The following is a 72,089-nucleotide window of genomic DNA, read 5'->3' on the forward strand; positions in this document are numbered from 1 at the left end:
GAAGCAACTCTCCCTAACTTCTTACTTTATTCTCCCTCTCAACTTCATTTGGTTGTTAATCTCACCCTACTCCTGGTTTTTAATCTTGTTCTAGCATGGGGGTGGAAAAAGTAATCTTTGTTAGTAGAAAGTCCCCAAATCCCACAATAACGGAAGTTCTGTGGACAATGTGAGGAACTGGAGATTCTTGGAAACATGGGGGAAAAAAGTAGGACGTTTTTAGGATGAATAAGATGCAACCATTTACATGGTTTCAAGTTAGTGGGTGAAAAGACAAAAATTTTTCTAAGCTAGAAAAGTAGATTAGTTAAAAATGGATGTAAAAAGAAACAATGAACAGAACAATCATGAGAAAAAAAGAGGAGAAATATCACAGGAGGATGATTAAATCTAAAAACTATGGAAAAATGAGAAAAGAGGATAAAAGTACAACACAAAAGATTCACAAGAGGATTTCACAAAAAGATTTTCCATCATAGTCATCGAATGTTTCAAAGTTGATTTCTGTGTGTGCAGGAGAGCTAGATGACTGAGGACTGTACGGTATGTAAGACACCCTCTGTTAGAAAGATTCTCATCCTATTTAGTTGGCCACAGAAACAGAATTAATGGGCTTGCTGCACCTCTGAGACACATTTTGTCTCATGCATATTTGTGCAAAAGCTAGAAAAAATATGTTGGCAAGGACTTCTTAGAGCTTCATGCTTACTGTGGGTTTGTGCAGGTTAAGAAGACTGTCTCTGGGGTCTCACACAGAAACCTGGGTGAAAGCAGCTACTGGGAATTTGGCCAAGAGAAAGGTTTATAAGGTTGCAGTGTAGGACACGGGATCTATGCTATTCTACGTGATTAGTGCAATCAAGGAGGTTACCAAAAAAGTTTGCATTTATAAATCTCTATTGGTGTCATTTGACACTATTTTATTGGAGTTCTTATTTGAGTGTTTTTATTTGTGATGAGTTACAAAGTATATATTTCATATTTGAATTTACATCTAGGTAAGTTCATCCTTATATAAGCAAAACCAGCTAACCCAGAACATTTTTCTTGTCCTTGGCTAGTTTATTACACTATTTGTGTTAGTTATCTCATTCTAACTATAGACTGGGTGGGTTAAACAATAGAAATGAATTTCCTCACAATTCTGGTGGCTGGAAGTCTGAGATCCGGGTGCCAGCATGGTCAAGGGCTGGTGAGGACTCTCTTCTTGGCTTATGGATGACTGCCATCTCTCTCTGGTGTCTATTCTTTTAAAAGTATTAATTCCATCGTGAGGCCCCCCTTATGACCACATCTAAACCTCATTACCTCCCAAAGGCTCCATCTCCAAAAGCCATCATACTGGCGGTTAAGGCTTCACCATATGAATTTGGAGGAACACAATTTCCGTCCATAGCTCTACTCTTAGGAGTGTCATCTCCCTCCCTGCCCTATCATGTCCATAAAACTTACTGAATTAAGGTGCAGTAGTTATTCAGCATTATATTATTTGGAATAGTAGGACTACAGACAGACTCCAGGATAATGTTTTCTTTAAACCAAGAAATATTTATAGAGTCAAAAAGTGCAAACTATGTCCTTGAAGAGTGAGTTCTGCCATGTCAGCAAGAGTCCAAGCAGTATTTACCTTCCAATTTATCTCAAAACATTTCTTTTCTTTTTACTCTGTGCTAGCAACAATGGTTTACACAGAGCTTTGTATTTTGTCTCATTTTATTCGGAGCTTTACAGTGCAGCATCACTGATAAATCTCTGAGAATAGTTGACCTTTGAGGTCATTGATGGGAATATTCTATGAGTCAATAAATTAACAGAATACCAAGCCGGGCACAGTGGCTCACGCCTGTAATCCCAGCACTTTGGGAGGCTGAGGTGGGAGGATCACAAGGTCAGGAGATCGAGACCATCCTGGCCAACATGGTGAAACCCCGTCTCCACTAAAAATACGAAAAAATTAGCTGGGCACAGTGGCGCACGCCTGTAGTCCCAGCTACTCAGGAGGCTGAGGCAGGAGACTCGCTTGAACCCGGGAGACAGAGGTTGCAGTGAGCCGAGATCACACCACTGCACTTCAGCCTGGCGACAGAGCAAGACTCCATCTCAAAAGCAAAACAAAACAAAATTAATAAAATACTTGTTATAATGAGCTTGGTATCATGAAGTATGTTCTCCTCAATGCTATTACTGGCCTTACTCAATAGTTCTAACTTTGCCATTGTACACTAGAGCAGTCTTATTCCCTAAACTGCTTTTTGAAACTTTTTACCATATTATAGGCATGGATGGCAAACACAACACTTATGTGTTATAACTAACCATTCTATAGTTTAAAGAATAATGCCACATATCTTATAGGTAGTTGAGACCTACAAATTAAATTCAGTATTTGCTCATTATTCACTTGGCTTTACTTTTCAGAATCCTGGCTGAATATCTGTTAATATTTTTCTCTATATTTATATATTGAAAATGATACATATATACTTACATGCAGATACATAATACATACATGCATATATATGAACATATGTGTGCATGTGTAATCATATATATACAAAACACCCACATATATGTATCTACATATATGCACATATGTGTAAATGCATGTGTGTATATACAAGTAGATATATACATACATGAATAAATACAAACATACCCATACCTATTGTATTAGTCCATTTTCACACTGCTATATAGAACTACCTGAGACTAAGTAGTCAATGAAGAAAAGAGGTTTAATTGACTCACAGTTACGCAGGCTTAACAGAAAGTATGGCTGGGAGGCCTCAAGAAACTTTCAGTCATGGTGGCAGGTGAAGGGGAAGCAAAGACCTTCTTCACAGGTTGGCAGGATAGAGAAGGTGAGGGCAGAAGTGCCACACATTTTTAAACCATCAGATCTCATGAGAATTCATTCACTATCACGATAACAGCATAGGGGAAATCTGCCCCCATGATCCAGTCACCTCCCACCATGCCCCTTCTCCAATTCCACATGAGATTTGGGCAAGAACACAAATCCAAACTATTATCACCTATCTCTATTGTTTTTAAAAACTAAAAATAACATTGTTTATTGCATATTTCACGGCACTACTACAGCTAGGATGGAAAAGTTAAATATGAATGCTTATCTTTTCTCTGTCATTCTTCCACTGGTACAATATTAATATTGTGAACTTAGTTTGTCCAACATCTAACACATTTCCTGAGAGTAATTAAAGAGCCACAAGGGAGTAAAGAGCCACAGGGGATACAGTGTACTTAGAGAAATGGGGTTGGGCAGAAACTGAAGGATAAGCGTTGCATGTACTGTTCACTCTTCCTGGAATACTTTGGTCTATCTGGAATATTCCATATCTTCTCCCTTTTCAGTCAAAATTAATTGCTATCTTTTCTGTTCTTTGGGACCTTATAAATTGTAAATTGCTGAATTTATTTTATTTTTTAAAATATGAATTCTTTGTTTTTAGTATGTAAATTTCTTTATTACCTATTAAATAAGAATTGTTAATTGTGTCATTTAAAGCCTCTACATTTTTATTTTTTGTATACTGTTGATTTATTATGGGCATATTATTTTCAAATTATAATATTATATTTATTTTTTCATATATTTCTATGAGTTTGTCAACATATAGCTATGCTGTCATAGGCATAAAAGTGAATTTGTTTGTCTGCTATATACTATCCCATTGTAAATATCATGTAGCTTATTTCCAAAACCAGATCAGCTGTGTATTTTAATGTATCACTTTAACACTTTAACTTGCTTTTTTGGTGATTAAATATCACCTTCATCGTCTTCCTATGCTAAAATCATCTGAATTTTTATTCCAGAATTTGATTCCTAATTAATTTCTTTACGCTACAGTTCAACAAGTATTTAAACTGGCTTTCTTGGTTTCTTGGCTCACCACTTTTTCTGCTAGCCTGCTTCTTCCTACTGCTTGGGCTTTTTTTCTCCTATGTTTTACATGAGTAATTTTCTTAGAGAACTATGGTTAGGAAACTTTCTGACTCATTACACATTTCTAAATGTTACTATTTTGAATTTCAATTTAGTTAAGTATTTTAGGTTCAAAACCTTTTTTTTTTTTTTAATGATAACATTAAAGATACAGCACCATTATCTTCTACCTCTCAGTATTGTAAAGAAGATAATTTCTTGTTAATCTGATTTGTGGGTTGTTTATTGTAGTTAACTAATTCTTTTCCCTCCTAAATCTTGTAGGATTTTCTTTTCATCTTTGAATTTCTAACACTTCAGTATGGTGGCCTAGGTGTTTATTTTTATTCATCTTTCTTGGCACTCTAAGACCTTTCAGCTGTGCAATTAGATCCAAAATTTTCTTGTATGGTTTTCATGATTTCTTTGTCATTTCTCCCATTCCGTTCTCTTTGCTCTTTTAGAACTCCTACTAAACTGATGTTGGAATTTCTTTTCCTCATCTATTGACCTTTCTCTTATTCTCTCCATTTCTTTGCTCTTTAGTGTTATGTTTTGGGAGATATCCGTGGTTCCATTCTCCAGCTCACAGAGTTAACATCTGGCTGCACCTATTCTCTATTCAATCCATTTATAGAGGGTTTTATTTTTGTTTTTCCATTTCAACTATCTTAGTTTGTATTTCCACAATCTTTATTTGATATCTTATTGATACAGAATTCTATTCTAAAAGTTTATTTTCTTTACTGTATCTCTTTTTCGTTATTGTTTTCTTTTTTTGTTATTTGTGTGAAGTCCCTTTGTTTTGGTTTTTCTCAAATTATTAGTAATTCTGTTATTTATTAATTTTTTTGAGTACTCTGCCCACCTTAGTATGTGTTCTAGTTGTGTTTAATCATAAACTGCTTTTGTAATTCGGGGTGAAAGATAAAAATATTTCAGATTTTGTAGACAGCTTTCAGGCCTCTTTCCTGTTTTTCATGAGCTACTACAGATTAATTATTTTAAATATACATATTCTTTTTTATTTCGTGGCATTTTAGACAGAAGTGCAGTTGGACATACATGTTCCTTCTTCCATATTGCTCCAATCCTCTTTTCATACTTGGAAATTGCTACAATAAAGTTTATTTTATTCCTTCTCTTTCTGTATTCATAGATAGATATCAATATAGAAATGTTAGAGAGACAGATACCCTTTTTCTTTGATTTCATGGTATTTTAGGCTTAAGAAGAGGTGGAGATGGACGTTTCTTTCTGCCATATCGATCCAATCTTCTCTTATATTTTTAAATGGTTAAAATAATGATTATCATGTTCCTTCTTGTGCGGATTGCAAGCTCCTAAAAGTGTAGATTACGTCTTATTCTTCTTTGTGTTTTGCACATGTCTTGCCCGTGATGTCTGTTTGGTAAGCTTTTGCTGAATTGATTTGAGATAAAGATAAAAGTTTCCTAAGCACCAGAAACTTTGTTTATTAACTCTAGGCTAAGCATGAATCGCCAAAGGGTCAGAAAGAAGAATTATGAAGTGTTAACATTTCATAAATAGTATAATTGTGAAATCAATCAAATATTCACTTGAATCAATTAATCATTTTCTGTGATTTTAAAAATGTGTAAATAGGCAACTTGATCACCTGAAGTAATTACATATTTTAATTCAAGGGTAGAATTTTTCATACTTGAATCAGATTGTCTTAATATCTTTAATTTTCCTCACTAAATTTCCTGGGTTTCATGAGCTATTCCAGATTCATTATTTTAAATACAATTTTTTTTTTTTTAATTTCATGGCATTTTAGACAGAAGTGCAGTAGGACATACATGTTCCTTCTTCCATATTGCTCCAATCCTCTTTTCATACTTGGAAATTGCTACAATAAAGTTTATTTTATTCCTTCTCTTACTGTATTCATGGGTATCCTCAGGTCCTTCTCACTAAAAGAAAATGTAAGTCACTAAAATTATGTCTCAGTTTATAATCATTTGAACTCTTTCCACTAGATCCAGTCATGAATAATTTCTTTCATGGGTGAAAGAAGAAAAAAATCAAGACAAAATCTCTGTTCTCTTCTCTTTAAATCTTCTAGTTTGATTTATTGCTATACCAATCTGAATGAATTTTAGATAATTACAAGAACAATGGGAGTCACTCAACATTTACATGGAAAATTTATTCTGAAATATAACAGTAAATAAAAGAAAGTCTCCTTTTAATTAATGCCTTCTCTGGTATATCCCTACTATATAGTAAAGTTATTTAAACTCAGAAAAGTTTACCTAATAAACATGAGGATGACTAGCATCAAAATAAACAGAAGAAAATACTAAGTGTTTGCAAAGAATTGAAGTAGTTGGAACCTTTGTGTGTTGCTGGTGGGGATGTAGAATGGTGCAGCCACTGTAGAAAACAGTACGGCGATTCCTCAGAAACTAAAAATAAAGTTACTAACACAATCCAACAATTCCACTTCTGTGTAAATACTCCAAATAATAAAAAACAGGGACTCAAACTGATATTTATACACCCGTGTTCATCACAGCACTATTTACAATAGCCAATAAGTGTTCATAGATAAACAAAATGTGGTATACACATAGAATGGAATATTACTCAGCTTTAAAAAGTAAGGATATTCTGACACATGCTACAAGATGCATGAACATTGAGAATATTTGGCTAAGTGAAACAATAAGCCAGTCACAAAAAGACAAATACCATGTGATTCCACTTATGTGAGGATTGCTTGAGCCCAGGAGTTCAAGGCCAGCCAGGGAGACATGGTGAAAAGCCTGTCTCTACAAAAAACAAAATAAATAAATTAGCCAGGTGTGGTGAAGCCCACCTGTGGTCTCAGCTACTAAGGAGACTGAAGGAAGAGAATTGCTTGGGCCTAGGAGGTCATGGCTGCAGTAAGTAGCCAAATTCATAGACAAAAAGTAGAAGTGTAGTTGATAGAAGCTGAGGTGAGGGAATGGGAAGTTGCTGTTAGAGTTTCAGTTGGAGAAGATGAAAAAGATCCGGATATTGATAGTGGTGACGGTTGTAGGACAAGTTATGTATTGAATGCCACAGATCTGTATGCTTAAAAAATGTTGATATGGTAAATTCTATGTAATGCATATTTTGCCACAAAGGTTTAGGACATGACTTTAATCTGTGATGGTTACAGAACAAGGTATGTATTGAGTGCCACAGATCTATACACTTAAAAATTGTTAACATGGTAAATTCTGTGTAATGTATATTTTGCCACAATCAAAAAACAAGACCTGGAGGGTTAATTAGTGTTCTTAAGTTCTTCCATTGATAAATAGGAAAGTGAGAATTTCAACCTAGGTACATGTTCATTCATTCAATCAGCAAATTTTATTAAGTTCCTACTATATGCCAGGTACCATGCTAGTGCTGGAGTATATCGGAGAACCAAAGAAAGATCCCTGGCCATGTGTAGCTTGAATTCAAGTTGAAGGAGAGAGACAATAAACTAAAATAATGAAAATGTAAATTATGTGGTCTGTGAGAGGCTGGTAAGCTACTCATAAAAGGAAAATTGAAACAAGTTAAAAGAAATTAGAATTGCCAGTATAATTGACTTCTAAACCCAGGCTTCATCCAGAAACCTGTGCTATCAGGATATAATATTTCAGAAAAAAAATGAAATAATGTTATTTACCAGTTTTCTTTACTTTGGATGTGTTTTTGTTTTGGCTGTTTTCTCTTTTCCTGCAAGTACTTTATTAAGAAGGTAAAAACTGGCATGTTTTACTTCTCTATAAAAAACAGAACAGGGCTCTTTAGAACAAGCCTGAAATAATATTTCTACTCTAAGAATACCTCAGCATGTAGATTATTGTCCCTCTTACAAACCTGGGAAATAAAAGACACATGGGAGCTTGGGAAAGACTCATGCACCTTAATTGGGTAGAACGATCTTGGGCAATACAAGAATTCTCAGATTTTAAAATATAGATATCAATGTGTCTTTATTTAAATTCCTGGATCAGGATTTTACCAGTGGTGTGGCCTTGAGAAAGACAGACTTTCTTATAAGCAAAATGAATACTAAAAATCAGCTCCACGGCCAGATGCAGTAGCTTACACCTGTAATCACAGCAGTGTGGGAGGCCAAGGCAGCAGGATCAGTTTATCCCAGGAGTTCAAGACCAGCCCCAGTAACATAGTAAAGACCATGTCTCTACAAAAAAATAAAATAAATAAATTAACCAGGCAGGTTGAAGCATGACTGTGGTCCCAGCTACTCAGGAAGCTGAGGTGGGAGGATCGCTTGAGCCTAGGAGATTGAGGCTGCAGTGAGCTATGCTCATACCACTGTAACCCAGCCTGGGTGACAGAGTGAGACTGTCTCAACAACAACAACAACAACAACAACAACAACAACGAAATCAGTTCTACTCACTTTATAGGGCTGTTGAACGTGATAGTAGAGAAGCAGTTTGTTATTTCTCAAGCACTACATAAAGATGAATTAGTCTGCAGTAATAATATTATAATGATATAAGCTTATTTTCATTGAATATAATCAACTGATTGTGGAAGACCCATAGTTGACCTAAATGCATACTGAGACCTTAAACATTCTCCTGTCACAAGGGAGGAAAGAACAAACTTTTTCCTGCCCAAGTGCCAACGGAGAGACAGTAGCTCTCTCATGTAACCTCTGGTGTAGAGTGAAGAATTGTCAGTGGGAACGTCAGAATCACAAAGGTCTTATAAGCAGCCATTTTATGCAGATGTCCTGAAATAGTATTGATTGCAGCATTTTTTTCTCTTCTAGAAAAGTAAATCATTTTTTTCTTCCATCTTTATGATTGTGTAAGTTCACTAAGAAGAGGAAATTGATGCATTATTTACAGCCAGCTAATGAACTCACTGCCAGTGTAACAGAGCTCTAATTTACTCACCAAGTGAAAATGTTCAAGCTAAATTTGAATTATGTCACCCAGTGATGTGTAAATGTGTACAAAACTATGCATTAATGCACTGCCTTGTCCCGCATGGAAACCAAGTGTGGCTACCCTAGGAGGAAGTGACTGCTGGTCTGCAAGAGTGAGAACTCAATTCATGATGCAGCTTTTTAGAAAAATTAATGCAGTATGTTTATATTTTGTATTAATTACACTATGTTACAATTATATGTGTAACTGTCTAACCTCCTCCTTTTATACTGTGAGAGTCTGAAAGTCTTACGATGTGTCCCTATTGTTAGGGGAATACTTGGCACATTGGTGGCGGGGTATTGCAGCTGGAATCACTTCCTGATTCAATGTTGAAAGCCTGAGTGGTCCATGATTTGTAGTGCAACCCAGGCAGCTCTCGATGAGGAAGGAGACTTGCTTGGGACACAATCTGAGAAAGGCTTGGTACTCAGCAAAGGCCTGACTCCAGGCATGAAGACAAAGGTTCAGGACATGACTAATCTCTGCACATGGGTGGAGCACTACCTCATATCAATATTGGTTTCTCATCTAGAAAATTCTTGGTTACACGGACCACAAATCAGAAACCAATGTCAGTGAAAGGAAATTTTAGACTTAAAGGCCTCATACTACGATGCCACTAATAAGACAGGGAAAGAAATCAAAGCATGAAATTCAATGGAATGAAGCAGGAAAAAAGTGAGGGTAAAAGAATTAGACAACATGTTAAGGAAGAAACTGATTCAGATAAAACAGTGCAAGCAAACACAGGAGGAGGATAAATGTCAATATGGAATTAGAGCATTTCAGCACTGAAAGTACAGGAATATTCTAGAAAGTTGTCTCATAAAATAAAGGACATCATATGATTTCCCAAATGTTTACATTGAAACACAGCAGAGAGATGTGACAGCAGTCTGGGCTTAAGAGATCAATTTAGGAGCGACCAGCCTCCAGGTTCTCCCCTCTGGCATCCTTCTTATATACTTTCAGTAATCTTTCCAAAACATGGATATAATCATGTCATTGCCTGTATACAAAAGTCTTCAATGAATCCCCAGGATATGAAAAATAAAGTTTAAATACTTCAACATAAGCATTCAAATACCAAAGTTTGACCCTTTCTAAACTTTTCCATCCAATTTCCCCGCCCCTGACTTTCCACAGAGCTGTGGCATCAGCCCATGTACTCATTTGACTGCAAGCATGTTTGGCAAAATCCTTTGGATTTTTGCTCAGACCATTTTATCAGTCTAGATTGCATTTCCCCATAACTAACCAACTGCTGAAATCCAATTTATTTATCAAGGCCCTTTAAAAATCTTGGTTACTCCAAAAAAGATTTTCTACATTTTCCCAGGTGAATTTCTCCCTCAGTACAGCTTTTGTATTCTACTGGTGTAACATTGGCAAGTGTTATTTAGGCTCACGTCCATCTCTGCACCCAGACTATGGACCTTCAGAGGGCAGAAGCCCCATAGTCCCTATACTCTTAAATTTAGCAAATAGTCCTTACTCAAAAAAAAAAAATGTTTCTGGCAATAATCTCAAACATAAATTAAACATTTTTAAATCCCTCCTTTGTATGAGTATTTTTATTACTATTAAAATCAATTATTACTATGATGTTTAAATTAACTTAAAAAAACTTCGTTTCCAACCGCAAAAAAAGCCTAAGAAGTTTTCCTCTATACTGTCTTTAATAATTGATTGTTTACCATGCAGTTATTTGCACAGTAAAAAAATATTTATTTATCAACTTATTTATAAGCATTTTTACTCAATTTCTGAAGAATCAGAAAAGCATATTGAAGATATATTCTGCACTGTTTGGTGGCTTTCAAATATTCAGAAGGAAGAGTCTAGCTTCTCTGAAAATTCTTTTATGACAGTAAGGTAATTGATCACCGTGAGGAAGAGATTCTGAATAACAGCATGGGGGAGAATATGGTTCCAAGTTCTGTTGTGAATCTGCCTACCAGAATCAGGCTGAAAGAAAGTAAAACCATTTAATGATCATAAAATGATAAGGGATAATAACATAGATACTTACCTAATCAATTTAACAAATGACTCTGGAAACTTGAGCTGTTCTTATATAGGAGGGGAGATGGGGACATGGGGGTGACAACCTCATAACTTTTCTCTTCCTTGTAAAAAAAAAAATGAAAGTACTTTTGTAAAAAACAAACCCCAAACCTAGCATTTTCAGTAGGGTGGAATTGTGAGAGAGCTTGTAGATTTGGAGAAGAACCAGTATTTCCCTATAGCTGCAGTGTCACGAATACAGGAAGAAGAGTTAGGCAGAGATTAAAGCTTAAATGAATTTGTAGATCATATTAAAACCTTTGAATAATTTTGATTGCAGAATTCTGCCTAATGTATCATTAATTTAATTAAGTTGACCTTAATTAAAATTAAAATTTAATTAAAATTCTTAAAATTAAAACTTAATCAAAATTCTTCATAAATATTGTTTGAATGACTATTTCTATCCAATTCATATGTTATTATATTGTTTGTTTAAGGATAACTTGGATGTTGGGTATTTTGGTATTTTTAAAATTTTTTTTCACTATTATAAACATCACAATGGTAAACATCTTTGTAAACCTTTGTTTCTTCTTGTCCATCTCTGAATTTTTTCTAGAAGAGGCATTCTTAAGGTAAAACTAGAAACATATTAGAATCAAAGAAGTCAGACATAATCATGGCCCTATTCCAGGTTCTCATTTTTCTTTAGTTAGAAAAATGTGGGATTGCTACAACAGCCTATTAATTAATCTCCCAGCATCCAGTCTCGCACCCCTCCAATCCACTCCCTGTATTAAGCCAAAATAAACTTTCTAAACTATAAATCTGATCACGTCCTCCCTACTAACCTCAAACAATAGCTCCTCAATGTGTCATGTGTGAACTAGTGAACTATCCAAATTCAAGAACATGTTAAGACTTCTAATATATATTCCTGAATTGCTTGCAGGAAAGTAGCAGCAATTCATACTCCAACAAGCCGTGTACAAGATATGGATCTTACGCCATTACCAACATACAGTATTCTCATATGTCACACATATCATAGTGATTTGTTGTTATCTGTCTCTCTCATTAATTTATAAACTACTTACAATCAGGAATGCTGCCCTATTCATCATTGAATGCTAACACCAGAGTTGAGATAGTGAGCATTGAAAGAATTAATACTACCTAGCACAAGTACTTCATCTGTATGTAGGATTTAAAATTCCTTTACCCTTTGCCCTGCTGTGATTTAAGGACAGGCAAGGTCAAGGCCAGGAGTTGAAAGGTCAAACAGAGGTTGCAGTATCTGATATGAAACCAAAGGTCAAGGTAAGTAATGCAAAGGCCATAGTTCAGAGTATCTGACAAAAGTTGAGCTTTTATAGATTATTTTATTATTGTTTTTAAGTTCCCTGCATCCTATATACTAAGTAACATATAGTTATTTGACTGAAAAAGCCCAGGTAGGGAAATCAGGTGATATAGCCCCATCTTACTCAGTTATGCTCCTTTGAAGAATGCCTTTCTATTGGAACTAACTGAACAGTTTCATATGCAAGGCAAGCCATTGCAGGGACGGTTCGTCTACTCTTCATAGAAGCCTCATGAGTGTGCATCCTCCCTCTAGCAGAGTGCCTTTCAAACTTGAAGATGCATGCAAATCACTGGAGAATCTTGTTATTCTGATACAGAAACCCTTGCTTGGGTATTCTGCATTTCTAACAAGTTCTCAGGTAATGCTGCTGATACACGGACCACACTTTGAGTAGGCATATTCGAGCATATTTTCTGCTTAATCTCAAAGTACTGTTATGAAACTTAAGTACCAAGAATCTACGCAATGGACCCTGGTTATTATTTAAGTACTTCATGGATGCTCGTTGTGGAAGCATCTTTTCATCCCTTCCAGCAGGTCTCAAACTTGGCTACATGTTGCAAGCACCTGGGAAACCGTTAAAACATACTCATGGATGCCAGGGTTCCATTCAGATGAATCACATAAAAATATCTTGGGAAGGAGACCAGGGGTGGGTATTTTTTAAAGCTTCTCAGGTGACTTTTTTCTCATATAAGGGGAATTGCATGGTGCTGAATTGCAAGTGCACCTGAATTCTGAGTTTGAGGCTCTAGGTCCTCCTTTTGGATGACACACCAGAGGGGCATTAGGTATTTAGGAGAAGTGCAGGCAGCACCTTGTGGAAATCCATTCTACTCTTTGGCATATGTAGTGGTTGCCAACCCATCAAAGCTTCAGAAATCAGACTTGCCTCTGGAATTTTGTACACCTACAGATTTGCAGGTACCACCAGTGGGTAGGCAAGGCTCTGAAATCTGGATGTTGTTGTTTTAATGCTTTTAAATGTTTCTCAGTGATTCTGATGCCCCACCAAGTTTGAAACCACAGCATGCATACCAGCTAGAGAAAAGGGAAATTCATCAAATACGTACTATGATAGTAACTCTGCTAACAAACAAAGGTCTAGTTATATCTTTAATGCCTCAAATAATAGCCAATTTACCGAAATACATAAGTTCTTTGATGTCAAATCTTCACAAAATAATCATAATTAATAGATTCATCACTTTTTACCTGGTTTGGAGGGTTCTGCCAGTAGTACTTTGACCATTGTTCAGCTTCTCTAAGAAACACTTAAGCCTTCCTTGATTGTGACTTTGGCTTCGCTATGCCTCGAGTTTCCCAAGCTGTGTATGTATTGATGGAACTCACAGGAAAAGACTCAATAAGAGTTCTGTTGTGCTTTAACTACAAAGCACCCTTTAAATAACTTTCTCTTCTATGGGAAAATTCAACTGAAGTGTCTTGGGATGGCCAAACACAATTATCTACAGAGGAGTATATTGCTTCAGAAAGGATAAACCACCAAAAGCAGGGTCCTTGACCTAAGAGGCTTAAGCTTGAAGATGGGGTAAACAAATGTAAGATAACTTTAAAACAGAGTCAATCTCAAGGCTGGAGAGCCAGCAGCCCTAGAGGCTGTGCAGAAGCAGAGTGGAATTCACTTCTAGCACCTCACAAAATAAACCGACTTCTAGAAAACCCTGGTTACTTTCAGATCCAAGAATAGTTTAGAACTTGAGGTTTTTAGTTTTAGGCTTTTATAGGGAAAGTTGGAAATAAGATATTCAATTCAAAATGTGGTTGTTTTAGCTTCAGTTAACATTATATAGATGAGATTTATCACTATCTAGGCCAGGTTTGCTACCAATTTCGTTTTAATTATTTTCCTGAGTAGATTGTTATATGATGCCAAGATGTTTCCATTGGTCTATTTAATAGTTTTATTTCTATTTTTATTTATTTTTTTGGTTAGGCTAAGATATCTATTGAATTAATTTATTTATTTTTATTAACATAACTCAGTATTAATACACAAAATAAATTTGACAGGAGCTGAGCAAATGCTTGGCAGTCTCAATTTCATTTGCAATTAGTCTTTCAGAGTATTCTGCCTTTGGCTCCATAATGTTAGTATAGGAAAGAAAATATAGTCAAATCCCTAAGTGATATTTGGTCATTAATAGTTTAATGTGTGTTTATTTTTTTCTTCCAGGTTTTTATTTCAGAAAATAAATCCTGGATTATGTTCTCAAAGGAATTAGAATTATTTTGTGTATCTTTTTGTTAAAACCCTGTAGGCATTTTTTTCCCCTAGTGGGTTTTATAAAGGTTTAACAACTGGCAGCCCTGGAATCTGATGACCTCTTTCTTTCCTTTGACTAGATAAGGTAGTACAGCTGCTTGGTAACTTTTCCCATAGAGGCTGCCAATGGTGCTGGGGGCCGGGATGTCCCTCTGTAATTCGATCTCAACATAGGATCAGACCTGGTCCTTGTCAGGGCTGAAATTGTGTGCTATATTAAGTTACATTTAGTGGTTTCTGTCCTACTCCTTAAACTACTGTTTGCAGAGACCATCCAACCTACAGAACTTCCTTGAGTCTGTTGGGGAACCAAGTTACAGCAGTCCACATGGTCATTCAGTCGACAGGCTGTCTGGAGCCAGCTTCTTTAGAATCCACTGGTGATGTTTCTGGCAAAACGATTCACATTTCTAGTAAAATCTCATCACATAAGGAAAGTTAATAATCTTTGGTGAGAAATGACTTGGGCTATGAACCTGCAGAGCAGGAAATTGAGAAGTGGTCAGGCAAAGTTTAGAGATGAGCATTTTGGTTTTGGTGCATTGCTTTTACTTAGCCTGCCCTAACCTTACACCTTCTTTTGTGTCTGCATTTGTAACTTCTTGTGCCCCCACTGTTATCCTCTAGTTCACTGATGTTCAGACCCAGGTGTGCATGAGACTCATTCCTAGGCCTTATCCACAGAGAGCCTGATGCAGAAGTTTGGTGCAAGGTCTTAGAGGCTACATTTTTAACAAACACCCGAGGTGCTCCTCATTCAGGTGGTCTAAGAACTATGCTGTGAGAAAAGCATCATTAACAAAATGTGCTATCACTCAGCCGACATTTGTCAAAAGGAAAGTACACCTCATAGATTATTCATATTTTGTTGTGTCAACCTACCCTCAAAAAGTAAAATTATATTGGGAGATATACATACACAGAAAAATCTATTCCAAGATACCTATGCGAAACAGTAGTATAGGTATAGACTGAAATATAGGTATAGTAGTATAGACTGAAAATGCTTGATGAGTTAAGAAAAGGGGTAGTTACTATTAGCAGCTGTGGTCATGGAAATCTGCCCAATGCTTTAATTTCTTCACTTTCAGAAAAGCTGTTTTTGAAACAGCAAATTTTAAGTAGGAGGGAAACAGGGATTTGCCTACAATCCCAGCTGATGGTAGAAATACATTTTTTAGAGACTTCATTTATGAAATCAGCATGCATTAAGCATATGCTATGTGAAAGGTATGTTTTGTTTGTTCATTTTTAAGGCCACCTCATATCTACTCTGATCAGAATTTAAGTCCTTGGCATTCTTCAACTCTTCTAAAGCAATAGAACGTCTTTAGTAGGTTTGAAAAGGAAAAAGGCATTCCTTACAATTTGACCCCAAAAAACACCAGAGCTCTTCAAAAAGTCAATTCACTCTTACAAAATCTAATGAGGGATTTAAACCATTTTAATATGGCTCAATTTATTACAGCCACTACTTGTGCTGCTGCTGTGGCTGCGGCTGCTGGTCACATGGGGTGAGGGGTGTATTTTTGCTACTGAAATGTAGAAATGTGCACTGGCACATGGTACATTTTTTCTTACGTCAAAATAGAATAGTAGAAAGATTCAAAGACTGTGTGAATCAGGTGATGATAGCTTCTAATACCAAGGCTGGCATTCACTTTGACGTTAAGTAAATAAATTAATCTTTCTGTTTCCTAGTCTTTTGTAAAATGGAGGTATTAATAATTCTATCTTGAGGATTTACTGGGAAGGTAAATAAAAGTAATAGTAGAAGTCCTAGTAAATTAAGGAAGATGTTTGTATATAAAGCATTATTTAAAAAATATGTACACACACATACACACATTTTTTTTTTTTTTTTGCCTCCCTGCAAGTCTGCAAGGCAACGTATGTAATGAAATTAAGCCTCTTGCAATGGGGCTTTGTATTCTCTGACTTTCATTGATGCACTTCTCTCCTGCCTCTGTTATCACTCTTGGCAATGCAAGAATGAGGTTCAAAATCCTAAGCCAAATTAATACTTAATTGGACTTACATAAGTACTATATTAAAGTTGAAATATATAATTATAGCAATGATGGACTAATACGTGATAATGTTATCAAGAGTTTAATATTGTTCTAGTGATTTCTTAATATTAAATGACATTATTATTGGTTTTAATCAAACAATAAGAAAAAAAGCTAAATTTCAAAAATACTATTTTATAAGCACCAACAAATTTTGTTGAGATACTTCTCTAAAGGAAGCATTTTAGTTTCTAGAACCTGGAATTTCTATTGCAAATTAAAGAATCTGTGTTATTAGCATGGCCATTTACAGTTGAGCCATGACATTTTAAACTGAGATAGAGACTTGGTTGCTTTTCACAGAAACATTGAACACCTACTCTGTGCAATACTCTGTACTTGGTAATGTAGGAGACATAAAAATATTTAAATATTGTTTAAAAAATGTACCTTGAGAGAAACACTGATAAAGAGAAATGGGAGTGAAAGAAATAATGAAAGTAAATAAATCGTTTGTCTAAGATTGAAAACTAGTAAAGCCAAGACGCAAAACGAACTGTAGATTTACTCTATTGTTCTACCATGCTCCTCTGTATCATTAAGCTTAATTGCAAAGAGTGACCTTATCTAGTTACAAAGTTGGGTTTTTTTTTTCTGATTAGTTTCATACTTTGCACATCAAAAGAAGAAAATAAGGTATTTGAAATGTTTCACCCTATTAAGAAACAACTTTAATGACTGAACCAACATAGTGTATTATTAGGACATATTCCTAACCTTGCCCCTTTCTTTCTATCTTTGTTCATTATAGCATCATCCCACTACACTCCAGCCCCTATCATCAGCAATCCATGCAGGTAGTAGACTTATCTGTGGCTTCTATGTAAGCTCAGTGTTTACGGAGTAAAATTGTTCCTCATCCAAGGGATTTTTTTACTTACTTAAACCAATTATATAAGCTGCCATGTTTTCTTTGAACAGTTTGACAAATACTGTCTTTTATTGGTTAGAAAAAGAAAGTGGCCCAAAGCATTTATACCTCTTTAGCATGTACTGTTTGAAAGTTTGAGCATGACATGAGATAGGATGCTTTGGAATCCTCGATACCATTTCTTCCTCTGGCACATGTGATGCAGCAGCAAGACAGAGTATTATTTCCTTGCTGGAATAACATAAAGCCTAGTCAGCCAAGGCAATTTCACAGTGCCTGACCAAAACACCTTGGCTGCTGCTCCCACGCAGGGAGACTTTTTGGCTGAGAACGAGGGCTTGAGTCAGTGATTGCTGAATGCCCTATATTTGGCATTCTACTGTTCATATAAACAGGGAGAAAAGAGCAGACGTTCATGACTGTAGCTTTACTGACTGAGAGATTTTGGTGAGTAAACGTCTACCTTGTTAACTCCATTGGGCCTTTTGGTGGGGGGGAGGCGGTCAATATCTTTCACCTGCTCATTTTGAAGTTCTAGTTGATGTTGACAGTTCTTTGATATTTATTGATAAAATACCACATTGACATTTCTTTCTCAATTTACTCTGTTGTGTGGATTCAGGAGTACCCCTTTAGTGCAGTATTTCTCTATGATTACTTCTTATATTTAATTTATTTTTTTTCACCCAGACAGAATTTCTTACATTTATGCTCCAGATTTCCAGACTCATATTCATTTAGTATTTGTTCCTTGCTTAGCACAGTGCTGAATATAGAACAAACATTCATTAACTTTTTAATGGATCGATTGACTAATTGATTTCACTTGCCATTGACTGTCACAATGGAAGTAATGAATAGGTATTTACAGTGGACAAATTAGCTCCATTTGTAAGGGCATGGTGCTGTTGCTTACTGGGAGAGGGTCAGTGTTGGTCCCTAGAAAGACCAATTTGACTTATGAATGTTAGCTATTGTATTCAACCATCCTCTTCTTAAAATTGTGAACCTAATTGCAAGAAAAAGCCTGTAATGAAATCAACAGCAAAAAGCAACAGCCTAAGGGTATGTCCCCAAATGGTGGTTCAATAATGACCTTAACAAATTACATATTTGAAAGCAAGTAGAATAATAAAATAAATTTCTTTATCTCGCTGCTTTCTTTACCCTCACCATATTTTTTGTTCTTTCTTCAAAAAGTAATGATCGAGTCTCTACATGAGCCAGACAGACACAGTACTAACAGGAAGAGCTATAAGGGCAAAAGAGGCACACCCTGACTCTGCCTGCATTTCAGTGGAAGAGTCAGACAAGCAGAATTATAATCAGGTCCCTATGCAATGTCACTGGAACATATAATCCAGAGTCAACTGACTGGAGGTGGTGGGAGGAGCTAATCAAGTAAGAGGGAATGAGTGCATTTGTGGAGGGAATACCTTGGGAAAGGCCCAGAGGTAGGGAAAAGAGAGGCAGATTAGGAGAACCAAAATAATGTTAACACAAAGTTGGGGTCAGGAGCAACAGGAATGAGAGTTGACATTGAAGTGTTATAAATGAACCACGTTATTGTAAAAACATTAAGACTTTACTCCAAAGTAATGAAAAAGAATGGGGATTTTCAGCAGAAGCATGGCATGCTCAAATTTGTGTTTTTAACGCTTCCCACTGATGGGGCTGGGAGCTGGGGGAAGACAGGAGGCATGGAGATAGGGGATTGACAGAGAGGATTGAAATCGTTAAAATGAATTTGAAGCATATCACCAGGACTGGAGTCTGGCTAAATGTAGGGAGTTTAGGGGAGAGTGAGTCAAAGGTATATATATCTGAATCAAGGGAAGGTAGCACCACTCACTAAAATAGGAATCAGAGAAGCAAGATCAAGTTAAAAAAAAGGAAGTTCATGGATTCAATTTCAGCTTTGATGAATTTGAAATGCAGAAAACGCATTTCAGCCAAAATGCAAAACAGATCTTTCTTGTTCGTAATGACCTTGTAATTGTAATTCACATATTCATAGGCATTCATTTTTATATTGCTCTTTTTTGCCTTCATTCCTATCAATCATTATAGTCAAAGTTACCTACTCTGCTTAAACAAAGGCTGTGAGGTACACAAAGGAATACAGGCAATCTCCTTGAGGTGTTAAGAGCATGGATAGGTAGATAAGATCTACATTGAAAAACCAATTAGGTAACAAAAAGAGTCATGTTTAGGGAAGGGTATATATATACACCCTGTAACAAGTGCTGTTAGATATATGCCTTTTCTGTTTGTAACATATGTATATACAACTATTTATGTAATATATGTATATATCACATATATATGCCTTTTCTACTTGTAATATATGTATATATATAAAAACATATATGCAATATGTGTATATGTAACAGGTATGTGTATGCCTTTTCTATTTGTAATATATGTATATATAACAAACAATACCTGTTATAGGATGTCAAATAACGGAGAGGTTGAACTGAACTGGGGAAAACTTCATGCATAAACTAGGACTTGATATTGGTTTCAATAAGGTAAAGACGGGGAAAGATGCTAGATAAGGGCATTTCTAATTTGGGGACAGAAAGCAAGGGAAAATAGGCTATTTTATCTATAGTTTTAATATAATGTATGCCTTAAAATATGGTACTACCTAAGCAAATAACTTGCTTATAATGTTGGTTGTAAAAAGAATGACAGCTTACCAATAGACAGCCATCCAGTTGTATAATTTTAACTTCTAGCCCTACTGTCTTTCTCATATGTAGAATGTTTATTAAACTGGCAATGAAGGATGCAATTCGCTTAGGAAAAACCAGAGGAGGGAGTTGCTGTACATAAATTTGATCTGCCCTGCCTATGCCTCTAATTTCTTGAACAGCGATATGCAAGCAAGTTCATTGAAGACTTGTTCTCTCTGTAGTTATTAATAAATATTTGATAAATTATTAATGTGAGACCATTGATTGAAATATTGCTGTATTTATTTATTTATTTTAATTGAACTTTTAAGTGTTATACAAGTAAACTTGTGTCATGGGAGCTTGTTATACAGATTATTTCATCACCCAGGTATTAAGGCTAGTACCTATTAGTTACTTTTCCTGATCCTCTCTCTTTTCCCACTCGCCACCCTCCAATAAGCCCCGGTGTCTATTCTTCCCTTCTATATCCATGTATTCTCATCATTTAACTCCCAGTTATAAGTGAACACTCAGTATGTGGTTTTCTATTCCTGCATTATTTTGCTAAGGATAATGGCCTCCAGCCCCACCCATGTTCCTGCAAAAGACATAATCTTGTTCTTTTTTATGGATGCATGGTATTCCATAGTGTATATGTATCACATTTTCTTTCTCCAGTCTACCAACATTGCTATATTTAAAGTAGACAAGAAGAGTTAAAATAAAAAAACCACTTACTTGCTGGGAAAATGTGGTCTAAAGGCCAATAACTTAGAACAGTGCTATTCAATAGTAATATAAAGAGAGCCACAAATACAATTTTAAATTTTCTAGTAGGCACATTTAGAAAAATAAAGGAAACAGGTAAAATGAATAATATATTTATTTATGTTGGTAGATCTGAAATATAATTTTAACACATAATCAAAATATGTATGTATACCTAATCATAAAAATGTATTCGTGTGGTATTTTACATTCTTTCATTTTTCATATTAACTGTAAAATGCACTATTTATTTATACATATAGTACATCTCAATTCAAACTAGGTACATTTGAAGTCCTCAAGAGCCACAGAAGGCCACTATATTGGATAGCAGAGGCTTAGAGTGGAAAGCCTCTTATGTTTGGATTGTAATGGTCAGGTTGCTTATTACTGCACACATTCAGTCTGCTCCAAAGATGAGTGCTTTGACTTCTTTGTAAAAAGAATTCTCAGAAGCAGAAGAAATAAGAAAACATAAAAGGGAATTAACTACTATTAAACATCTGGGCTCCAGGCAAAGGGCTGGATATTTTATATTTATTCTTTCATTAGTCACCACAACAGCCGTTTGTAGTGAGATAAGCACATGTAAATAAATCCATACACAGACAGACATATAAGCAAATAAACAATTAAGTATTGCACAACAAACCCAATGGACAAAAAAAAATGGAAATTCAGAAATTTAGTAAGTTGTTTAAGATTACATAGCTGGTAAGTGGCAGAACCATGAGTCACAGTCTGACTCTAAAGCTGATGCACTGTCTACTATGCTTTGCTGTCTCTTAAGGCATATCCCTGGTTTTTCTCAAACTTTCAGTGAACAGTGAATCAGCACATGATTGTGCAGTGGAGAATAAGCTTTTAGCAAGATCTTGTAATAGAAATGACATCAAGAACCGAATCATTGTAAAGACATGTTACTGGACCAGGCTCCTGGTAGATCCTAACATTTAATTACAAGAAAGTAGTTCCAGTGGATTACTCAGGAGAAGCAAATGGGAACTTTGTGAAGGTAAATCAAAAGAATGGATTTTATCTGAACAAAGAGTAAGCACATCTCAACTTTCATCCAGGTTTGCATTTAATTCACTAATGTATCATAACTCACTTAGAAGATTTGCTATTCCAAACATCTGAGAAGTGAAAGGAGGGAGTTAACATACAGCATTATGTAAACATTATTGAAAAAATAAATGTATTGGGTTTACCTTCTTTCCTTTCTATTCTACCCATACAGCCCTACAACCATACTGAGAGTTTAGCCCTGGAGACATCTTCCCATATAATCTGGCATAGAAGAGTGGTTATCACAACTTTAGCATGGATAAGTCATCTGGAAAACTGATAAAACACAATTTCCTGGTCCCTATCTTCAGAGATTTTGATTCAGTGGGTCTGAGAAGAGACTTGATAATCTGTATTTCCAGTAAACTCTAATGAGATGCTGATGCTCCTGGTCCATGGACCACACTTCTGAGCTGCACTGGTTTACACAGTGAGGGATAGATGATGTAGTTTAATCATAAAGTCCGTTTGTCCTTTGCTAACTGGTCAGCTGCTTCTGGATTCCCTGAACTTCCTCCCTTTGACTCTTTTTTTCCTGAACTCTGTAGATAGATTCAGCAAGTAAGACTTCAATGTATTCCAAGGAAATGGCAGGAATGACTTCAACAGTCCTTAATTCTTATTTGGATACTGACTTCATGGCCATAGACTACTACATGACAAAGGTAGTTTCAGTGCTGATCAAAGTAAGAGAAATTGCAAAGTGATGATCAAAGAGTTCTAGAATCTACTTGATATGGTAGAGTTATATTCTAGAACGCTGACAAAATAAAATATTAAATTGATAAATATAGTGGTGTCTGAAGAATTGCAATGAATGAGATGAGAGGAAAGTAAGAAATTGTCATGTTTTGATTCTTCAGAAAGAAAGAGAGAGAGAGACAGAGAACAAGAGCTGTTTCCACCAATACCACAGCAGTGCCTTTATTTTGGATTCTTCATAAGTAATGATGTGATTATTTATTAGTAACGATTTATGAATACCATAAGAAAAAACAGAATCATTTAGCTTATTATGGCTTCCCTAAAAATAAGATGTCTTGTTTTCTTGTTTGAGTGGGCTTCTAAACCATGAAATAAGAAAGTGTGGTAAAAAGTAAAAGTAAATTTCAGACATCTATTTTTATCTCTTCCTATGAATATGATGAAGAAACTAACCAGATGTAGGACAAAAACAACTGAATGTCCAATCTAATTGATTATAAGATTTCTGTCCCTCTGGAGGTAGATGGTTATTAGAATGACATACCTTTGTTCTTGGCTTTTTATTCAGTCAAGATGTGAATAAAATATATATGTTATGCTCATCAATTTTATGGATAATAAATTAAAGAAAAAGTGTGACTATTCTGGTTAATAATATTTTTAGGGCTAAAAGAGTGAAAGACTGATTCGAATTAAAAAAAAACAATGCAAGGATTGGTTATATTAGTTAAACATAATATATTTAGAATTAGATAATAACTTATTCTGCTTTGCCTCCACTATTCACATTAGAAATATAATACAGTTGACCCTCTGTATCTGAAAGTTCTGTGCAATCCCCAATCAAAAATATTGTAAAAAAAATTGAAAAAAATAATGTAAAACAATAAAGAATACACATAAAATATAACATTACAACTGTTACATAGCATTTACATTGTATTAGGTATTGCAAGTAATCTAGAGCTGATTTAAAGTATATGGGAGGTTATGTGTAGGTTATATACAAATATTACCTTGTTTTATATGAGACTTAACCATTCACAGACTTTGGTATCCACAGGGATCCTAGAAGCAATTTCCAAATGATACTGAGAAATAACTATTGAGTTGAGCTTTGGGTGACACATTTTATTAGTTTGGTGCAAAAGTCATTGCTGTTTTTACCATTACAAGTAATGTGCAGAAGTAATTGCAGGTTTTGCCATTAAAAGCATTACTTTTAATGGCAAAACCACAATTCTTTTTGCACCAAACTAATATAACATATACAGACAAATAGAACAAGCTCCAAGGATAGTTATTAGGAGAGGTATAGAGTGGGAAGCCGCATCATATCAGGAAATGTCTATACTGTATCCCTTGCTTTAGTGCATTTCAATGCCATCTAGCCACTCATGTCTGCAATTAGATCCTCAGGAGAGATATGACATGGATTATTTTAGCCGAATACGTGTTTACTACTTTCTTCAAAACCTCTGTTTGCTTCCTAGTCTCAGGACAATACTAAAATACATTAGGGATGCCCTTTATTGTGATCCCTTAAAGCAAAACTAGAGCCAGGCCCAAACAACCAGTTAGGTGTCCCTTCCCCATTGTTGTCCCTATGGCTCCTCTCATTCTCCAAATCCAAAGATTTTCTCTTAAGGACAAAGTTTTCCCATGATGACTCGTCTAAAAGTGAAAGTAAAAAAAAAAAAAAAATAGAGCAACAGTGGGAGAAGTACCCACTCCCATCCAAAGTGGCACGTTCATTCAGTGACTTGAGATATTTGAAGTAATATTACTTGAAAAAACATATTTGAATAATTCTGAGGGTAAAACGTGTACACAAATTGGAAGTAGTAGTGAAAGAGATTCTGGCTCAATACAAGAAAGAACTTGAGGGAAAGGACTCTTGGTTTTCTGTATCTTTTCATGGCCTGGGACTGTACATGGCACATAGTAATTTCAAGAAATACTTGTTGATGTGTTGAGTGAGTAATTAAATAAATAAATGACTCAGAAGAGGAAATAGGCTGTTTATGTCAATTATGGGGGATAATCTGGTAAATCATCAGATGATATAACTCTATCACATCTGATTATTTACTTGATTATGCAACTGATTGCATATAACTCTATCACATCTGATTATTTACTTGATTATTCCCCATAATTGGCATTATAGGTAGTTCAGGCATTAAATGGGCCTAAAATTATCTCAAAAATCTGAGAAAATTTGAAATTCTTCTTTAAGTTACTGTCCCTTCTTCTAACAATAATGCCTCTAGCTTCTTTGTTATTTTGGTTCTGGACCAGATGTTCACTTAGATATAATCTAAAGTCAGTTGTAAGTATTCATAGAATTTCTAATCTATAAACACCTTCCCGAGTTTTGTGTTCTGCTGTCATGTGACATATAAAGCAAGATTTCTGACTTACGCAGTTGTGATATATTTTATCAATATTTTAAGTCCAGATGCCATCAGGTGATTAGATAGATCAAATAATAAAGCACATCTTTTGCTACTCAATTCATCTGGGAAAAACCTGCCCTGCCCTCTACTATTTTTCTTGCTCCAAGAAAAGTGATTGGAAAGAGAAAACATTTTGTAGTTAAACATTCCTGGATATAAATTTCAGCTCAGCCGTATTTCGGTTGTATAGCATAAGGCAAGCAACATTACTTTTCTAACTTAGTTTTCTTATCTATGAAATTGAATAAGAGGATATACCTTACATGATTTATATGGATATTAAGTGAGATATTGCACTTTAAGTATCTATTACAATTCCTGGCATACCGCAGACTATAGAAATGGCAAAGGCATTGCTGGTGGTGTTGATAATTATGGATAATTAAGTATCTATTTGCTTCCTCTCCTTCTGTGAAGAAGATCAATTCAATTGGTTTTATGTGAAAAGAACAATCTCAAGGCATTGACTATTTTTAGTATTTCTCATGAGGTTTTATTAAACAGTTTAAACAAGCAGAAAAATAGGTCATTTGCCCATAAACTGCCACGATTTTCAGACTGTTGCCTGTTTTGGAAAGTCAGCATTCATTTCAACCATATTGAAATCATATGCTGAGCAAGTCTACAGTGAAAGGACAACCCAAAGTCATGCTAAGGAAAACATAGCTTGGCCCACGTCCATCCAGCTGTAAATAAATTTGGATTTTTCTTGATGGACAAGAGTCAGGTTTCCTTATTGCCATAGGGAAGAAGAGGTACAAGCTATGAAAGAAGCTTATGTAAAATACTTACACAAGCCTTCTTTGATATGTTAATGAGCTAGATTCTTTGAAATGAAGCCTACTTTTGCCTATACTACTTTTTTAATAAGCATAATGAGCAAGAAACTTAGACTTGGAAAGTCTTTCTTACTTGTCACTAACTTGGTTGCTTCAATTGAAGTACTATGCCAGTTTTAAGCAAAGGAAATGAAGACATCATTGTACAGCAATGCTTATTTTTCTGACTATCTGAAAATTATAAGGATCGTGGTAGAATGGACCTGGTTATGAAGACCATTATTGCCCATGAAGATGGCCAGAATGAATGAGGCTGGCTGGGCTGTACTCCCACTAGGCTCTTAAACCTGAGCACTGGGGTTACCAGTAGGTTGGACATTTAGGTCTGTTGTCATCCAATGACACTGAGTTTACATGGAATAAAAAAGCAAAAGATTTAGCTCTTTTGATTCTGAACTAAATGCTCTCTGGAGACATTGAATGGTTGGCACTAATAATAATAATAATAATAGTAATAATGATAATAAAACCTATTTTAAGTGAACTATCTTATGACATTCAATGCTGAAAATGTAGTCAGGAGCTCAACAAGACTCCAATAGGAGCTGTAAAATTGCAGTTATTGAAAAGTGCAAATATAGTATATCTTTCAAGTATTGAAAACAGACATTCTCCTTGGCAGCTGTCAGAAGAAATGTGTCTTAGCAAATTTCCTGACTGAACTAAAGCATTCAGCATTTACTTAAAGATTTTGAAGCTATGGCCCAAATTGTAATTAGCATACTTGTTACTGGCACTGAATGCCTTCTTTCCAGGAAACAGATGTAAGAGCAAAGCTGAAAGTGATAAAAATTTCATTCTTCATCACTATAGAAAATCATTCAATGATACTTTTTCATTTCTACTCTTGTCATTCACAGCACAATTTTTTTTTTTTACCAATATTTCCTGTTCATGCACAAAAACAAGCAGCAGCTACAGCCCTGAAAATACATGCCTCCATACTGCTAAGATGGCAGGCAGCCCTTGATACACAATTTAATCTGTATCTTGAATGTTCTAATAACATGATCCTTTTGGCTGCAAATGAACCCAGCTGAAAAATTTGAATTGTTGATGTTGAGTTAACATTCAGAGAAAACTCAAAAGTGACAGCCAGCCAGTGGAGTGATAAGATTTGACACTGGTCTAAATCTAAGCAAAATATAATATTTTATTACAGGTTCTTTAAAACATATAAACCTCTCAACTCAGCAGTTGTTTTGGGTTTACCCCAAGATAGACTGAGCAGCTGAAGAAAGAGCCATTACATAGCCAGTCACAGGAGGCTGCCTTCCTTTAACTGGCCAATGAGTGGCTGAGATCTTAGGCTGGCTGGCACTGTTGGCTATATTATTTGCTCAATCAACCATTACAGCTAAAGAGCTCAGTTGGCTAATATTTTTGTTGTTGTTGTTTTGATTTGATTGGACTTGATCAGCAGTTGGAATGAATGTATTAAGTCAGCTGGTTGTACCATTCACTTTGACTCATTATCTGGACTTCAGAGGAGTGAAAAACCACATGGGATTCGTGGTAGACCGAGTAAATGTATGCGGATATCTATGCCTACATAGAAGGACCTATCTCTGCCTTTTAATGTTGCTTTATCTTTGAGTTGGGGTAGGAAATTCTGCAGCTTTTAAAACTTTATTTCTTTCTTACTGGCAGAGATATTTGCAATATTCCCATTGATGCATCATAACCATCATCATCACTATCATTTTTCAGCTTAAACAGCTGAAAGTCCTAGAAAAAGAACAGGAGGATAAAGAATCTTTATTTGTATTCCTTCCCATATTAAGAAATTAGACAAACAGCTTTTTATCTTCCTAGATGAATGGCATACTTTTGCTCTTGAATACATGGTATGTGTTGTTGTTAAACAGAAGAGTGTCTGGTAGCTTTCAATGAAAAATCGGTCAGCTTTTACAGTGGCTGAAATTACAGCTTGACCAAATTTTTCAGTGAATTTGTAGAAACTCCTTATCTCTGCCTCTTTTCTCTTTTTTTCATTTCCTCTCCTCTTTCTCTGTCGTCCCCTCTCTCTCTCTTCACTTTTACTTTTAAACAAACTTCCATTTTCTAGATTATACTCCTATTCACAACTTATTTCTAAATCTAGGGCAGATATTTCTAAGATATCTCTAGGAGTTGATCAAAGAGTTAGATGATCTTTGCTATTATGATAGGCTTAAAAGTTGAAGGTCATAAAGTTTGAGAGTGGAGTGATGATAGAGTCAGTATTTTACTTGATGACTAAAGCTCATAAATGCTTGAGATGATTCTGTTGGTGGGAATACAGAAAAAAGATATGGTAATTCAAGGAATTAATAAAAATAAAGGTTTACATTAAATGGAAAGGGGACTGGTTTACGTATTCACATTCGCAAGTATTGGTTGCGGAAATTAGTATCGAATCTGAGAATGAGCCACCTGATCGGGATATTGTCTGAGCCAGCAGTGGAGTCACTCATCTATGTCACAAATGACTAAGCATTGTGAGTAAGGAAAAGGATGGCATAGCAACCATTTTGGTGTTGGTGAATCCTAGAACCTGGAAAGGGGAAAGGATTACCTTGGCTTATCAGTCAGAGCTGCCCATATGGGATAAGGCCCATATAATTATTATAAAGACCCATGTAATCATAAAGGACCATATAATTTAAGGGCCAAATAGGGCCTGTGAATGTTGAAATTTTCTTTCTAATTAATACTCCTTGTGTCAATTTAATGGTCTTGTGATTGCTCGTATGATTACTGCCCTGATAAAAATATATCAATAGTGAGTGGGTCTCACAAATGGAAACCCAATTCAATAAACATGTATTGAACACCTAATATATGCCAGGTACTGGACTAGGTGCCATGAGCTGAAAGAAATGCGAGATGTCATCTTTACATCCAAAGACTTCACAGTGGTTCAAAGCCACACCACAATTTTTGTAGTTAACTCACAACACTTTTTCCTTTAAGTCAACAATGTATTTTAAAAAGTAAAAGTTATCATGTAACAAAATCACCAGCCTTATAATCAAAGGAAGATGTCTCCATTTTGTCCTTGCCACCAGTGCACATGCACACACACTCCTGCATGCACACAGATGCACACACACACATAGACATGCACGACCCACATTTTCTTTTATTATCTTATTCTTTTTTTTTGAAGCTTAAGAAGGATTCAACTTCTTAGGCTGTGATTGGTTAAATATTTCTGGACATGTATCAATTTTTATATAAAAATCATAACCATCAGTAGGGATGGTACCAGGTTATAACAAAAAAAATCATAACCAGCTACCATTAACAGAGGAATTAGATTGTAACCTCTGTTTTCCTTTGGTGAAATGACACCTCCTTATGTCATGACACAAAATGTTCATTAAAGAAGATTGCATGCCATTAATCCTTTCCTACCATCAGTTTACATACCATTAACATGGTCTTCTCTTTTGGGTTTCTGTATCTTTTTAGGATATATGAAACACTTTTAGTTAAAGGAGTTTTACAGTTCATGTAGCATTTTTAGTGGAAAATTGTTTTCAGAATTATGTTCCATACAAAAGAATATCTTATGGCACCCTTTCTATGTGTACAAACTAAAGAAGTAAATATATAATTCTGTGGGTTTCCTTTAACTACCACGTTATTGTTTATTTCTATACCTACTTATGTACTGGTGATGCCTACTCAAGTAGGTATTTTTCCAGTATATGATAGCATCCAGATTTTACAAGAGCATTTAAATTGGATGAGGCTTTAGAGATCTCTTTACAGATGAGGAAATCAAGGTGCTAAAGGCCTTAGTGACTGCCTTAGTTACTAAGCCAGCTACTGGCTGAGCTGAGACTCATTTCTCTTACTCTTATTATGGGGCTTTGTTTTCTAGGATGTGCCTCACTATATCTGCTCTGGCAAACTGTACCAGGTCTTTCATTCATTCAATAAAGGTTCACAGGGAATCATCTAAATGCATAATGCTACCATCAGCATTGAGGCAGGGGACTAGAGAGTGCTGTAGTTAAGTAACTGCATACAACAGACTATTACTAATGTTGACCTCAGAAAGAGTGCAACAATGTATTAAAGGAAAGAAGGGATAGAATCCTTTTATTTAGAGGTATTCAGGAGATACCTTGCAGAAGTAGGATTTTAGTGGGGAGCTAAATGATCATGAAGAAATTAACCCTTCAAAATAAGAGCACGACAGGACAGTGGTTAGAGAAATTTAAGCGTTCACAGCATGATGGATCCTAATGTGTAACCAAATGAACTTATGTAATAATTTTGAAATTTATGATAGCCACACCCTTTCCAAACAGCGCTTCGAAGTTAACTTATGACTTCAAGGGTTAGACAATCTGCTTGCTTCCACCGTCATACCCCCAAAATCACCTTGTTGGTTGTTCAATGACTTAACCTGTTATCATTTCCAATTCCCTTATATAGATTTGCCTTTTGTTTTGCTTCTACCTTTTATGACAGCACACTCTTAATTTCTCCTGTCACTTTCTGAGTACCTTCTATTAATTTGTTTATATTAGCACTGAATAATTGATTGTGTTCAGTTTTTATAGAGCTTAGTCTCAGAAAAAAATGGGAAAATTAAGATACTACCTTGTCTAGTACTTAAGGTAACGGGGAGTTATTATGAAATGGTTTTGGTGATACAAGTTGTTTTCATTTTCTTTTTTCACACAGATAGAAGTGCAAAACAATATTTGTAGTAGTCCATGCTCACACTGCTATAAGGACTACCCACGACTAGGTAAGTTATCAAGAAAAAGAGGTTTAATTGATTCACAGTTCCATGGCTGGGGAGGCCTCACAATCATGGCAGAAGGCGAAGGAGGAGCAAAATCACATCTTACATAGTGGCAGGCAAGAGAGTGTGCACAAGGGAACTGCCCCTTATAAAACCATCGGATCCTGTGAGACTTATTCACTATCACAAGAACAGCACAGGAAAAACCCATCCCCGTGATTCAGCTACCTCCCACAGGGTCCCTTCCATGACACATGAAGATTGTGGGAGCTACGATTCAAGATGTGCTTCGGGTAGGGACACAGCCAAAACATATCAATATTTAACTGCTATTTCCTCTCGTGTAGTTGAGAATCTGAATAATGTTATATGAGATAGAATGATAGAGTTTCTTTTGCAAATGTCAAAGTAATGCTTGTAAAACAGTGTCATAGATAACCTTATATTGAGGCTTGCCTAGAGATGCAAATGACAAAGATGATCTGTGTTTAATAGTTCTACCTTGGATTAACTTATGTTTCATCAATTTACCTTCTACCTACTGTTCTTAAATTTGCAACATAAAGTTTCTACAGAGTTTGATTAAAATATTGCTATGATAATGATAAACATGATTGTTAGAAACTATAGGACATAATGAAAAACCGTGTCACTTTTTCCTCTACATAATATGAAATAATTACCTTAATGGACTTTTGTTTGAGCTGCCATTATAATTATTGAACACAAGAACTCCACCTTTTCATAGCTGTGGTCTAATACAAATATATCATTGTTGCCCCTTGCAACTAGCTTGCTATGGTAGAAAAGTTTTATGTCTCTATCACCTTGTGAGCCAGTAGAAATAGCTGAAAGGTGTGAAAAGATGATCCCATCTCACTTTCTTACATATCTTCCACAGACGCATCTAAGTGACAGAATCTAATTTTTATCCAAAATCTTAGATACAAAGAACTTTCTAGAAAAAGATGCTGCATTGCATGAAAGCCCATTACAGAACAATGAGCTAGAATTTGAACACACCAATCTACAGTAGGTAACATAATGAGAATACAAGTAAAGAAAACCAGCTAACTCAAGATTCTTAGAAGAAAATCATGCTGAAGTTAGTTACTGCCTGAATAGAGGAAAGCACGTCCTGGGCAGAAGAAGTCATACTTAAAAGATTCTTAGATGAAAGGATGTAACGCTGAGGAGATTGAAAGTAGTTTGGTATGCTGAGAGGGTAGAAACACTAGAAAAGGGACTGAAGATGAGGTGAGAGACATAAGCAGAGCCAGATGGCTAAAGGCCTGGTAATCATCAGCTCATTAAGAAGTGTTAACTCTTATTCCATAAATTATGGAGGTTCAGCAGGAAGCCTGGTCATTCTCTGTTTCATCCCTACTCTCATTCTAACCAGAATGGAAATTTCCCCTCTTTCACTTTTAATTTCTTGTTTTGGAATAAAACTGGACAAATACTCATGACACCAGGCCTAGGGCAGAGAACCCAGAGACGTGAAGCTTTTATTTTATTCTACCCACCAAGAATAATGAAAAACTATACGTATTCCTACCAATCTGAAGCAAAGGCCCTTATGTCATCAGGGAGCAAGTGATGCAGAATTGTGCTAATTTAATAATATATCAGTTTTTGCAAAATTTTAGAAGAAGAAGCATTTATAGGAATTAAGTACTTTTCACATCCTCTGAGGCAATTGTAAAAATGTTTGATCTTTTTGGAACACATCAAACTGGTTGAAAGGTTATTAACAAAGTGACCGATAACAACAGCAACATCTTATTAATGTAATGACTTCTTCGTACACTTTTAAAGAAGAGCTAAATTAAAAAACTCTTTAAGCACCACCAGTTACCTCCCTTCCTCTCAAGCAGAAACGTAGCTAATACGCCACAATATTATTTGCTATAACTGAAGACAACTATATTAGTGATTACTGTCAATTCTCTACCTTCAATGCCAGGTAGATATTTCCTATATTTAGCCTAAATTCATTCTATATATCTCAGACATTCATTTAAACTAAATTCACTCTATATAACTCAAAATGTATGTGTATGTAAATAATAAATACTTGATTATTAGTGAATGTACAGTAGCATTTCATGACCTAGAGCTGTTGTAATCATCTTAGCCTTTTTCCAGAAAACATCTTAATTTCACATCTTTCTCAAGCCAGAAATTGTTCTCTAACATTTCTTTCTAGTTGATTTTTAAGGTTCTACCTTGTATAGTTAGATGTTAACACAAATAACTTCGACTGCCCTGTCATCAAAATACATGGAGAGCTGTGTATATGTTAATAAGGCCTCTTTCAAAAAATATTTCTGAGTAAAGTGCTTCTTTCCAAGAATGCTGGCAAATTTGAGTAGGCTGCACTTTTTCTAATATTTTATATGCATTAATAGAAGGCACATGTAAGAAAACAAATACACCAAGAAGCTCAATAATTTACCTGTTAGCTTTACTTTGACTATAGCCTTATCAAAAAAGTGAGTTTAGGTCTCTTTTCTTCCAGCCATGTCTTTTTCCCTAAACTCTACTATAACGGAGGGAAAAAAAAAACTTGCTGATTTTTACCCTTATGTATTCAATTCTGCAATTAAAATATGAACTTTTAAACCTAAAAATTCCACTGGAGCATTGGTAAATAGCAGGAGTAACACATATCGAAGGGTGTTCATGTTTCTGGCATGTGAAGCCTCACAGAAGAGGGCTTATTTTATATTGGTCTTTTGTATTTTTACATTTAACTGATTGAGTCAATGGAAACCAGCCCTAATTGTTGCTTTATAGGCGGACGATGTTTTCCATCACTGGCACATACTGAACTAAACCTTCGGGGAGTAAAACAGGGCTGGGCTGCTGTTTTCTGTTACTCTGCAAATCAGAAAAAGATTGGTAGTTCTGATTAATCTTTTATTTCGTTTAGTTGCCTACACAACACCCTGCCAAATTACTTTGTAATAAATAATAAAAGTCACTGAGAACTATGTGTTTATTCTCACCACCAATCCAACAAAAGATTTTCTATAAATGAGTTATTTCTAATATAATATAAAGCTTGAAGAAAATTATTGAAAGCAAATTTGCCTTATGCTTTTATGTTAGTAGAATGTCCAAAACTTAAGAATAAGTTCAACTAATGATGATGTGATTTTAAAGGTTCTAAAAAATTTAAAGCAGCAAAACAAGTCCAAATGTATCTCTTCATGTTGTAAAATGGCATTTAATGAATAAAACTTACTATTAGGGTAAACATGATGTTATTCAGATTCTTCACAACAGTGGACTTCAGAAATCTAATTTGTTGAGTATGTTAGAATAACATTTTTTTAAAATGTGCTAAAATAAAACAAGCATTTGACTCTAAACAAAAAGAGACTGCATTTAATAGCAAACAGAGCACAATGTTGCCATACACACTTTCTCAATGGGAAAATGAGTTAATGAGGTCCTCCTTATGCAAGAACATGAGGAACATCAAACTATGGTTACTACTAAGCACGTGTAGTTCTTTGCAAAACACTAAATTCCTTATATCCATTTTTGTTAATGCTTCCTCAGCACCACCAATCACTACTCCCATTTTTTACAGACGAGGAAGGTAGAAATGAGTAAATTATTTACCCAAGATAGCAAATTAGTTTGTGTCCATGCCAAGATATAGCTGATCAGCAGAGTGATTAAAATATCAAAGGGCCACGGTTCTGTGCCTCTCTTCGTTCCTAGCTGCAGTAATACAGTAGACTTACTGAAACATGATGAACAAAGAATTATTAGCAAATGTGACATCTGGAAGTTGTTTCAATAGTGCAGGATGTTAAAGCAAGTGTGTGGGGGTAATTAATTGATTTAGCACATTTAAGGGAAGTTTCTTCTCAATTACAATACTTGCTGGGAAACAATAGCGCACCAAAAAAACAGCTCTTTTTCTATGGTTAGATTTACCATTATGCCATTTCTTTCTCCCTCAGTAGACGACATAGGCACTTAAGTTGAGGGTTTGAGCTATAAAATTTGTCTTAAAATGCTGGTCAATAGGATATTGGATAACTTTCTGGAAATTTTCAAAAGATCTGCTCCTAATACATTAAATTATATAGCTTCAGATGTATTTAGTTATTTTGCTTAACTGTTACAGTGACTTCCCTCACCTAATAATTCAAACACCTCTTAAACTACTGAACCATTAGGGCATGCCCTGATTCTATAAGCTGCAGGTTACAAGAGTATTTTACACAGTCAAGACCTTTTAGAACTCAAAGCCTTCCTCTATTATATATTAAATGGCTACTTTGCTGAAAGACAAAATGGTACATGAGGGTGAGCCCAGTGGTATTAATGGCTACAAATCACACCAAACCAAAACAAACAAACAAAAATTATAGTCACATCTAGATCCTATGGCAAGAAGAGTTAAATAACCATGCCATAGAGGCTGCTGTGCTTAACTGAGGCTGAAAATAATTGGAAGATAAATGAGTAGATGCAGTGAATTGAAAAAGTCTTATTTGATACTAGCATCAGCCTTGGTTCCCAAGAAAGCACCTTGTTTCATGTTCAGTCTAATAATTAAAGGAAAATAAAGGGAAAAGAATTGTACCAAAGACCAGGATGTGAGTTAGTTGATTGAATGAACATTTATGAGTATCTAGTATGTGCCAGGCACGGGAGTTCACAGACATATAAACAAGTAATTGCAAGATAAAGGGAGAAAAGGCAATAAGAAAGTGGTGTGAGAGTGCACCAGGCAGCGACTGAGCCCTGGGAGAGGAAAGATTCAGAGAAGATCACATTTCTGCTGACAGAGGGCAATGTGTACACAGACTCAGAGTGAGACAAAGGAAGTGTCACCTGGAAAGGCCATCCAAGTCCTTCATAGTATTTTATCGGTTTGTTTGTTTGTTTGTTTGTTTTTCCTGGCGAATTCAGTACATTTCAGTCTATACTCAGCCCTGCGGACTTAATCATTCAGTCTCTTTAGTGTTCCAGATTTAAAAGAATGGGTAACATAAATGCAGACCAGCAAACCTCACTTACAAAACACAATATAAGGAAATAGAATTCCAATTTATTTATCTACTATGATAAATCTAATTTATTTGCCCAAAACTTTTGTGTCATCCTATACAGAGAAGTCTGTCCCCATGTGAAAGACTAGGATGATCAAAAATTGCTTTGTGAGATCAGAGGAGGGTCATCTGCTTTAAATGCAGAATGCATGTGAGCCTTTCACCGTGATAACATGAAGAGTGTGTCCCTATGTCAGTGACATCCTGGCCCACAGGACACTCTCTCCTTATAAAATGTTTATGGCCAAACTTATGTCCTCTTGCTTCCCCTCTTCCAAATAGCTCCCCACTCCCATCTCCAGCTTGGGTGACAGAGCAAGACCCTGTCTCTAAAAAGAACAAAAACTAAAAGGTCATTCCATTATTCCAAGAAGTTAATAATGAAATGTATTTCTGGTTTTATGTTGATTTTGTATGTTTTCTTATTCATTTTATATTGATTTTAATATTTGAATCCTTAATTGGAAACAAATTTTCAAGTTTTTAGAGAACATCTAACTGCCTTGCAATATATTACAAATTAGGCGTGTCCAGTGTACCTGAAGTGCAGAATACTTAGAGAAGAGTGTTTACTGACGGTGTAGAGATAGAACCAGCTGATAAAGGGCCACTAGTATCTCACTACTAAGAGAAATCAGAACCTGTAAATAATCTGGGGGAGGAGTGGGAAATGACAGTTTTTATGTAAAAAAGTGATTGACATAGTCACAAGGAGAGTGAAGAGAACAGATGGGAGTTAGCTGAGGGCATTCATGTGCATGTAGACTTTGGTTTTCCAACTCTGGTCAAAACATATACCTACTGTGGGCTAAGAAATAAAAACCATAGTCACAAAACTATCAACCACAGGAGATGAGACAGGAGGGACATAGGAGTGATGTCATGAGGGCCTTGTATAATTTGCTAAAAATCTGGAAGTATTATTGAAGAAATTTACACATAGGGAGTGACCTTAGTTAGCAGATTTGTCCTTTAAAATATATTCCTAGTGGAAAATTTTTAAAAAGGTATATTAGCAGGATGCTAATGTACAAGGACACAATGTACACAGCTTTTGTGGTAATACAAGTAATAATTACTGATGGCCTGAACCTGAGGATATCATGGTAGAGAGGTGACAAATTCAAAAGACACAAACAAGTACAGAGACTTGGACCTGATGTCCAAGATTGATTGGGGAGTGGACTAGAGAAGGGAACAGAGGACAGTTTGACCAGTGGAGTACACGGTGATGCTTTACATTGTGGTAGAACGCGTAGAGAGCAGCAAGATTTGAGAAGATACTAAGTTCATTTTGAACATGTCTTTGAGATACCAATTAGGCATTCATTTGGAGAAATTCAGTAGAGGGCTGTAGTTTTGAATCTGGACTGTAGATAGGGACTGAGAAGCCACATTTGGGTAGTGGATGGAACCATGAAACTTGATGAGAGGGCATGTGTATTGAGAGAGTGTGTGCAGATTGAGAAAATGAAAGCAGCCAGTGTTCCTGGACAGCACAGTTCACCCATAATAAAGAGCTATGTGGAAGAATAGGAATCTGTCAAGAAGAGTAAGAATGGCCAAAGTGGAAGAAATAAAAGCAGAAGTGCTTGTAGTTATGGAAGTCTCAAGGAGGTAATGATCTATAGTATAAAATGCAACAAGGAAGGAAAACATCAATGGAATAAAATATCATTGGATTTTCAACACAAAATTATTTTTGACTCTGGCAAGGGAGTTTCAGGGAATTTCTGAGAGCAGTGGAAGGAAGGATTAATGGGAGGTAAAGAATTGAGATGACAAATGGAATCTACTGTTTTTTAGAAGATAATCAATGGAGGAAAGAATAAAGACGTGGCACTGACTAGAGAGGAAGACTTCCCAAACCCTTCTTTCATTAGCTCCAGTGGTACCTGAGCATAGCCACATTTTAACACTTAACCGTCTTGCCCTGCAATTGGTGGACTTAGCTGGTTTCCTCTGAGGGAAAGATTATTGAAGTCAAGGAGTGTATTTTATCTGGTTATGACTCTTAAGTCCATCTGATGCTTTGTAAGTGCTCACTAAGTAAGTCATGAATGAGGAGGATGTGGAACTGAGGGATAATTTTTCAATAGCTGAAAGGAAATAATCAATAGAGCGAAAGAGGCTTAAGAGAAAGTCATGAAGAAGTAACTGACAGAGTAGGGATCCTTATTTGCCTGTAGATTGGGGTCCAAAGCATAGTTGGAAGTTTTTATTTTTGCACAAAGAAAAGACATTTTTCCCTCTGAAATGGAAATGAGATGAGGATAGATTCATATGTGAATCAAATGTGTAGATGTCAGGTCAGGAAGCTGAGAAAATTCATTCTGATACTCTTGCTTTCTTTAGTGATGTAGGAGACATTAATTGGGTAGCTAATAAATGCCAGGCATATACATTTCCAAATATTCATTCATCTGTGAGTCTACATTTACGAGAGATCTGTATTTAGCAGAATTTTTTCTGTAATGTTTGTCAGATTTTGCTGTCAGAATTATCCTCGATTTGTGTAATAGATTTGATTGCTTTCCATGTTTTTTTTTTTCCCTATGTTCTGGAACAAATTATAAAGAACTGAATTTACTAGTTCCTTTAAAGTTTCAAACAATTCACTAGTAAAGCAATCCCTGGAGAATTTGGAGTAATTTTTTGAAAAGTTTTCCATTATGCCAGTGGTTCTTATTCAATTCATGTTTTTCTAATTTTTATACATTTTTATTGCTAGTTTATATCTTTCAAGAACATCTTCCTTTTCAGAGTTTACATATTTATTAGAATTACATAGTCTTGCATTGTAATCTCTTATACATTTTATTCTATTTGCTGTCTCTACCCTTTCTCTTTCTAATTCTATTTATTTGTCTTCTTTTCCTTAATCAGATTTTTAAGGAACCTGTCTGACTTAATTTTATTGCCAATAATTCATGGGTTCATTTATTCTATTTTTTCCTGATTTAATACATTTATTTTTTCTTTTAAGATATTTTTTCTTTTATTCTTATTTTATTTTATTTTATTGTTTTGTTAATTTTTGCTTGATAATATATATCTTTAAAGTTGCGAAGTTTCCTATGAATGTAGGCTTTTTCATTGACTCCTCTAGGACTGTTTCCTATTATTTTGTTTTTGCCAGATAACTCTTTGATCTACCTTTCATTTTTATTCTTTGTCATTGCAGTTATTGGAAGTAGCATAGAGTTGAATTGTTCTATCCTAATCTGCAAAGCTTTGCATATGAGGATTTAACTAGTTCAAGAGCTGTGGGTGATGTTTTTTGCTTATTATTATTTTTTATGCCATATAAACATTATTAACATTTATTTTTTCTTATTGTGATGTAAACTATGTTTTATTTGTTTTCATGTTGTCCCATGTATTTGAAAGTTCACTACAGTATTTAAAAGTTCACAAACATTGATGTTAAATTCTGTTTTAAGTTCGAACTTTTAATTACAAAAAAGAACCTACATTTTCTCTTCTGATATAATTTAAAAACAAAATAATTAGAAAGTCAAGGCAAGAAGAAACTGCTAGTAATTAGTAGAAGTTTATTCAAGATGTGATGAAATAAAATAAGCTATTTTTCTCACCCAACATTTTATTTAACCTGTTTTCACGAGCTCATGTTATCATCATAATTTTGTTACAAAGACAAAAGTATAATATAGGGAAAGAACAACATAAAGACTTTGTTTATTATGTAAAATAAGAAATTTAGTAATTTTGTTATGTCTACCACTACTACTTAATAACCTTGAAAATAAAATCTAGGCCTACATACTTGAGTTCTTTTTGTTATTAAATTATATTTTTATGTTATATATATTTTTAAGAATAGTTTTTATTTGAATTCAGTAATATTTTGTTTATAAAACAATTACACTTAAGTTAAAGCATTTCATTGGAATAGAATGCTAATGAGAATCTTCTTAAAGCTACTTTCTCATACTGAAATTTAAATTAATAAATTAGTCTGTCACTCAGTGATTTTGAGTTTTTCAGGAGGAGAATATGAATTGTATATTTTCTGACCTCTTGTATAGTTGATCATACTTTACTATTGATTTCATATGGAATTCACGAATTATGATATTTTATCTCACAATATTATTTATAGTTCCACTTTCTTCCATTTTGTATAGGACAAGTCTAATTGTAGTTTTTTGTTCCTTTGAGCATGTACAGGAATAATTTTTGAGATATTTAAGCCATATATTTTTTCTTAGGTTTCTCACAGCTCTCACACCCACTGACAATCATCATTGCTCATGGGTAGAGAAGGGCCTAAAGATTTTTAAAAAGTGATTATTCAGCTTTGAGTTTTAAATTTAAAACACAGTCTATATAATGACACACTAATTTTGAAAGGTAGGCTTTGTTGCATTCCATAAATTCCAAATCTTCCTTTTAGATATCAGAGTAGATTTTGCAAATCTGATCACTGTTTTACTCTGCACCAAAATAGAGAGTGAAGTTTGCTTTGGTGTCGGAAAATTCCAGAAAATAGGAAAGAGGAAGGTTTGAGAAGGACCAAGTTGTTGTTAAATGTTTCTATTTGTTCTTTTCTCTTCATTCTTCATCCCTGCCCTATGGTCAGATCTCAAAGAGGCATGGAAAGGTACACAATAAAAATGGAAAGTTAAAAAAAAGTCCTAAGCAGAAAGCCTAGTGTCTCACTTTTTAAAGAGTGGACCAGAAAACTGAAAAACATAGAGAAACTCTGTGTTTGGCACTGTCTAAAAGAAAAATGATGTCAACCAAGTGACATAGTAGAAGTACCCGAGGGAGGTATCTTGACGGAGAGCCCTTAGTTAGTTTCAAGATTACCACTGCCTTTGTTTGGCATCTAGGAGACTTCTGTTTGGGAAAACAGTCAGGCAAAAAGAACTGTGAACCAAAAAAGGCCGGAGGTCCAGAAAAGGAAGCTTTGGAATGCTGGGACCTCTTGAAAGCAGGCTATACCAAAGTCAGAGACTTCGGCGGGGTATTTCTGCACAGTATCTCCCCAAAACCAACGGAGACAGCAGTGACTTTGTAAACACAGATGTAGCATGTCCAATAACTGGGTGAAATAAGGAATTTACTTTCCAGTGGAGCACATGAGGATCTATGCAGCTCAGAGGCCATTTTCTGGCCTCTGTCTTATTGTGAGGACATGGATACTTTTCCCTGTGCATATGTCATCTGGGGAAAAAGGAGGGAAAAGAGAATCCTTGAGAATGGAGATCACCTGACAGAAAGATACCTAAACATATAACCCAAAAGAACATCAGACAAATCTAAAATTAGCTCATTTCAATACACCTATGTTTTAACCATTAGTGACAATAGACTTTATATCAAGATGACAGTTATAGAAAGTTTTGTGTGTAAATTTACATTCATTTATAGCATATAAATTTTCTGCATTTGCAAATTAGTTTTAAAAAATCTGCTTGAGATGCTTCTCGACCTGTTTTATAATACTTGAAATTATCTAACATTGCTAGGAACATCTAAGTGTGAATTTTTTAAATGAATTTCAGTCTACCTCCTCCTATTTTTTTCAAATGAGGACAATTTATTTCTACTATAGTCTTCAGTGTTGCTTCTCACCTCTCAGGAATGAGATTGGAGTACTAGTCTCTGCCATTCACATCTACTATAACCCCTTCATCTTTTTCTAAGGTTCTTTTCCTCTGTATTCTCAGAGACCTACTATATCTTGTACTTTTTACACTCTTTCTGTTCTTCAAACAATGCTGATTCTTTTCCTTAACGGTTTCATGTTGGATATTGTCTTTGGCAAACAGCATTCATTCCATTCACCTCTGGTCTCATTGTATTGCAAGGTCTGGAAGTGTGGAAACTGAATTTCCCAAAATCCCTTGCCAGCAGGACTCTGGATACTGTTTAAGTTCTGCTGATGAGGGTCATTCACATGAGATTTGGAAGGTAGAAGCCACACTGCTTCCTTGAGTAGGGGTGCCATACTTCAGCTTTGGCAGATGAGCGTGTTTGCAATGATAGATATCAATATTAATGTAGACATAGAAATATATTGTAGGAATTGGCTCATGTGATTATGGAAGCCAGAGGACTCATGGTCTGTCATCTGCAAGTTGATGGACCAGGAAAGTTAGTAGTGTAACTCAGTTTGAGTCCAGAGGCTCCAGGAGTGCCGATGTCCTAGGACAGGAGAAGATGGATGTTCCAGCTCCAACAAAGAAAGTGAATCCACCCATTCCTTTACCTTTTTGTTCTATTCAGGCCCACATTGGTAAGGGCAAATTTATTTACCTAGTCCACTAATTCAAATGCTAATCTCTTCTAGAAACATGCTCATGCACATACCTAGAACTAATGTTTAGGCAGCTATCTGGGCAATTCTTAGTCCAGTCAAGTTGACACATAAAATCAATAATCACAAACTAATGCCTTGTTAACTTGACACCTGTATACATCTTCCTAAACTATACTTAATCTCCAAAAACAAGGTCATAATTCTGCCTGACATGACACAACTATCCTGCATACAATAAAAAATGTACTAACTCCTTCCCTAGGAGGGAAGGTAAAGTACCTGAGTGATGTCTATTCTTCTCCTGACCGCCTATAACTCAAATACTATAATGTAAAATTAATAATACTTAAATACAATGTAAAGTCAACACGTCTCATGTTACATGATAAAAGAATTAGAAGGGAAAGAAAATGAAGATATTTGCTTTATATATGTGTGTGTGTCTATATATATATAGAGAGAGACACACAAATATATTCATAAAAAGAGGAAATGGTCATGAAAATTACAGTCCTTGTTGCTATAACTAGTCGTGTGGTCACAGCTGATGCCTGTAACTCCTTCTTCTGCCACTCATTCTTCTACCCATTCTATTTCCTTTACCTTCAGCAAGCGCCTCAGTGGATCATGGGTCCTTATCTAATGGAGTGACCCAAATTTTCATTCCTGAAGAGTCTAGGCTAGTTGTAATGTTGTTATAGTTTTCCATTGACCATAATCACAGGACATGGCAATACTAAGAGACACCCTAAGGCAGGGGTCCTCAACCCCCAGGCTCTGAACCCATACCGGTCTGTGGCCTGTTAGGAACCCAGGCCACACAGCAGAAGATGAATGATGGGTGAGTGAGCATTGTTACCTGAGCTTGCCTCCTGTCAGATCAGCAGTGCCATTAAATTTTCATAGGAGCACGTACTATATTGTGAAATGCACATGCAAGGGATCAAGGTTGCATGCTTCTTATGAGAATCTAATGCCTGATGATCTGGGGTGGAACAATTTCATTCTGAAACCATCTCCGTACCCCATCCATGGAAAAATTGTCTTCTACAAAACCACTCCCTGATGCCAAAAGGGTTGGGTACAACTGCCCTACGGGATCTCCTGTATTTAGACATACTCTTACTTACCTCCATTGTATAGAAGTAGTCCAAGTACCCTTTCCTAATCCAGATCAATCACCCCAGCCAATATCATAACTCTCTTCTTTGCCTGTTGACTCAGAGGCATGAGGAGCCCAAAGTGACCAGGTGGCAGTCTTCACTTACAGTTCAATGGATTATTGTGTTTCCTGGTGGAAGTAGTTCTCCGTCTGGAACTTAAACTTCTAGGACAGCAGAGCATAAAGTCACGAAAACATGGAGCAGAAACGTTGCTACTGGGTCACTAGGGGTAAGAGGAAGTGGTCTCATTCCCATTTTCCCACCTTGATTCCTGGATCTATAAATCCCAGCTATCAGAGAAACAGCATCATATATTAGATACTGACTCAACATATACAGCCTTCTGGAAAACCTAGCCCCAACCTGCAAGGCATTACCACATAGCTGACACTGTAACCGTGTCTTCAAAAGGTCATTCTACCACTCTATCAAGCCAGCCACTTCATGATGGTGGGGAACATGGTGAGACCAGTGAATTCCATGGGCATGGGCTTATTGCTTTATCTCTTTTTCTGTGAAGTGAGTTCCTTAATCAGAAGCAATGCTGTATGGAATACTATTACAGTGCATCATTCATTCTGTAAATTCGTGGATTGTATTTTTGGCAGAACCTTTTTGTGTAGGGAAAGCAAATATATATACAGAGTAAGTGCATATTTCAGTAAGGATAAAACACTTCCCTTTCTATGATTAAAGTGGTCAAATGTAATAAGCTTGCCACCAGATAGCTGGCTGATAACTTTGGGGAATGGTGCCATATCAGGGATTCAGTGTTGGTCTCTGCTACTGGCATATTGGGCACTAATCAGTGGCTACAGCCAGGTTGTCCTTGCTGAATAGAAGTCCATGTTGCTAAGCCCATGCATAACATCCATCCTGCCATCAGGGCCACTTTGCTCATGAGTCCATTGGGCAATGACAGGGGTGAGTGGGGCAGGAAGCTTACTGGTACCCATGGAATGAGTAATCCCAGACACTTGATTATTAAAATATTCCTCTTCTGATGTCATCCTTTGGTGAGTATTCACAAGGACACAAATGTCTGTATAATTTTTGCCCATTTAAAAGAGGGTTATCCACATACCTCTTCTCCAAATGTATTTGTTACCAGTTTTCTTTTCTTTTTCTTTCTTTTTTTTAGACAGAGTCTTGTTCTGTCACTTGAATCTGCCTACTGGATTCAAGCGATTCTCCTGCCTCAGCCTCCCAAGTAGCTGGGACTACAGGCACATGCCACCATGCCTAGCTAATTTTTGTATTTTTTTAGTAGAGACGGGGTTTTGCCACGTTGGCCAGGCTGGTCTCAAAATCCTGACCTCAGGTGATCCACATGCCTCCGCCTCCCAAACTGCTAGGATTACAGCCGTGAGCCACTGTGCCCAGCCATTTGTTACATTTTCCAGTCTTATTCCTTCCAAGTCCCTGATGCTCCTACTAAACCATTAGCTACAGCGTATGAGTCAGTGTATAATCACACATTTAATCCTTTCCCCTTCCAATAAAAGTGCATAACCAGGTGTACTACCTGAAATTCTTCCCACTGTGAAGATTAATCTTTACTACAGCCCTTCAGGGATGTGCCAGAGAGTAGCTGTAGTGTTATAGTATCCACTTTTGAGTGGTGCCTATATATCATGCAGAACCATTTATAAGCCAGGCCTGAGTCTTCTCTTCCTTTATCAACTAATTGTAGGAAACACCTCATGAGGTCACAGGTGCATGCTGGGAGAGAGAAGGCAGTGTAGCGGGAGTAGGAAGCATGGGCATTTGAGCCACTTCTTCATGTAACTTACTTGTGCTTTCACGGCCTATTCAGGCTCCATCACATATATACCACTTCCATTTGATATGGAGTGTTGCTGTACATGCCCAACTTTATGGCTTGTTGGGTCAGATAATACCCAGCTCATGATGGGCAGCTCAGATCATATGGTAACTTGATGGCTCACGGTCAGAAATTCAGTTACTACCAAGGTCTGTTATCAGGCCAAGAGCTTTCTCTCGAAATGAGAGTAGTTATTTGGGGATGATGGTAGGACCTTGCTACAAAATTCTGAAGGCCTGTGCTGCAGGTCACCTATAAGATCCTGTCAGAGGCTCCAAACTACATACTTACATGCTACTAACACTTCAAATACCACTGAATCTGCTGGACTGTATGGCTCAAGTAGCAGAGCAACATGTACAGCAGATTGGACTTGTTGCAGAGCTTTTCTCTTTTTCTGAGCACCAATCAAAACTAAAAGCTTTTCAGGTCATTCAGTAAATGGGTAGAAGTCACACACCCAATTGAGAAATACAATTGATTCAAAATCCCAATAGGCCCAGTAGATGTTGCGCCTCATTCTTGATTGTAGGAGGGACCAGATTCAACAACTTATCTTTTACCTTAAAAGGAATATCTCAATATGTTCCACATGACTGGGGCCCTAGAAATTTCACCGAGGTAGAAGGATTCTAAATTTATTTACCATTCTCTGACATGCAAATGTCTTGTCAGTTAGTGTAGAGAAGCTGCTACATCTAGCTTATTAGGTCCGATTAACCTAATGTCATCAATGTAATGGACTAGTGTAATATCTTATGGAAGGGAAAGATGATCAAGATCCTTGTGAACTAAATTATGCCATAGAGCTGGAGGGCTGTATAGACCCCCGAAGTCGGACAGTGAAGTGTTTCTTGCCTTTCCAGCTGAAAGTAAATTACTTCTAGTAGGTTTTGTGAACATAGATGGAGAAAAATGCATTTGCCAAATCAATAGCTACATGTCAGGTAGCAGGTCATGTGTTAATTTACTCAAACAATAAATCCATATCTGGTACAGTTGATGCATTTGGAGTCACCACTTGGTTAAGCTTATGATAATCCACTGTCATTCTCCAAGATCCATATGTCTTTTGAACAGGGACAAGTAGGAGAATTGAATGGGGATGTGATAGGAATCAACACCCTTGCATTTTTCAAGTCCTTGGTGATGGCAGTAACCACTGAAATCCCTCCAGGAGTGCAGTATTGCATTTGATTTACTGTTTTCCTAGGTACAGGTAGTTCTAATGACTTCCTCTTGGCCTTTCCCACAATAGTAGCCATCATCTTACAGATCAAGGAATGAATTTTGGAATTTTGCTAACTTCTAAGTGAGTCTATTCCAATTATGCATTCGGTAGCTGGGGAAGAGATCACAGGATGGGTTCAGGGACCCAGTTAGTGACCACTCAAGGACCCACTTTAGTTTAAGATGGACCTAAGCTAAAACTATTATAATCACCTGATCTTTATAAAGCCCTATTCTGACTGGAGAGCCATTGTCATGTTTTGGATATCCTGAAATCAGTATAAGTTTAGAGCCAGTGACCAAAAATCCCTGAAAAGTCTGATTATTTCCTTTTTTTCAACGCATAGTTACGTAGTAAAAGGCCGTGGGTCTCTTTGGGGAAGGCTGGGAGAAAGATTAACAATATACATTTTTGGTAGTGTACCAGGGTCCTTTCTCGAGTGAACCTATCCTCTCCTTTATTCAAGGGATTCTCGGTCTGCAACCTGGCTCAAATCTGGGAATTGAGGTCAGTAACTCTGTCTTTATGATTCAAGTTAGACTTTTGCTCACTGGACCCAGAATTTTTCTGCTTATACAGACCAAGTAAAAATGTAGTAGGCTTCCGATGTGTTTCCCTTCCAGGAACACCATGATCAATTAGCTAGTGCTATAGGTCTGTGCGTCAGTCTTCTGATGCTGCTGTGACTCTACTGAGCACTAGAGTAACTGTGGTCACCTTGTCCTTGCTGGTTGAGTGCTGCCACTTGGGCACCCCAGGATCCAGTTACTCCTGTTGCATTTAGATTTTCCAGTTGAGTGGCTGGATGTGGTTCTCACTCTCTAAAGTTTGGCCTACAGAGAAGCACAATCACTATCACCAAGCTCTCCAGGGATACTAGGACTCCCTTCACAAAGTATTTCACAAAGTATTGGGGAAACGTATGTTGTCTGAACCCCTTGGTGTGGGTGAGTAGGTCTTAAATGTCAACTCCACTCTTCCTGAAGCATTTGAATTCCTTCCTCTGTAAAACTCTGTAGATATACTAAAATCATTGACTGAATTGTACATTTTAAATAGGTGAACATTATGATATATAAATTGCATATCAATGAAACTATTTCCTTAAAAAACCTTTTTTTTTGTTTTTTTTGTATTGCAGGAAAGAGCCACAGATTTGCTTCTTCTAGCAAGGGTCTGGTACTAACACCAGCTCCATCCAAATATTGTTCACTACTTCTTAGACAGAGACCCCTTTCTCCCAGGTAAGCAGCAGAATTCCCAGACTATTGGTAATTCTCAAAAATCATCATTCATCAGGCAGTTGATGAAAGATGACACTTTGTGAATGAGAGGGAATTTAGTCAGGTCAATATAAGATGAGTAGAAATTCAAGTTACAATGAAGTCAATGTATTAAGGTTTAAAAGCATTTGGATAGATGTGTGGGTGAGGAAGAAATAAATCACCATGGACATCTCATAAGGGAAGAGTAGCTTCCAGGCTTTCTGACCAGTGGTCCGGCACCTGAGCCTCTGATATTCCAGGAAATAGAGTGGATGCTTGATCTTACTCTTCATCTGCCTAGCCAGGTGTATTTGTCCATTTTCATGCTGCTATAAAAAACTGCCCAAGACTAGTAATTTCTAAAGGAAAGAAGTTTAATTAACTCACAGCTCCACATGACCTAGGAGGCCTCGGGAAACCTACAATCATGGCAGAAGGGGAACCAAAAACAACCTTCTTCACATGATAGCATGAAGGAGAAGTGCCAAGCAAAAAGGGGAAAAGCCTCTTATGAAACCATTAGATCTCATGAGAAATCACTCATTATCACAAGAACAGCATAAGGGTAACCTCCTGCATCATTCAATTATCTCCCACAGGATCCCTCCCGTGACAAGTGGGGATTATAGGAACTATAATTCAAGATGAGATTTTGGTGGGGACACAGTTAAATCATATCATTCCACCTGTAGTCCCTCTCAAATCTCATGCCCTCACATTTCAAAACAATTATACCCTTCCAATAGTCCCCCAAAGTCTTAACTCATTCCAGCATTAACTCAAAAGTCCAAGTCCAAAGTCTCATCTGAGACAAGGCAAGCAAGCCTCTTCCACCTGTGAGTCTGTAAAATCAAAAGCCGGTTAGTTACTTCCTAGATACAATGGGGGCAAAGACATTGGGTAAATACACCTATATACCTAAATTTACATATTGGGTAAATACGCCCATTCCAAATGGGAGAAATTGGCCAAAAGAAAGGGGCTACAGGCCCCATGCAAGTCCGAAATCCAATAGGGCAGTCATTAAACCTTAAAGTTCCAAAAAGATCTCCTTTGACTCCATGTCTCACATCCAGGTCATGCTGATGCAAGAGGTGGGCTCTCACAGCCTTGGACAGCTCTGCCCCTGTGGCTTTGCAAGGTACAGTTCCCCTCCTGGCTGCTTTCACGGGTTGGCATTGAGTGTCTGTGGCTTTTCTAGGTGCATGGCATAAGCTGTTGGTAGATTTACCATTCTGGAGTCTGGAGGACGGTGGCCCTCTTCTCACAGCTCCACTAGACAGTGTGCCCATGGGGACTGTGTGTGGAGGTTCCAACCTCACATTTCCCTTCCACACTGCCCTGGCAGAGATTCTCCATGAGGGCTCTGCCCCTGCAGCAAACTTCTGCCAGACATCCAGGCATTTCGGTACATCCCCTGAAATCTAGGCAGAGGTTCGCAAACCTTAATTCTTGACTTCTGCCTACCTGCAGGCCCAACACCATGTGGATGTTGCCAGGGTTGGGGCTTATACCCTCTGAAGCAATGCCCTGAGCTCTACCTTGCTCTCTTTTAGCCACAGCTGGAACTGAAGCAGCTGGGATACAGGGCACCATGTCCTGAGGCTGCACAGAGAAAGGGGGCCCTGGGCGTGACCTATGAAACCATTTTTCCCTTCTGGTTCTCAGGGCCAGTGATGGGAGGGACTGCTGGGAAGAACTCTGACATGCCCTGGAGACATATCCCCATTGTCTTGGTGATTAATATTTGGCTCCTCATTACTTATGCAAATTTCTGCAGCCAGCTTGAATTTCTCCCCAGAAAAAGGGGTTTTTCTTTTCTATTGCATTGCCAGCCTGCAAATTTTCCAAACTTTTATGCTCTGCTTCCTCTTGAACACTTTGTCTCTAGAATTTTTTTCCACTGCTTACACTAAATCATCTCTCTCAAGTCCAAAGTTCCACAGATCTCTAGGGCAGGGACAAATGCTGCCAATCTCTTTGCATAACAAGAGTGACATTTACATCAGTTCCCAAAAGGTTCCCCATCTCTGTCTGAGACCACCTCGGCCTGGACTTCGTTGTCTATATCACTATCAGCATTCTGGCCAAAGCCATTCAACAAGTCTCTAGGAAGTTCCAAACTTTCTCAGATCTTCCTGTCTTCTGAGCCCTCCAAGTCTCTAGGAAGTTCCAAACTTTCCCACATTTTCCTGTCCTCTACTGAGCTTTCCAACGTGTTCCAACCTCTCCCTGTTACCCAGTTCCAAAGTTGCTTCCACATCTTTGGGTATCATAGCAGTGCCACACTCCCGGTACCAATTTACTGTATTAGTCTGTTCTAATGCTGCTATAAAGAACTATCTGAGACTGGGCAATTTTTAAAGAAAAGAAGTTTAATTGACTCACAGTTCCACACGGCTGAGAATGTTTCAGGAAACTAATAATCATAGTGGAAGGGGAAGCAAATACATCCTTCTTCACATGATGGCAGAAAGGAGAAGTTCTGAGCCAAAGGGAGAAAAGCCCCTTATAAAACCATCAGATCTCATGAGAAATCACTCACTATCAGAGAATAGCATGGGGGTAACCACCCCATGATTCAACTACCTCTCCCTGGATATCTACCATGACATGTGGGGATTATGGGAACTGCAATTCAAGATGAGATTTGGGTGGGGACACAGCCTAACCACGTCACCGGGTTGCTGTGTTTCTGAGGTCTAAATTTGAGTCAGCTAATGGATACCCATGTTGCAGCAGTTACAGATTATAATTTCCAAAAATTAAAAAGATTGATCAGTAAGTTTAAATTAGAGTGCTTTTGAAATTTGGCATGTTGAAAGATTTTTCACAGATACGTTGTTAGTGTGGCGAATGCAAGAGAATCAGGAGCAGGTAGATAATCACTTTTACAACCTATGACTCAGCTAATTTTATTTTCAATTTCTTCCATATGAACTTAATTTTCTCTTCCGTGTTCTTTCCTGAAACTGATTGTGTTTTCACAAGTTTCTTCACATAAAAAAAATCAGCATTCATTCTTTTGCCAAAACATTCATCCTGCTTGTTTCTAAACACTCCTTTCTCTGTTAAGAGTTTTCCCCTGCTCCTACAGAGGAATAACTCATTTACCTGCCTTTTGAATTTGGTTTCTCTCACTTTAGGATAAGTAGCCCTGGATCTCCATGCTCAGACCTCCTCACTGTCATTGGCAATCTCTATTTATCTTCAGGATCTTTTGTTTTGTTTTGTTTTGTTTTGAGATGGAGTCTCGCTCTGTCGCCCAGGCTGGAGTGCAGTGATGATATCTCAGCTCACTGCAAGCTCTGCCTCCCTAGGTTCAGGTCATTCTCCTGCCTCAGCCTCCCGAGTAGCTGGGACTACAGGTGCCCACAACTGGCTAATTTTTTATATTTTTGGTAGAGATGGGGTTTCACCGTGTTAGCCAGGATGGTCTCGATCTCCTGACCTCGTGATCCGCCTGCCTCAGCCTCCCAAAGTGCTGAGATTGCATTATAGGCGTGAGCCACCACGCCCAGCCCTATCTTCAGGATCTTTAAATTCAGGAGTAAGTACAAGATTTCGAACAATATCTTGCAGAATACTTTATTTGAACCCACTCATTAAAACTTCTGCATTTAAAAAAAAAAAAAGAAAGAAAGAAACCTCTACTGGCTGTCTTCTACCTTACTCTACTAGAGTTAGGCAAAACGTTCTGTAAAATGTTTATAAAGACACTTTGTGCTTAGCCAGAATATAGTATATATTCAAGATAAAAAAAAAAAAATCTGGGCAGTGATTTCAAAATGGATAGGAACTTCTATTTAAATAAGAAATGAAGACTACTGGATCAGACTGACTTGGCTTTTCCACGAATCCTTGTTGCTGTTATAGGCTGTTGCTAAATATACATTAAAATGTTTGTGATAGTCATGCATACCAAAAGTCACTCCTCCTGATTTGGGGTACATCTTGGATCATACGAAATCACGGCATTGCAAGGCTGGGGTCAGCCATGCTGCTGCCAGGCCAGGTTCTGCTACTCCAGGATCCCACCTGGCAAGATGCCAGCTGCTTTTGCAGGGCCCTGACCTTTCCATCAGGCAGCAGCAGAATCACCAGGCAAAGTTAAACATAACTGTGTCATCCCAGAATGGTGATGTCCCCTTATAAAAGCCACACTGATGAATAAAATATAGGGTGTAATTATCCATAGCAAGTGCCAAGAACGGTCTTATAGCCTGATCTTGTATCTGTAGTATTTAACTTCATTTAAAATCACTAAATAATTTATGTTTAGTAAGAAGTAAAATTACTTAAAGTGACTTTGGTAACTTTGTTTCTGTTTAGACCCCAAAGATAGAAGAATATCTTGACTGATGCAAACCAAAAACAGTAAACATTTGATTACCTCCAAGTGTAGACATTTGTATAAGAACCATGGTAAAGATTACAATCAGTACAGACTACAACTTCTATCTCTAGCCGCATACTGACAGGCAAAGTTAGCTCAATGAAATTCCCAGAGTCAGCTTTTCTGTTTTTAGAAATATAACTAATTAGCTCTCTGTAGTTTTAAACATCATTTCTTAATGATTTTCTGCAGTAATAATTCTCTGATTACCTAGCAGGGTGACATTCACGAGAACTGTTCTTTGTAAATTGGTTTCTGATAATAGGGAGGACAGGCCAGTTCATGAAGCACAGATAAGAGAACAACAGGGTAGTGGGCCATAAGAGAATAAAGGATTGAGCGTGATCAGAAGAGTGAGAGGCGTTTCCTTTATCACTCTGAGCAAATGAGGTCAACATGTCACTTTGAGGAGCCTTATATCACATGATCGTTATGGTATTAGTTACTTGTAATAGTAACAGTATTAGTAGTACTCTGCATATTGTCAGAATTTCAGATATTTTAAAATTTCCTTCTGAATATATTTTGATGCCATTTCCTCTCCAAAAACTTGGTTTAATAAACGTTGCATCGAACTTTCTACTTCTGCCAATGATTTAGTATAAAATTTGAATAAATTTAGCAGATCTTCATATATTAAGACCCAGTGCCCAATTTGGAATGTTGATGTGAGGATTACAGACACATTTTTCTATAACAGAACTCTCTCATTTTCCATATAATAAAAGGGCAAACAGACAGGAAGAAGTGATTCAGTCCCGGAATAGTGATTCTCCTCAATAATGGAAGTTAATTGAAGAGGGATTTTAATGTAGCTCACATTTAGGAAGGAAATGGTTTTCTTATCATTTAATAAGATCCAAACATTATGATTCAAGGAGATATGGATCTTCTATGAGGAACTAGTGAGTTCTGGTGGCAGGAGATGAAACACTTTTTTTTTTTTTTAAGACAAGAGGAATAGGTGAACAAATATGCAAAGGAAAACAGTAAATACCAAAATATGCAGCAAACCAAAGCAGAAACCCACCCTGGTGCCTTTCCTGGTCTCTTTTATTCTCAAAACTCTAGTTTCCCTTTCTAATTACCTGGTAGAAGAAACAGATGGGAGATAAAAATGCTATGATTCATCTCAGGATGCCATAAGGATGTATAAGATATAACAAGAGGAAGGGATTATGATGACTACTGGTGAAGGACCAGAGCCCAGAAAAGAAGGGAGATGAGAGCATGAATGAACCAAGGCACTGGTTTGGTTGGAGGTCAAGTGGAAGGTCAAGTGGGTAGGCATGGAGAGGGCTTCCTGGAGGAATGTCCAGCTGAGGGATGCCCATAAAAGGATCACACTGAAGGTCTGGGTAGTGAGGCTGCAGGCTCAAGAACAACCATAGTAGGGCTGAGTTTGACTAAGAACACAGGATTATCAGTCCTCAGCCTCTCTTCTCAATAGCTTGAATTTGTGCTTGGTTATTGGTAACATGGAGTAAATAAATGATTGAAGTTTTTTCAGGGATGTGTTTCTGCCTATCTTCTGCCAGGATCCTTGAGACGCCTTTGCTGTGAATAATGGAGAAGCAAAAGGAGTTACTAATAAGACAAACTAAACCCAAGAACAGAGAGAGCCTAAGTTACAGATACATATGTGTGTCTAAGGTAGGTCCAAAAGTATGAGTCTAGAGATATTACGTATAAAACACCTAACTGAATGTCAAAAAACCCACAGGCACTTAATAATTGGTAGCAGTTATTATTACTCATTAGTGTGGGGGCTGGGATGATGACAACAGAATATAACTTGGAGGGTTGGTGTAGAGCAATTGGCTAGCAACTGTAGTTTGAATTTCCATGAAGTAGTCTACACACAAACACATCAAAACTGAAACCACAACTATGTGATTTAATAATATTGCACGTTTAGACATGATACAAGGCACTTTTGCCTACATTATCTTTCTGTGAGATTAACGTTAGACCTGGTTTTATAATTATCCTAAATTTACTACTAAAGAATTTAGTTTGAAAAGTCATGCAACTTTTCTAAAGAATTTTTTTCTGATTTAATAACACTAATCAATGAATTAATCAATCAGCTGTTCTGGCCATGAAATGTGTGAGAAAAAAAAAGGCAGTATATTAATTATATACTGAGACTTGGCTCTGTGTGTCTCACAAAATAAGTATAAAGTATCAAATTTGTTATAAATGTGTGACCCATTAAAAGAAAAAAAAAAAACCTGATAGATGTGTATTTGGTAACAGCTTTTTAGAAAATTTTTTGAACATTTATGGTGTGCAAAAGCAAGTTAGTTACTTTCCTTCAGAAAAGAACAGCGATCAGTGTACTAAATTAAATTACTTGGATAAATTATGGAGGAAAATTCTGATTTTTGTGCAAGGTTTGCATTCTGGATTGAGGTCCAGTTCTTTTTGAAGTATCTGAAATCAAACATATATTCCCAAACCTTGAGGACTGATTTCCTTCTGAAGACCACCCTCTCTTCTATTTGAGGAACTCATATTCCTTCTTGTAACACTACTCTGATTCTATACCAAGCAACCTTGGCCTTGTTAAGACAAGAAAGTTGCCTTAAGCACTTTGCAAAGCTTTCCTACATTCACTGTTGGTGGATGGTGTCTCTATACTACTTGTTCCCCTGTAGAGCCTCAGATTGGAGATATAAGGGGTGAAATAACAGCCAAGTACTTCAGAGCTAAGTACTTTACATATAACTCATTTAATCCTCACAACATTGCTATGAAACAAGTACTATTATTATTCCCAGTTTACAGATAGAAACTGAGGCAGATAGAGATTAAATAATCAAAGTTTACCTACTAGATAACAGAATGGGGATAGAAACCAAGCCATTCTGGCTTCTCCTGCTTTTAACGCCAGGATGGTAAAAGAGGAAGTTTGAGTTCATTCCCACAGAGAAGAGGTTATTAAGGCTCAGACTGGACAGATAGCACGGGAATGATGAGTAAGCAGGAAATTTAAGAGTCGGACCTTTGAAAAATATGACAAAGCCTAGAGACTGGCAACTTACATGATCTGAGAAAGGTGAGAAGGCCAGTGTTCCTTGTTTGGAAACATGAGGAATAATGGGACCACTGGTTGAAATGGAGTGCAAATGTCTTAGAAGAAAGGGAAAAAAATGACACCAACTTGGCCCTCAAGTATATTTGGAGTATATTCTAGTTCTCTTTTCATTAGAAGAAATTTAATTTGAGAGATGAATAGAGAAAGAAAGGGGAAAGGAGAATGTTTCAAAGAATAAGGTTAAAGTCATCACAGCTTGACAGCAATCTAAAAGTCAAAAAGTATGCCAGAATAGCAGGTATTTGAGACCCACTGTTAGAAACAATTTTATTTTAAACACATGTGGTTCCTTAATGATCCTGGTAGCATGGTGGCTGTGGAGTCCGCCTTTAGCAGGAAGTGCTGATTTGCTTAATTCTATTAAGCCTGTCAGAAAGGTAAATCTGTGTCCTGAACTCAAGGGGCCTCTGCTCTAAAGTAAGTTTGACATTGGCCAATAATCACCCTGACATTCCTGTGGCTTTGGCTGCTTTTGAAGCTGCTGAATTGCACCAAGAGAAGAGGCTGAGTGAGAAAGCCTGGTTATAGCAATGGCCCATCCTGTCAGTGCTGGGAGGGTGTACTATACTCAAAGCGGTGTAAACAGAGGTGCTGCCCATTGTGCTCCACTATGCTGGCTGCCTTTGGGATGATTGTTGGGAAAGCTCTGGAAGCCAGTGGTGTTAGAGGGGACAGTGTGCTTCTTGAAACAAAGGAGTTAATGGTGAGAATGGTCTTTAAAAACTGTATGCTTTACAAAGGTGAACTCTGCAAACTGGGCCTACTGAAAGAAATAGGGATTCTATTTCCATTACTGTTTTATCATCAAAATACCATAAGGCTTGGCCCTTAGCAAATGGTCCTTAAATATCTGATACCATTAGAAGCTTGCTTCTATGAAGGGTGATCACCCATCCCAGTTTGCATGAGACAGTCTTAGTTCACATTATTGTCCTTGCATCCTGTTCAGCTGGTATATATCCAAGTCTCTTAATTTTTATTCAAGTATTATTATTAATAGTTGTACAAAAATAAGTCAGAATAAGTTTGGTAGACCTCTACTTTATTTCCAGCTTCTATCATTTTCTTACTGGTAGTAGGTATGAGACATACATACATGGAAGGATAATCAGCAGTAGCCTATTTCTCTGCCTTTAATTTTTTTTAAAGACCTTTCCAGATTCAAGAAGAATGGGCAAGGCACTCAGGTATGAGCAACAAATTCCTTTCGTGTTGGAGATCATGGAAGAAGTATTAGATGCTGCTCCCCTTAGTGTAACAGCAAGTTTTGTTGCAGCCTGTGGGGCCTGCAAGCTACCAAAACCACCAGGACCCTAGAAAAGTCACTGGGAAACGTAGAATATTATAGCTAAATAAACATCATCACATACGTGTAAAACATAGAGACTGAACAGTCCAGTCTTAAAATGTATAGCGAAGTAGTTTGGATGCTGTTGTTACAGTGATTTTGTCATCTACCAATTTTAAGTGTGTAGTGATTTATCTATCACATTATTTGGCAACACTTTCTAAATTTTGCAATACATGCAACAATGAACTAAAAAATGAAAGTGCATGTTTAATTTAAAAATTAAAAGTAAAGCCAGGTGCAGTGGCTCACACCTGTAATCCCAGCACTTTGAGAGGCTGAGGCAGGCAGATTACCTGAGGTCAGGAGTTCGAGACCAGCCTGACCAACATGGAGAAACCCTGTCTCTACTAAAAATACAAAAGTGGCTGGGCATGGTGGTGCATGCCTGTGGTCCCAGCTACTTGGGAGGCTGAGGCAGGAGAATCGCTTGAACCTGGGAGGTGGAGGTTGCGGTGAGTGGAGATTGCAACACTGCACTCCAGCCTGGGCAACAAAAGCAAAACTCCGTCTCAAAATAATAATAATAATAATAATAATAATAATAATAATAATAATAATACAAGTAGGATTTTCATACATCATTAAAGCCATAATGATTTCACACACCAACTGACAACTAGCAGACAAAAAGTCTTCTGGGAAGTCAGTAGCATCAGCCTTCAAAGTTATTTCAAAGTTATTATTTTTGGGAAGACTATGCTCAAAAGGAGAATTTTACATATGTGACCACAGAAGGTGTGCCTGTGTATCACTCTTTAAAGCATGAGTTTTTATTTCTACTAATTGGCTGTTGGTTTAAGTTAATTTTGCTCATTTTCACTTTCAAGTTTTTGTGTATGCATGAAACAGGAAGCAATAGCAGAAAATGTGGCTCCATTAGTAGCAGAATTTTTCAAGCTCAAAGGATGTCCATTTTGTATCAGCAGATGCTTCAAATTGAAAATCATTTAATTCCAATATATGTTTTTTCCCCATGTGCTTTTAGAATTCATTCTCAAAGGTGAAATATCTTGAGATTATTGTGAATATTAAAAGTGTGACCCTGAAATTAAAGTATCTGCTTTTGTGGTGATAATACAGATATAAATTTTGATGGAGCACATCATCCTGGTAACAGTAATGTTCTTACTAAATTAAGAAATCTATGGAGGAGAAAAGTATTTAGAGTTGGATGTAGTATCCTCATAATTTGTAATTTTATCCAAACAAGCTGTAATATTCTACCAAAAAAGAGCCTGTATAGTCAAGACAATTCTAAGCAAAAAGAACAAAACTGGAGGCATCATGCTACCTGACTTCAAACTACAAGGCTACAGTAACCAAAACAGCATGGTACTGATACCAAAACAGGTATATAGACTAATGGAACAGAACAGAGGCCTCAGAAATAACACCACACATCTACAGCCATCTGATCTTTGACAAATCTGACAAAAGCAAGCAATGGTGAAAGGATTCCTTATTTAATAAATGGTGTTGAGAAAATGGTCTAGCCATATGCAGAAAATTGAAACTGGATCCCTTCCTTACACCTTATACAAAAATTAGCTCAAGGTGGATTAAAGATTTAAATGTAAGACCTAAAACTATAAAAACTCTAGAAGAAAACCTAGATAATACCATTCAGGACATAGGCATGGGCAAAGACTTCATGACTAAAACACCAAAAGCAAGGGCAACAAAGCCAAAATTGACAAATGGGATCTAATTATACTAAAGAGCTTCTGCACAACCAAAGAAACTACCATCAGAGTGAACAGGCAACCTACAGAATGGAAGAAAATTTTTGCAATCTACCCATCTGACAAAGGGCTAATATACAGAATCTACGAGGAATTTAAACAAATTTACAAGAAAAAAACAAAGAATCTCATCAAAAAGTAGGTAAAGGATATGAACAGACACTTCTCAAAAGAGGACATTTATGTGGCCAACAAGCATATGTTAAAAATCTCATCGTCACTGGTCACTAGAGAAATGCAAATCAAAACCACAATGAGATACCTTCTCACACCAGTTAGAATGGTGATCATTAAAAAGTCAGGAAGCAACAAATGCTGGAGAAGATGTGGAGATATAGGAATGCTTTTACACTGTTGGTGGGAGTGTGAATTAGTTCAACCATTGTGGAAGACAGTATGGCGATTCCTCAAGGATCTAGAACTAGAAATACCATTTGACCCAGCTATCCCATTACTGGGTATGTAACCAAAGGATTATAAATCATTCTATAAAGATACATGCACAGGTATGTTTATTGCAGCACTATTCACAAGAGCAAAGACTTGGAACCAATTCAAATGCCCATCAATGATAGACTGGATAAAGACAATGTGGCACATATACACCATGGAATACTATGCAGCCATAATAAAGAGTGAGTTAATGTCCCTTGCAGGGACATGGATGAAGCTGGAAACAATCATTCTCAGAAAACTAACACAGGAACAGAAAACGAAACACCCCATGCTCTCACTTAAAAGTGGGAGTTGAACAATGAAAACATATGGGCACAGGGAGGGGAACATCTCATACTGGGGCCAGTCGGGGGGTTGGGGGGAAGGGGAGGAATAGCACTAGAAGAAATCCCTAATGTAGATGACGGGTTGATGCGTGCAGCAAACCACCATGGCACATGTATATCTATGTAACAAACCTGCACGTTCTGCACAGGTATCTCATAACTTAAGTATAATAAAAAAAATGTACCAATTGAAATAGAAACTAAAGATGTCAAAATCCATAAATATTTTTATATCTACACAACTAGAATAATTAAACTTTTGTGATAAAGCTAATATTGAATTTAAAAATCTCCAGCATAACGGTATGTTTTTTCTGCAGCCTCTTATCAATAAGATTTTAGGAATGCTGGATCATTTGAATAACTACTTTCTAAATCAACCTTAATGTACTACAATGATATTCTAAGTTATATATCTTCTCCATATGTTTTTGTCTCTTTTATTTGTTCTTATTATTTTCGTGTAATTTATATGATATAGCTTGAATATTTTTGTCTCTTTCAGAATTCATGTTGAAACTTAATTCTCAATAGAACAGTAGTAGGAGGTGTCGCCATTAGAAGGTGATTGAGTTTCTCATGACTAGGATCCGGTGTCCTTAAAATAGGGTATGATGGAGGGAGTTCATTCATTTTTGCCCTTCTGCCTCGTCTGCCACATGAGGAAACAGCATTTCTTCCCTCTGGGGATGCAGCAACAAGGCCCCATTAAGGGAGCAGCAAGAGCATCCCCCACTGGACAAAAAAAAAAAAAAAAAAAGAAAAGAAAAAGAAAAGAAAACTGCTGATGCATTAATCTTGGACTTCTCAGTCTTCTGAACTGTGAGAAAATAAATTCCTGCTTATTATAAAATACCAGCTTAGGTATCTTGTTATAGCAGCAGAGTTGTGCTAGGACACCCTATATAATGGAAAATTTTATCAAATTTACTTCTATATTACTGGTTCAATTTTCTGCTTCCATAATTCTGTTCTTTCTTATTGCCTTCAATTATCTTTGTATTTCTGATAATAGTCTGACACTTTTATTATTTTTTAAACTTTTAAATATTTTTCAATGAATTGGTTTGCCATTTTAGTTCAAACTGCCTGTTAACTAGCCCAAAATTAATACTTGCTGACATATTTTCATCAGTTGTTCTTGTATCCTCATCTAAACACTGTTTTATGAAAAATATAAAAGAAATAGATTATGTTTTCTTCCATTTTCATAGAGAAATTACCTAAAGAATATGATTCCCCTGAGTTATCTGTGTCATAATTAGTATCTTGTTCTGGGCATACAGAGAGAATAATAGGTATCAGAATTAATTGTGGAGCTCTTAAAAAATTACCTTTTGTTTCCCTACCCACTGAACTCCTGAGAGTGTTGGCCTATGGTTGGGCCAACTATATTATCTATTTTTATTTGTATTTACAGCTCTACAGCTAATAATTATAATTAAGTAGGTTTGAGAACCACTTGGCTAAAGAATATTAAGCTCTTCTTAGAAGAGAGATGCATGTGAAAATTACATTCTCTCATCTCTGTCCTGTATATAACTCTTCAAAGAAGGTTTTATGCACCTCAAGTTTTAATGTATGAATATACTTTAGTCCATTCATCAGACTCTTTGAAACTAAGACATAGGTTCTTCACTTCCAGAAAATAAATTAGCTGCCCCCTCCCACTATATTGGACAGCCACTTTTTCTTCCACATTAGCACTTTTTGTGCTACATGAGTTTGAAGGCTGTAAAACTGCAGGAGCTTAACTACTACGTTTTATTAAGCACTCATCCTTTGTATACATTCTCTTATTTAATCATCCCAACAACTCTAAAGAGATATGTAGCATCATCTCCTTCATAAGATGAATTAGAAGGAGCCTAGAAGGTAAGTAATGTATACAAGATTACATAACTGGTGAAGTCAGAATAAGAAGATGGATCCTTTAACTTCAAAACCTGTCCTCTTATCCACTGCTCTACATGGTTATATCATGCCCCGAAGAAAAAAATTCAACCCTACTGTCTTGGTCTGTTTCGTGTTGCTATAACAGGATACTATAGACTGGAAATTTATAAGGAAAAGAAATGTCTTACAGTTCTGGAGACTGAGGAGTACAAGGTTGAGGGGTCTGCATCTGGTGTCATCTCATGGCAAAAGGCAGAAGGGCAAGAGAGCAAGAGCAAGAGCAAGAGCAAGAGGAGACCGAACTTGCTTTTATAACAAGCCCACTCGCATGATAACCAACCCACTCTTGTGATAATGACATCATCAATCCATTCATGAAGACAGAGCTCTCATGACTAATCATCACCTTATTAAACCCCACCTCCCAACACTGTTGCATTGGAGATAAACTTTGAGGAATACACTCAACCTACAGCAACTACACTACATCTTTCAGAGTTTTATTTTCCTTCACTGTAGCAAAACATAATCCACTGGGGCACTGGTAGTGTGAGGAGAATGCAGTGTGAAAAGAGGGCAACATTCCGTTTTGAAGAAATGGAAGAAATAGGTGCCTAGCTAGATGCAGATGGTCTTCAAAAAAGAAATCAGTTTTCAAGAACAAATGGTTATTAAAGCATAACAAAGCTCAAAGGTTTTGGGGAAGAAAACCATTGTATGTAAATAGGTTATGCTCTTCATCTTTCATGCAAATATCTGGCACTGGGAAAGAGGCCAAGTGTAACATCTGTAAACACTTTGGCATTGTCCATTGTATTCTCAGTCAACAGTACCATTTGAAAGTTTGTCCTATTGTTGTTCATCTCAATCTTTTAGAAGGATTGTTTTGCAGATACATAAAACTGGTGAGAGGTCAGGTCAAGGTGGGAATTTTCCCTCATGAAGAAAGTATTTTAAATGTCCAGTGAAACTCATGATATCAGTATGTATTAAGTGATTCTTGTATTGCTATAAGGAAATACCGGAGACAGTAATTTATAAAGAAAATAGGTTTAATTGGTTCACGTTTCTGCAGGCTGTACAGGAAGCATGGCACCAACATCTGCCCAGCTTCTAGGGAGGCCTCAGGGAGCTTTTACTCATGGCTGAGGGTGAAGCAGGAGCAGGTACATCACATGGCGAAAGCAAGAGCAAGTGAGTCGGGGGCAGGTTCCACACACTTTTAAATGAGCAGATCTCACGAGAACTCACCCACTATCTTGGAGAAAGCACCAAGCCATAAGGGATCTGCCCCCATGACTCATGCACTTCCCACCAGGTCCCACCTCCAACATTGGGAATTACATATCAACATGAGATTTGTGCGGCACAAATATCCAAATCATATCACAATAATTAAGGAATTTAAAATGTTGAAAGAACAGAATAAACATGGAAAATAAATATTGCTGAAGTAACTGGTTAAAAATGAAAAAAATTTAACCAAGTGTGTTATTTGACATCATGTGTGCAATATAGAATTATCTGAATTTGAGAACATTTCTATATATTTCAATTAAAAAAAAAACTTCCAGGTGTAAGATTAAATCTTTTCATAAGAAAACAAAGAGAAGATGAAAGTAACTTGAGGTGATTTAAATCATGGCAGTGCATCAACATCATACGTAGATATTTCTTGTTTAACAAGTAAAATGCAAAGTGGCCAAACAAACCTCTGACTTTTTATTTTTATTTTCTTGATACGGAGTCTCACTCTGTCACCCAGGCTGGAGTGCAGTGCCACAATGTTGGCTCACTGCAACCTCTATCTCCTGGGTTCAAGCAGTTCTCCTGCCTCAGCTTCCTGAGTAGCTGGGACTACAGGCATGCACTACCACTCGCAGCTAATTTTGTATTTTTAGTAGAGATGGGACTTCACCATGATGGCCACGCTGGTCTCAAACTCTCAACCTCAGGTGATCTGTCCGCCTCGGCCTCCCAAAGTGCTGGGATTACAGTGCTGAACCACCGTGCCCGGCCAAACCGCTGACATTATATACATTTTTGTTAACCTTTTACCTAGTTGCTCTGATATTTAGTAAAAATAATTATCGTGGAAAGAAAGTTCTGCTAGTACAAATTTATTTTGACATGCTAAGATTTATTTTAATTTCCCTGTTATGCCCAGAGTGATAACTCTCAAAAGTTTAGGAATTAATAAAGTCAGTCATTATGTAAGTACTGTTCATAGGGATGCATAGAGGCTTTGAAAGAGAATTTTGGAAGACAGAAAAGGAAAACAGATATGAATATTTTGGGAAATGACGTGCCAGTGGGTTCTGTGGGCTCGCAGATTTGAGGCATTCTGATCCAGTCTGACATTCTTACTTTACACAGAGGAAACAAAAGAACAGACAAGCTAAGTAAAATCACACAGCATGCTACTGACAAAAGGAAGTTTTGATACAGCCAATGTCCTTCCACATTTAGGTAGAGATCACGTTCTCTAACAGATTCCCAGAGCAGAACTGAGTTCCTTTATAGTCAAAGAGCTCTTTTCCCACACTGTGCTTTGAGAGGAAGTCTCACTTACCTCCAAATATGCCCACATCTCAAAGTAGTTGTTATTCTTTTGGGATTCCAGATGACATCTTATCCTACGATAATCCTCTCTAGGTCTCAAAATTCCTAAAATTATTGGGAATTTTAGGAATTCTCAATTCTCAATTAAGATTGTTAGAGATTAATTTTTTTGGATTCAGCATTGGCTCATCTATTTATAAACACTGTTTAAACCAAAGACCCCTTAGGAGTCAATACATTATGGTTTACAAATTATATTAAGGATTATAAATTACAATCCTCGTGTAACTGTATCCCCTTTACATATTTCCAAGAAGGGATAGAGCGAAATAGCATGCCGCCTGGAGGCCATGGTGAGCCAGTGATTAGATACAGGAGAAGCAGTGTAGAGAAAGGCAGAGAAAGGTGAAGAACTTGGGTTGTTATGCAGCAGGGCATCTCTGGGTATTGGCCAATAGAGGTTTAAAGGCTTTGGTAGGAAATAGGATGCAGGGAAGGACAGAAGAAGCAAAATGTTGGAAAGGTTTTCTAAAAAGGAATGGATACGTGCTAAAGCAAGCCACTCACTCCAAAAGAAATGGAAAAATGTTCAGATTCCTGGAATGTTTCAGCCATTCTGAGCTTCAAGTCACCCCAAGAAGCTCTTGGGAACCCAATATCTAAACTCTCTTTAGGACTGAAACAGAAGAGCCAAGGGGCATAAGAATTATCTTCAAACACATGTTTCTTTTGTGATACCACTGTGTTTAACATATATCCCTAGGGGAAAGTCAAGAATCAATGTGTTTACTTTGCAAGAGGCAGTTACAATCATTTCCTCAAAACACTTCTTGAGCTGCTTCTGTGTGGAGGGTAGGAAGGAAGAACATGTGGTGGGTGAGTAAGCCCACAAGCTCAGCAGTTAGACTGCCTGGGTTCAAAACCCAGTCCCACCACTTATTATCCTTGTGACCTTGAACACATGAATTAACCCTTTCATAACTCAGTATACTAATCTATAAGGTAGGAATAATAGTAGTATTTGCCTCATAGAATTTCTATGAGGATTAAATAAAGTATTACCTATAAGGCTGCAATATTCAGTAAATGTTTATTTTTATTTTTATTTTTTTCTACATGTGAGGCTCTGTGCTACCTGTAGGGGATATTTGGATGAATAAGATGCACATACTTACTCAATTCAAATTTACCACAGATGCAAGCATGAGTCTAAGCTGTGCCTATTTCTGGAATTTAGACTTGACTGGTCCGTTGATTGAGAGGGGTCCTTCCAGAAGTATATGGGCAGGAAGAACTCAGGAGCATCTAGTATTAAAGCCTTAGAAATTGTATGAGAGGAGGTTTTCTGAGTGCAGTGTTGTATCTGTCAATAGCGTTAATTTGGCACTTAACTCCCTTTGGAGTCATATCTGCCCGACTGTGAATGGAGATGATACTGGGCATTAAAGTAAAAACCCTGAGAGGAGCCAGGCGCAGTGGCTCATGCCTATTGTGCCAGCACTTTGGGAGGCAGAGGCAGGTGGATCACTTGAGGTCAGGAGTTCAAGACCAGCCTGGCCAATATGGTGAAACCGTGTCTCTACTAAAAATACAAAAATTAGGTGGTTGTGGTGGCACATGCCTGTAATCCCAGCTACTCGGGAGGCTGAGGCAGAAGAATCGCTTGAACTGGGGAGGCAGAGGTTGCAGTGAGCTGAGATGGCACCACAGCACTCCAGCCTGGGCAACAGAGTAAGACTGTCTCAAAAAAAAAGAAAAAAACCCTGAGAGACACAGAGGTGGGAAGAGGTGGCATTTAGCACACAAGTAATGACAGAGGGCACCACAACAACAGGAAGGGCCAAGACATCTCCCTGGTTGCTCCACAAGCTACTGCACAGCTCAGGGCTGCCTTAACTACTCCCATCTCAGTGAACGGAGTGGAAGGTAGCAAGTTCCCAGTGTGAGACAACCATGCCCAGCAGAAGTGGTAGGTTCTACATGACAATTGTCAATCTAACCTGTTGATCAATGCTTGTGAGATATTTTCTGGAACAACTAGAAATTCAAGGATTTAGTGGAAGCATTGTGGAAAGATTCAGGTTACTATGTGAGCCAGTGTGGGGCAGCAGCCAGTGGAATATAGATACTGCTTTAAATGGGACCCTATTTGAATCCATAGACGGTTATTGTGTAGGATAACTCAGTTTACATTAAGGGACAATTTTATAATCAAAGAGGTACCAAAATGGAATAAAGCATCGATAACTGGAGTTGGTTACAGAGACTGAAAAGTCACTCAGTGGAGATATATTAGATAAAGGATTCCTTTAAAGTATAGAAATAAATGACCTCTTAAGATTCTTTCTAACTCTGATATTCTTTGGCTCTAAAACCATTTAGAACTTTAGATAAAAGTTATTTCTACTTACAGGCTGCCTACTTCTTTTGTAGACATTCTGACAAGTGCTTTATCGATTTTTTCTATAGATAGAGTTTACTTGCATTATAAAAATAGGCTATTAGGATATGAACTGCTCCATGATAAGAATCAGATTTTATTCACCTTTGTATCCTCAGGAAGGAAGATCAGCCTACAGAATTTAATGGAAGTGTCTTGGCTCTTATATTTTTTTCTTTTAAATCATTGTTTTAATAGTTTTGACAGTTTACTATTTCAAGATACTCTATGTCATTAGCTCTTAAAATAGTTTTGAAAGTGAGATATCAATGCTAAAAAAAATAGACAAGTAGTACCTTATAGTTACTACATAAACAAAAATCTTACCACGCATCCTCTTAGTTAATCCTTGTACCTTACTTGCCCATATGGGGCAATAATATATACATGTATTATTTAATGTAGTTCAAATATTTAGGCAATCTGACTTATAAGTCAGTTATATCAGATATTCTGATGGTTAACATAATTTATTTTGAAAATTCTTCTCTTCCTCTTCTTATCTGTAGCAACTTTGTGGCACGGTATAGTTGACAGAGACTTAAATGTTAATTATTCCAGGGATTTCTTGGAGGGAGGGAAGGAGCAGGCAAATTTTTAATATTGATTAAACTTTTAAGCTAAAAACATGAAGGCTTGGTAGTCAAACTTCTGGCATCATCCTTCGAGAGTGGTGATTCCTTATCGTCAAAAAGATCTTGGTTCCCTAGATGCCTCCTCAGCCTTCTACATGGGTGAAAGGATTTTGGAGAAGGCAGATTATCTTTTTAGGTTTCAGTTTCCACATTTACAAAATAAGGGTCTTGAACTCGGTGGTTGTTATCGTACTTTTTAGTGTTAGCATTTTATGGTACTTCATCAACTTTCCAACTCCATTTCATTGTTTTCTAAGGGCATCCATGACAGAATAAAGTCCTTTTACATTGTTTATAAGGTTTTTCTCCTGAATAACAATAATTTGGTGGTTTTTTGCCTGAAAAAAAAAAAAAACGCAACAAAAGTGAGGGAAATGTAAATATGACAGCAAATGAAAAACCAGAGCCCATGGAGAGGTGGTAATGCCTATGGATATGGCATTTTTATCCTCTGGGTTTTAAAGGAAAATTAATCATCTTCTCTTGGAATGCTCATTTCAAACACATGTGAATTGTGACCAAATTTTATCTCCTGCCGCTGACTCCACTGGGGAGCTTCTGGCGATAAATCTCCTTGTCAGTATACACTGTCTCCCAGAATTGCAAGCATGTCACAATGAAAAAAAAATCTGGGTATGTTGAAAATAACAGAGATAGACCAGGGCCATCCTATACAAAATTGCCTTTTATTCCCCTAAAGAAAAATGGCAAGGTTTATGTAATAAAATCAGAGACAGCATTTGGGATAATATGACAATAGCCACTTGAAGCCTAAGAGTGGTATGAGGCAACCACATTGGAACTTTGTATATTTTAGTCATTCTGTTTTAAATGGAAAGAAGAAGCTAGTGCAAAACCACGTGTGAAGTCCTCATATTTAGAGGAACATTAAAGAAACCTGAGACACTGGAGGGCAGAATGTCTGGTAGTGCAAGAGAGTTGGTAACTAGAAGATCATTATTTAATTATCTTTCTGCAATACTGAGCAGAGAAAGTGTATTTGTCGTAATTGATTTGGTACCAGTATACTATGCAGGGCATAAATACAACTTCTTGGCAAAGACCATTTTCTATGATGGCTCTGAGCAACTTATTACTTATACCTACCTGGCATTTGTTATTAAATACTAATGATTAATTTCTTCTGAGGAGAAAGGAAAGAGAAGGGATGTCTACATGTGTTGTAGCTCAGGAGAGTAAATGCACTGGGGTTCGGAACTCAAAGAAACTACAGAGAAATTTGCTCCAGATTACGGGTGTAACTAGAGAACCCTGTGTCATACAGTCATAGAAAAAATATGGATTTGCTTGGCTTTTGAATTTATCATAAAGTATTTAATGCATGGAAAAGTATAAAGATAATGCAGTTATTGCATATGGAGCCACCACCTAGTTGAGAAATGAGATGTTACTAATGCATGTAAAATTGGTTAGTAAGTCTTTCTTTTCTTCTTTTTTTTTTCTGAGACACAGTTTCACTCTGTCTCCCAGCTGGAGTGCAGAGTCACGATCTTGACTCAATGCAACCTCCATCTCCTGGGTTCACGCGATTCTTGTGCCTCAGCCTCCTGAGTCGCTGGGATTACAAGCATGTGCCAACATGCCCACCTAATTTTTTTTGTATTATTTGTAGAGACAAGTTTTTGCCATGTTGACTAGGTTGGTCTCAAACTACTGACATCAAGTAATCAGTCTGTCTTAGCCTCCCTAAGTGCTGGGATTACAGGCATGAGTCACCGTGCCTGGCTGATAAGTTTTTCCAACAATATTTTTCTCCCTGTTTCCAGAGCTACCAATATCCTACATTGGTGTATCTTTTCCCACAATTTTCATGTAAATATATACATATACATGCATATATATATATAAAAATATAAATATGTAAACACAAATCCATGTATATACACATCTATATATACACTTATATACACACATATATACACATATATCTTCTTAAATAAGGGCATATTCTTAAATAATGTATAATATCTTTGCAAGTTATTAAATTTTCATAGTTATAATTCTCTTATATTATTCTGCAGTCTATTTTTAACAATTTTTTATTCAATGTAATTTGTGAGAATTCTTTATCTTCATCCATGTTCCTTTAATTTTTAAACTATTTTATTTCACTGTATGATTATATAGCAGTTCATTTATCCATTCTTTTGCTGAGGGTCATTTAAGTTGTTGCCAGTTTTTTGATGTTAAAAACAATGTTTCTACAGACATTTTAAGATATTTTTTCTAGGTTCCCAAATACATACCTAGAAATGAGACTGAGCCTAGGACACCTATGTCTACTGTACTAGAATTTGTCGAATTTTACTTTCCAAAATGTTTGTAGCATTTACATTTACTGCTGGTGATTTAGCTCTATTTGCCCATATTCTGGGTTTCTTGTGGATATGTTATCACCTCATTTTATTTGAGATGTTGCCTGTAAATTTTTTGTTTTACTCATCGAACTCCCCTCTAGACAGAACATTTTCATCCAATCAGTTTCAAACTTCTATTCACTATGGTTATATATTCATTTATTTATTCAATAGAAAGTAATGTTTTGTTAGTTGTGTTCTGTAACTTACTGTAAATTTGTATTTTCTTCTTTTATAGAATTTCTCACATTATATAAGTATTCTGCCAAAAATGATATTCTCTTTCTTCCTTGGAGATTCACAGTGTATTAACATATCAGACTCTTAATAATTACTCCAGTAAATACACGTGATTATTCATTTTTTAATCTATCATTTCCCAAAATTAATTGGCCATGGAATTGTCTATTAATATAACACCTTTTTAAACCCCTGCATTGCTGTGCACCACAGAACATAATTTGGGAAACAATGTTCAATTAATAAGCCCTTCTGTAAAACAGCATGATTCAATTCAGAAACACACAAGCTGAACAAATATTTTACGCCAAATGACTTTACAGGATGTATTTTCACAATAAGAAAGTAGAAACTAGGTTTCAAGATGGCTGAATAGGAACAGCTCCCAGCGTGAGCGATGCAGAAGATGGGTGATTTCTGCATTTCCAACTGAGGTACGGGGTTCATCTCACCGGGGCTTGTCACACAGTGGATGCAGCCCACAGAGCATGAGCCAAAGCAGGGCAGGACATCACCTCACCTGGGAACCACAAGTGATTGGGGAATTCCCTTTCCTAGCCAAGGGAAGCTGTGACAGAGGGTACCTGAAAAATCGGGACACTCCCACCCTAGCACTGTGCTTCTCCAAGGGTCTTAGCAAACGGCACACCAGGAGATTATATTCTGCTCCTGGCTCAGAGGGTCCCACGCCCACGGAACATTGCTCACTACTAGCACAGCAGTTCGAGATTGAACTGTAAGGCAGCAGCCAGGCTGGGGAGGGGCATCCGCCATTACTGAGGCTTGACTAGGTAAACAAAGGGGCCAGGAAGCTTGAACTGGGTGAAGCCCACCACAGCTCAAGGAGGCCTGCCTACCTCTGTAGACTCCACCTCTGGGGACAGGGCATAGCTGAACAAAAGGCAGCAGAAACTTCTGCAGACTTAAACATTCCTGTCTGACAGCTTTGAAGAGAGTAGTGGTTCTCCCAGCACAGAGTTTGAGATCTGAGAACGGACAGACTGCCTCCTCAAGGGGGTCCCTGACACCCAAGTAGCCTAACTGGAGGCAGTTCCCAGCAGGGGCCGACTGACACCTCATACGGCCAGGTGCCCTTCTGAGATGAAGTTTCCAGAGGAAGCATCAGGAAGCAACATATGCTGTTCTGCAATAATTGCTGTTCTGCAGCCTCCACTGGTGATACCCAGGGAAACAGGTCTGGAGGGGACCTCCAGCAAACTCCAACAGACCTGCAGCTGAGGGTCCCGACTGTTGGAAGGAAAACTAACAAACAGAAAGGATGTCCACACCAAAATCCCATCTGTATATCAACATCATCAAAGAGCAAAGGTAGATAAAACCGCAAAGATAGGGAGAAACCAGAGCAGAAAAGCTGAAAATTCTAAAAATCAGAGTGCCTCTTTAACTCCAAGGTAACGTAGCTCCTTGCCAACAATGGAACAAAGCTAGACGGAGAATGATTTTGATGAGTTGAGAGAAGAAGGCTTCAGACGATCAGTAATAACAAACTTCTCCGAGCTAAAAGAGGATGTTCGAACCCATCACAAAGAAGTTAAAAACATTAATAAAAGATTAGATGAATGTCTAACTAGAATAAACATCATAGAGAATACCTTAAATGGCCCCATGGAGCTGAAAGCCATGGCACGAGAACTACATGATACATGCACAAGCTTCAGTAGCCGATTCGATCAAGTGGAAGAAAGGGTATCAGTGATTGAAGATCAAATGAATGAAATGAAGCAAGAAAAGAAGTTTAGAGAACAAAGAGTAAAAAGAAATGAACGAAGCCTCCAAGAAATATGGGACTATGTGAAAAGACTAAATCTACATCTGATAGGTGTGCCTGAAAGTGACAGGGAGAATGGAACCAAGTTGGAAAACACTTTTCAGGATATTATCCAGGAGAACTTCCCCACCCTAGCAAGGCAGGCCAACATTCAAATTCAGGAAATACAGAGAACCCTGCAAAGATACTCCTCCAGAAAAGAAACTCCAAAACACATAATTGTAAGATTCACCAAAGTTGAAATGAAAAAATGTTAAGGGCAACCAGAGAGAAAGGTCAGGTTACACACAAAAGGAAACCCATCAGACTAACAGCAGATCTCTCGGCAGACTCTACAAGCCAGAAGAGAGTGGGGGCCAATATTCAACATATTCAACATTCTTAAAGAAAAGAATTTCAACCCAGAATTTCATATCCAGCCAAACTAAGCTTCATAAGTGAAGGAGAAATAAAATCCTTTACAGACAAGAAAATGCTGAGAGATTGGGTCACCACCAGGCCTGCCTTACAAGAGTTCCTGAAGGAAGCACTAAACATGGAAAGGAACAACCAGTACCAGCCACTGCAAAAACATGCCAAACTGTAAAGACCATTATGCTAGGAAGAAACTGCATCAACTAACAAGCAAAATAACCAGCTAGCATCATAATGACAGGATCAAATTCACACATAACAATATTAACCTTAAATGTAAATGGGCTAAATGCTCCAATTAAAAGACACAGACTGGCAAATTGGATAAAGGTCAAGACCCATCAGTGGGCTGTATTCAGGAGAACCATCTCAGTTGCAGAGACACACAAAGGCTCAAAAAAAAAAAAAAAAAAAAAAAAAAAAGGATGGAAGAAGATCCACCAAGCAAATGGAAAACAAAAAAAAATGCAGGGATTGTAATCCTAGTCTCTGATAAAAGAGACTTTACACCAACAAAGATCAGGAGAGACAAAGACGGCCATTACATAATGGTAAGGGGATCGATTCAATGAGAAGAGCTAACTATCTTAAATATATATGCACCCAATACAGGAGCAGCCATCATAAAGGAAGTTCTTAGAGACCTACAAAGAGACTTAGACTCCCACACAATAATAATGAGAGACTAAAAACCCCAGTGTCAACATTAGACAGATCAACGAGA

At 37.0% G+C, this 72,089-nt stretch overlaps 1 long non-coding RNA gene across 1 annotated transcript; it reads left to right on the forward strand.

Moving 5' to 3' along the window:
- The first annotated feature begins 16,436 nt into the window (after positions 1 to 16,436).
- On the forward strand, positions 16,437 to 57,002 carry LOC103884049. The gene is made up of 6 exons (XR_004184410.1): positions 16,437 to 17,966; positions 30,726 to 30,792; positions 46,842 to 46,882; positions 47,517 to 47,619; positions 48,717 to 48,781; positions 53,575 to 57,002. It is a non-coding gene; the product is annotated as an uncharacterized LOC103884049 (long non-coding RNA).
- Positions 57,003 to 72,089: the final 15,087 nt, after the last annotated feature.

This window comes from Papio anubis, chromosome 6, assembly GCF_008728515.1.
Source record: "Papio anubis isolate 15944 chromosome 6, Panubis1.0, whole genome shotgun sequence".
In the NCBI taxonomy this organism is placed as follows: Eukaryota; Metazoa; Chordata; class Mammalia; order Primates; family Cercopithecidae; genus Papio; species Papio anubis.